Source organism: Corticium candelabrum, chromosome 16, assembly GCF_963422355.1.
Source record: "Corticium candelabrum chromosome 16, ooCorCand1.1, whole genome shotgun sequence".
NCBI classification, from domain to species: domain Eukaryota; kingdom Metazoa; phylum Porifera; class Homoscleromorpha; order Homosclerophorida; family Plakinidae; genus Corticium; species Corticium candelabrum.
The window spans coordinates 6,319,706-6,390,490 of record NC_085100.1 but is presented as its reverse complement, the minus strand read 5'-3'; the positions used below and the strand labels follow the sequence as shown (position 1 = coordinate 6,390,490).

The window sequence follows — 70,785 nt, the reverse complement described above, 5'->3', positions numbered from 1 at the left end:
ACATCGTGATGTCAGTCCTACTTGCAGCATGTGCAGTGTAGGCCTGGAAACAGTCGACCACATTGTGGCAGGCTGTAGTGCTTTGGCACTGATGGACTACACTGATCGACACAATCAGGTGGCCTCCATCATTCACTGGGATGTTCGTCGCCATTATGGGGTTCCAGTGGAGGGCAGATGGTACTGGCATCATCCTGATAGGCTTGCGGAGACGGATGACATTACTATAATGTGGGATACCACCATCCCCACTGCTAAGAAGATCAAAGCCAATCATCCAGCCATGTCTCAGAAATAAGAAGACAAAAACATGTCTTCTTATTGATATCAGCTGTCCTGCTGACGGCAACATGACAAGAAACATGCTGAGAAGTTGGCGAAGTACAGCGACTTGTGAGTGGAGATAAGCCGCATGTGGCATTGTCGAACACTGGTGGTTCCAGTGGTCTCGGGAGCTTTGGGCACATTGCACGCAGGTATTGCACGGTGGCTGGACATTATTCCAGGTCATCACAACCTGCAGCACTTACAGATAACAGTGCTTCTGGGATCTACTCGGATCCCTCGTAAACTCATGTCTTCTTTCTAAACAGCCGTGATGGTCTAAGTACTTCTGAAGCAGGGGTTTGCTTCCGGTACTTATAATAGACTTTACAAACCAGACTGATCTGGTTGAGGGCGACATAATAATCACTGTGGCTTAGTGGTTAGCAAAAATGGCTACTAGTCCATGGTTTGGGGTTCAAATCCCAGTGATGACAGTAAATTATGAAACTTGTCTGTCTTTCTGTCTCATGTTTCTCTAGCTTTGTCCATGAGACCACAACTCGTTTCAGTCGTTGGGAGTTTATGTAGTCTGTCGAACAGTCTGTTGACGAAGATGTTCAGAGCTTTCCTGGTGGTCATTGACATCCACTAGGCAAGCTGTCAGAGTTTGTGGTCACCGTAATGCTTGCAAATCTATCATCAAATTGGCTAGTCATTGATCACTATGTGGACTACACAAAACGTGTACCCTGCTGGGCTCATATGCCGGGTTGATGGGTGCCCAATGGGGGTAAAAACACCATTTGCCCATCATGGAGGGGCATAACGACACATAAACATGCACAGCTGCAGGGGAGTCTCTCTATACACAACAAGTTACAGAGCCTGCATGGAAGTGAGATCACCTGTATGATGGTGCCTTTGAACCAAGCACTTCAGACAGATGCGAAACATTTCCGTACATGCACCAGTTCTTTTCGTGTACAGGCCTGGGGCAGAAAACCTATGCACGGTCAGTATCCCAGTCTCACTGAAAAATAACCCGTCGACATGAAAGAGACCTATAGACGGCTGAAGTCATTGAATCTTCCTACTACAACTGAAGGACTAGTTGTTGCTGATTAAGATCAAACTCTTCGAACTCAGAGCGTGTTTACACGGGCCTAATCATGATTAGTTCAGCATCCTAACACCACTTGTTCACACTGGTCCTAATCAAAATTAGTGTAACGCCATTCTAACGCCGTAAAGAGTAGTATTACAACTGCATTAGTGGCATTAGTGGTTGCACGTGACTTTGGCACGTGAGATAATATACATAAAGAGCATGCCACCAATGTTTCTGATGTGTTGTATGTTTAAACGTACAAATGCAGGAACAACATGGTGACGCATACGGAAGCGCAGACAGATATCTACTACGTGCGTGCTTGTACATGTGACAACTTCCTGCCGTCCCTGAAGAGCTGCCAGAAGAAGCAAATTAAACTTTCCCTCTTCAAAATCTAAAGCAATGGATTTGGCAAGACAATTCACACGAATTCTTGTTGAATATGACAGATGAAAACTGTCGAGGCTAATTACACTCACGTGCCCCCGTGACTTACTAATCATAGTTAGCGGTGTGAACTCGCTTGCACTCATGCTGGCCTAGTCATAGTTAGCCTAATCATAGTTAGTCCAGATGTCGGTGTGAACACGCTCTCAGTATTATGAGCTTAACATTTTGCATCGAGATGTCAGTCCCACTTGCCGCTTGTGCAGTGTAGGCCTGGAAACAGCCAACCACATTGTTGCAGGCTGTAGTGCTCTGGCACTGATAGACTATACTGATCGACACAATCAGGTGGCCTCCATTATCCACTGGGACATTTGTTGACATTTTGGGGTTCCAGTGGAGAGCAGATGGTACCGACATCATCCTGATAGGCTTATGGAGGCGGACGACATCACTATGTGGGATACAACCATCCCTACTTCTAGGAAGATCGGTGCCAATCGTCCTGACATCTGTTTCACAAATAAGAAGACAAGTGTAAATAAGAAGGCAAACATTGGCCTTCTTATTGATATCAGCTCCTGCTGATGGCAACATCGTCAGGAAACATGCTGAGCAGTTGACAAAATACAGGGACTTGCCAGTAGAGGTAAGCCGCATGTGGCAGTGTTAGACACTGGTTGTTCCAGTAGTGTTGGAAGCGTTGGGCACAGTGCACGCAGGTATTGCACTGTGGCTGACATTATTCCAGGTCATCACAACCTGCAGCACTTACAGAGAAGAGTGCTTCTTGGATCCAGTCAAATCCTGCGTAAAGTCATGTCTTCTGTTTAGATAGCCATGATGGTCTAAGCACCACTGGGGCAGGGTTTACCTCCGGTGCTTACAAGAGACCTTATGAACCAAATTGATCTGGTTGAGAATGACATAAATAATAATAATACTAATAATAAAATAATAATGTGACATAAACAACTACTTTGTATAGTGACTTTGGGTTAGACCCGTGCAAAAATCAAGATTCCATGAGCAAAAACAGTTGCCAGGGGTGTGATCAACATACGGGATGTAATGCAGACAATTACACTATCCAATGATATCTCAAGCTTTGAGTGAGGGTGCACGCCCAAGATCATATCACAAGGATTAGAAAAATAGTAACTACTGAATCACGTGATTCAAATGTCAAGGCATGCAATTGGAATGTTTAAAATGAACCATCGGAATACCAATACTTTCTAACAGTGTACTAGTAACAAGTGGTCAAAAACCTTCCTTTTATACTATTGCGATATACGATTTCGCATTATAAACCAAACCAGTCCAAATGTACAACTATGTCTCTCAAAAATTTACAGAAACAGGTACTGTAATTGAGCATACCTCCACATTTTCTCCTTTGTACACAACAACATTTTGACATTGGGATTCCTGAAGCTGACGTTTAAGTTGTACTGCCAACTTCTGCACATTTGCAAGCTCTTGGCTAGTTGCCTGATGTTTGCGTTGTTCACTTAATCTGCTGTTTTCACTTTCTTCAAGTATATCCTTCACTGTACTCAACTCATCCTAAGTACATGATGAAACAAAACAATTACTTAGCAACATTAACTACTACGTCATTCTTGATAAGTTTGAAAGATCAAAAACAAAACACATAATCATATACCCAATGTGCTACATTACCAAAGCAAGGTACGCTCTGTTTATACTAATGCATTAATAGATGCTAAAAAAGTTATCATTTACAAAATATTACAAATATCAATTGAAGTACAATGCAAACCATTCAGGTAATGGCATTTATAGCAATTTAATCATCAACTACACAGAGGTAAGTAAACTGCAACTTCCACAAAGTGCTGTAAATACCACTAATTACACACACAACACACACACACACACACACACACACACACACACACACACACACACACACACACACACACACACAACGGTTTTATAATGACTACATATAACATTATTATATATAAGCAAATACAACAATACAATGCAAATTACTCTTTAAGTGCCGAACAGAACAAAAACCTGTCCAGGATAACCCTGGCGTTATATTGCCATACTGACATTTGTTCGTGTTAGTTATTAACAGCTATGCTAAGAGTTGTATTATGAACAGTAGCTGAAGAGACGCTATTATTTTCAGTGTTTCTAAACTAGACTTAGCCCAACAACCAAGACTTTCTACAACTAGCGGTATAAATGAGCAACCAGATTTCAGAACTTTGTCACCATGTTTCATATCTTTCTCTTCAACTCCAGCCTTTGCAGCTGATTCACGATTTGAAATGACATCATGTGACTAGGCTGTAATGAGTTTCTCACAGAAACATCGAAAAAGGCAGGATGTCCTTCTAAGAAATCAGGATGATACAAGTCACAAAGACGTTTGAAGTTTTCTGCACTACAACGTTGTTCAATTTTCGAGCCCTTGCTGTCAGAAAGGAGATAATGAAGCATCATGGTGTTTGATCCTAAGACTTCAGTTTCCATAACCTAGTAGATGATCTCCAAAAATATCGAGAATGTGCCCACAAGAACACTAGGATTGGTGGAGGACGGAAGAGTGGTATACTAAGAAAGACCAGAATAGCAATCACAAATTCCTCTCTAGACATGGATAGGCCAGGTTAGGGTTTGGGGTTGCCCGAGGCCACGCTCCAGTGTGAGGAGTCGCAAGAGTACTATGTCTTGCTTGATCGCAAAGACTACTTACAGATTTCAACTTAATTAATAAGCGCTGATGTGTCAAGATAATTTTGAAACTGCAGTGTTTGAAACCAGACAGTTGCAAATCCGGAGTGACACCATCTAAGAGATTGTTGAAAAGACAAAGACAATTCTGTTCTCTTGAAAATGAAGTAATAGAAGGAAAAGCTGAGTTAGTTGCTCAGCCAGCTGTCGACAAGAATTGCAACTACCAAGAAAAGCAGCGATAGCAGAACAACTGGCAGAACGTAAACCTAATCCTCCAAGGCAAAAAGGGAAGGTAGCTTGGATCCAACAGCAATCGGAAATGGACGAACGAGTCATAAGTTGTGATAAATGTCGCAGACCTGAGTCAAAACAAAGTAGCTGTCCTTGAACTCTGCCAGAAGGGGTAATGTCGTCTAAGATGATTCAAATGGGATAAGCCCAAGCAACTTCGGAGAAGCTGAAACTCAACTGAGGATTATCCAAATCAGACAGGTAAGATTGAGCAAACAACATCTTGTCTACTCTCCTTCTGAAACAGCTATTGAAATATTTATCTGACCCCAAATTGGAGCTCTGAGTAATTCCAAACCAACTGACAGTCCATTGACCCTTGTCACTAAAATATCTATTTCAGAAAAGGATTGGTCACCTGATACTTCACACTTGGAGGTGTTTACAAACAGGCCATATTTAGGTTCCTTCTTCAGCATAGCCAGTGTTCAAAATTCCCACTCGCCTACTCACCAATGGCAAGTCCAAATCGAAGTTGGCTAGTGGAAGGTAGCTGTCCACTCGCCAGAGATTAGCAGAGAATCGGGCAGGTCTGTTGAGAATTGTAGTCAGGAGGTGTTGAGTTTACGTATTCTTTAGGGCTATTGTGTACATAAGCATTGAAAAGCGGATGTTGGCTGTCAGAATCCAATCATATCTATCTAAATTGTCCATTTATATTGTATTGTGGGAAAGGATAGTTACTTAAAACAGCTGCTGAAACCGCAATTGCATTTACACTTCTCTTGTGTACACAGAGAATATGGCTGCAAACCTGCAAACCTTCTTGTGAAACCAGACATGCCTAGTGATGTTTTCTGAGTCCTTGCAGTACCACACTCTTGTCATCTAGGCCTAAATGCTATTACCTATCTGTCTGTTTAAATTCACTTGTAGGTTTCTTCCAATGCAATATCATGATCATAGTCTAGAGCCGCCTTTCAGAAACCATCTAAAAATGTTTTAGTCGCCTACAATATATGCAGTAAGTTGTAAAGGAGTAGATAGTTTCATAGCCAAATGCTGGTAGCAAATTCAATCTAGTCTAAATCAACTCCTAGGGTCAAGAGCACACAAGGGCTTGCTCACAGCTACATGTATATTGCAGTCCACATGCACGAATTTTACAGTATAGCTCAAGAATCTAAGATGCACTTGTACATGGTAGGTGTACATGAATCTATATAAAACAGTGGTATAGAGCTTTTGTACATGGTTTGTTTAGGTTAGTCTAATAGATAATGATGGAAATGCAAACACCATGGTCAGTTCTAAATGTCCAGACCTTTGATCCTACATAGGCTATTAATTTCTATATGGTCAAAATTGGGAAAGAATCAAGACTGATAACAAGCAGGAGGATAAAATGTAATGCACTTGTATTTTTGTTGTAAACAAGTCAATCAGTAATACACATAAGTACAGTCTAGTAATTACTGCAAACTCTGTTACACAACCAGTACTAACTTTTAGACATAGCTAGCTTATCAATTAATAAATAATTAGTTAAAATGGGAAGTGTGTATCTATCATAGTTTTAATGATATTATTTCATATCATATAACTTCTCAAAACAAACAATATAATTTTACAAGTTTCAACACAAATTTACTTATTTTTATTGTAACTGCACCAGGTACTAAATATTTTAATATAATATTAATTTATGCATAAATTAGGACTCCAAGGCTTTTACATTGGCGAGTAAAAATTTTTGCGCATTCTGAACACTGATAGCTGAAAGAAAGGATCCAACAGCACTTCTTGTCCCAATAAAGTGCCATCATGTAAGTACCACAGTTCAACCTATAGACTTGAAAAGACACCAATATCATCTGAGAGCTCTACCAAAGATAAAGAAAACAGCAAAAGACCCAAATGTTCGCCCTGCTGCACACCAGCAGATAAAAGAATTCTGTGAGCACCTGATCTTAGCTCACCTTTGCAATTGTAACATCACTGAGTCCACTGCAGCAACTCTGGGAAGTTGTTGGCAAAGCGATGTAAAGTACTTCCGCTGGCATTCATTATATGCATTCCTGAAATCTATTTTCAAGCAACAAAAAGTTTTCCCTACACCCAAACTCATTGATATACTGACGTAACCCATGAACTGCTGCTTCCACACCATTTGGTACATCAACTCCTACCTGGCCATATGGAAGAAAACATCTGGTAAAGAGTCTTCCAGCAGCACAACAATTCTGAATGGCAAGACAACGTAAGACCTCACCCACTGCAATTGGTCTGAAGCCACCAGAATATTTTCTTAAGCAGTCAGAGGAGCGTCAGAAAGCCATGGAGCAATTCTAACACCCAGACTTCTTGATAACATCAGTCAAGTAAGACTACCTGTCGTGTATTCACTCAATGTACTATTCAACACACGTTAACGGCCGCTACTCTAACACTGACTCAAACACCGGTTCAGTCATCCTTTATCTACCGCAAACCCCAGTTCCCGTATGCTAGCAAGCATCTACAAACACAACATTTTCTCCCCCTTCTAATCGAGTTGCATATTCCACCTCAAAATCTTCGAAGCGTTTGGGCCTTGTCCTCACTCGTTTTGGCCTTGTTGTTTCTGTCTCATTTTCATGATCATGGGCAGTGCCTGCATCACTTGCTGCCTCTCCTTCGACTTCGACATTTCCCCCATCGTGTTGATTTCCTGTCATGTCTTCTGAGATCTCCTCTTCCCCATCAGTCCAGCTGAGTACTGCAGCTGTATTTGCAACACCAGCTGGCTTCGCCACAGCAATTAATTGGTCAGCATGCCACAGACGTCCATCTTGTAGCAGGTAAGTGTCCTTCCCTACCCTTGACCAGACTTCTACTGGATCGGACAATTGCGACTTCAACTTATGGCCTCTTAGCGGACGCTTTACTCTTACCCAACTTCCGGGAGAAAAGGACGAAGCTCTAGCTCTCCTTTTATGATCTACATATGCCTTCATCGCTGCCTGTTTCCTTGCCACGACCTCGTCCGCATTCTTCAGCTGAAGTGATCCCTTCTTATCTTGCCTAGGAATCATCTGGGATAAGGGCTGCCGAAGCTTTCGGCCCAACATAACTTCTGCTGGTGATTTCCTCGTAAGTGAATGCGCCGTAGACCGGTAATTAAACAATGTGCTTTGCACTGAACTCTCCACTGAACGTCCTTCCAACAACCCTGTCTTCAGGCCTTGTTTAAGCACTTGATTGAATCTTTCGACTCCTCCATTTGCTTTTGGATGATACAGTGGTGTGAGAATATGGCGAATACCCCGTTCTCGTGACCACTGCTGAAACTCATACGACCGGAACTGAGGTCCATTGTCCGTTGTTATCGACTCAGGAAACCCCCACCTAACAATAAGGTCTTCCAAAAACTGCACAACCTCTTGCGTCCGCACTTGTGAGCACAGTCTTACTTCTGGCCACTTTGATCCCAGATCATGAACTACAATAGCGTATCGCTGGTGAGCCATTGCTATTTGAATTTCTCCAAAGATATCTACCTGAAGTCGTTGCCACGGTACCGCTGTCCAAGGAGTAGGTTGTAATGGAGCATGTACAGTTGGCGAGACTTCCCGCTGACAAGGCAGGGCTCACAATCTCTCACCATTTGCTCAATTTGGCGGTCAATCCCAGGCCACCAGGCAAACTCTCGGCATCTCTGTTTCATACGAACAACCCCCAAGTGACCCTCATGAGCTCGCTGTAGCACCCGTTTCTGCAGCAACCTTGGTACGACTATTCGATTCCCTCTCATCAGACAACTCGACTTTCCACCCACAGGTGCCAACTCGTGTCGAACATTCCAAAAAGGACGGGACTCTCCTTTGACATCGTGCCATCCTTCCCGGATGCACCTTAAAACCGTTTGGATTTCTGCATCTGCACCTGACTCCCTTTCCATTTCATCCAAGGGTACCCCCGGGCTCCATGTGCTCAACAATAATATACATTCTTCCACATCATCAGAGTCCCATGCTGAATTCTCAGCTGGAGCTGGTGACCTCGACAGTAGATCAGCAACTTGATTGGAATGACCAGGTCGATATTCCACGCGGAATGTATACTTGTACAGCCGTTCTGTCCACCGGTGTAATCGCAATGGCCTTTGACCTGTTCCTGACGCAGATAGCAGTGATACCAAGGCTTGGTGATCGGTACGAAGTACAAACGGTCGTCCAAACAAAAATACATGCCACTTCTCACACGCCCACACACAGGCCAATGCCTCCCGTTCTCCCACAGCATATTTCTGCTCTGCTGGTGACAACGCACGGGACGCATATGCCACAGGACGTTCCTGTCCATCTTGTATTTGAGACAATACTGCCCCAATAGCTACTCCAGAAGCGTCACACGACACAAAGGTGTCCGCTGTGGATGAAAAGTGGGCAAGAACTGGTGCTGATGTGACAAGCTGTTTCAATTTGTCAAATGCCGTTTGACATTCAGTGGACCATTCCCAATGGGCATCCTTCCGTAATAAGCACCGCAAAGGAGAAGAGATATCAGCATAGCCCTGCACGAACCGGAGGTAGTAATTTGTCATACCGAGGAATGAATTTAGTTCTGTCACTGATGTCGGTTCTTTCAGTCTTTCAACTGCTTCTATGTTAGATGTTAGAGGACGAATACCACTCGCCGAAATACTGTGTCCCACAAATGATATTTCCTTAACTGCAAAAGTGCACTTGTCCACATTTAGTGTCAAATTGTGATGTTGTAGTCGTTGAAACACATCATTCAGTCTCTTATTGTGACTTGGTCGATCTGGCCCATGAACGACAATATCGTCCATGTAGACAGCAACTCCTGGTATTCCGGCTACGACCGTAACCATGACTTTCTGGAAGGCACTTGGGGCCGATGCCAAACCGAATGGCATTCTCTTGAACTGGTAAGTCCCCTTATGTGTTACAAATGCTGTAATAAAGCGACTTTCCTCTGCCAAAGGTATTTGCAAGTACCCCTGGTTTAAGTCCAGCTTCGAAAATACTGTAGATCCATAAAACTCTGCCGCTATGTCTTCCATTGTTGGAAGTGGATGCTTGCCAGGTATGATTGCCTGATTGGCTCTTCGAAGGTCTACGCAGAGTCTAATTGCCCCTGATTTCTTCCATACAACTACTAAATTTGAGATCCATGGGGATGAATCCACTTTTTCAATGATATCCAAACTCTCCCAACGATCCAACTCCTCTGCCACCCTCTCTCGTAGAGCCAGTGGCAATCTCCTAAGTGGCTGCATAATCGGTGGTACGGTGGTGTTCACTAACGGGCAATGAACAAAGTGATTGGCTTTCCCCAATCCACTGAACACCCTAGGCCATCTCCGACTCCAACCTCCCTTAGTAACTCCATCGTTGAGCAAGTCAACCGCTTGTACACTATGACTGCCTAGTTCTTCTGGATCCCAACAAATTTGAAATCCCAGGGCATCAAACAAGTCGAGACCTAGTATGTCTGTCCCCTTGTCTGTAATATAGAATGGAAACTCTGCTAATTGACATCTCCGGTATCGGACTGGTAGCTTTGCCTTTCCCAACACCTTTATTGGCGATCCTGCATAACCAACTAGCTTTCGATTTGCTGGTTCCAGCTTACTCCAAGAAAACCATCGATCATATGACCTTTTTGACAGCACTGAAACCTTCGCCCCCAAGTCAATAACAAGTGACAAACTGACACCAGCTAACTCGCAAACGCATTGGCGATACTCGAGTGTACTGGACTGACCACCAACAACATTGATTCGAACGGTCTCCAACTCTACCCCTTGCTCATTGCCACAATCAACTTCCTGGATCTGTGACTGTTTCTTTGACCTACAGCAACGTGCGTAGTGTCCTATTCTCCCACATTTTCTACAGGTCTGTGTTGATGCTGGGCATGTTGAACCCTTGTGAACCGAGAACCCACAGTTACCACATTTGCCGTCTCCTCTGCTACTCCAGCCGCTTTTACCTGGCCGTGTCTGTACTTGACGAATCCCACGTGACTCCTGTGCCAATTGACCCAAAGCTGTATTAGTTAAACCTCCTGGCACTGCATCCATTACGCTACCTGACACTGTCACAATAGCTGCTGAATCCCTAGCCGCCTCTTCCATCCGTGATGCCAGTACAATTGCTTTGTCTAGAGTAAGATCTTCATCTTCTTCCAACAAGCGGTCTCTCACTTTACCACAAACCGTCTTTTCTATAAGTTGATCCCTAATCATTTCGTCATGCAACGGTCCAAACTTGCAAGTGGCTGCTAGCTGTCTCAGAGCAAACACATATTGCTTCACGGACTCTCCTTGATGTTGCTTTCTTTGTCGGAATTTGAATCTCTCGACCATAGAATTGAGTCTCGGTCCGAACAACGTCGCACACACATCACGTAACTGAACGTATGATTCCGTCTCTGTCTCCGTCGAAAGTATCCGCTGCCCTTCCAGTCCTAAGCAATGAGTCAAAAGGGCGCGTAGTCGAGGCTTGTTGTCTGCTTCGTCTTTGATTGCCGCGGCTGCCACGTAGGTGTCAAAAGCGGACAACCAATGCTTCCATGGCACCGCCGGTTCCCCCGGGTGTGGAAGGAAAGGAGGAGGCGGGTGAATGCCTGAAGTCGCCATCCTCGTCGCCAATATTGTCGTGTATTCACTCAATGTACTCTTCAACACACGTTAACGGCCGCTACTCTAACACTGACTCAAACACCGGTTCAGTCATCCTTTATCTACCGCAAACCCCAGTTCCCGTATGCTAGCAAGCATCTACAAACACAACACTACCCAAACAGGTTGAAGCAGCAGGAACCACTGTGCCAGAAATTGCGTCAAGAATGTGTTGAGCACAAGTTTTGAGCTTCCGGCCTACTTCCCTTGGGAAGATCTTTTAAGCGCATCTACGTCCGTCAGAACTATTGACAAATTTACGCTTGGAGGCGTGGCCATGGGTAGCGTGAGCAAAAACGCATCCGTTTTTAGGTCACCTACCTTTTTTTAGATGGAAGAGAACTATTGTGTATGCTCGTAGGTTTGCTAGACTTTGGAAACTCACAAGTGAGCATCAGTAACTTGTGTCCTCCTTTCATTTTTTGATAGCATTTCCCTTGCTAGCATAGCTCTAGGCAAAGGCGCATTCGGCTAGTCGTGCGTTCAATTTACGGCAACAGATCACAAGGCGTGAGCAAGTGCCACTCCGCCTGGATTGCATCTTCCAGTTCATGAACGTTTTGAGGCCTATGAAGCTCAACATGCCGCTTGATGAACGCCCAGAAGTTTTCTATTTCATGCAAGACATCTGGTGAGCTATAGCGCGTCAGTCCAGAAACCGTGACGCCCGGAGTCTCGTTTTTCTAGCTTCACTAGCAGCAGAATTTTAATTCTTAGGCACCGTGTAGCGACACTTGAGTCATGAAGTTCTCTTCGGAAGAACTGCATGACGACAACTTTCTGTGCTGCAAGCTGATGTGCAAGATTGGTTGCTGATTTGTTGTTCCTTGTTGCATCATGTTCACTAATTAATTGAAGCTGTTCGATGGTTTTCAGCTAGTTTTTTGGTCTTCCACGAAAAGCTCTGCGTTGAATTCCTTCTCCAGTGTCCAGTATTTGGAGAATTCAGTAAACAGTAGAGCGAGAAACACGTAAAAGTTGGCAGGTCTTAGATGGCTCCCTAGTACTGGAGCAGTATAGTAACTGAATATCGTGGCATTGTCTTTCACAACTCATTTCATGATGGAATTCTGTACACGGATGCGCATACTATGGAATAGCTTTTGTGACTGCTTTTCAGCTGTTTTTGAGAAAACATTGGTGCAGTTTCTTAATAAAAAGCAAAACTAGAAAACTTTCCAAAATAGTACAAGTAAACCGGACATGTGTCAATAGTTTGACGCGAGCTGTATAATAGCAGCTGAATCAACAATGAGTGGTGCACAATGTTTGTCAATCAATGTAGGCAAATCATGTTGAGGATGGCAACACACAAGATCATCCAAGGCCTTGATATCATCAGACGAAGTACACCTTTCAGAGCCCAAAAGTTTCATGGCTACACTATAGCGACCTTTTCTAGCTAAGGCTAAAGCTCTCCTTGCACTTCCAGCAGTATGAGGAACTTCGTCTTTCATCTAGCCTGGCTTCCTTGTAATGAAACTAGACCACCATCTTCCATTGCTCTAACCGAGAACACAGCAATGAACTTGTATGAATACTTTTCTGTCTCCCTCCACGTCTAGGAAGTCAAAGAACAGCTTCGTAAAATGCAAAGAGGCAAACAAATCCCCAAATACCACTAGAACATGCATGTTGAAACTCGGTTGACAAAACCTCAGCCAGTAGAGGTCTCACAAAAACTGGGACATGAGCTATAGTTAACAGGGAAACTGACAATTTCAGACATAAAAGCATGGAATGTGATTGTTGTAGTATATTACATTGTGTTTGACTGTAAGGCGTAGTGTGCACACATGCGTATACTTGTGCATGTGATGTACACGTGCATGCTGTGTGCACGTGTATGGCTACGAGTATATAAATAGTGGTACATCTGAGATAGCTCAGTCATTAATTGAGTATTAGTATAATCCAGTTGTGTTCTTACGAAAGTGTAACAATGGCGACAAGGATGGGATTTCAGGCAGTACCCGGGCTGTTGAAGAGTTTGACCAGGAGAATGAACGTTTTTCTGCATACTATGGAAGTGTTCTTCTTTTCTTTGGAGCATCTGGGATAGATGCCGAAAAACATGTGCCAGTGTTCCTGAGCTTGCTGGGAGCAAAGGTATATTCGTTGGTTAGAGATCTAGTCGTGCCAACCTTACCGCAAGAGACGTCTTTGGAGGAACTTGGAAGGGTGCTTAAAACACATTTTGAGCCTACACCGTCTATCATTGCACAGCGTTTTCACTTCTATCGTCGGAATCAGAGAAATGAGAAAGCGATTTGTGTTTATGTGGCTGAATTGAAACGTTTGGCAAATCATTGGTCTTTAAATGAGTTTCTTAATGATGCTCTACGTGACAGATTGGTCTGTGGGCTACAGGAGGAATCTATCCAGAGACGATTGCTTACAGATAACTTGACATTTGTTCAAGCCGTGCAAATAGCACAAGGAATGGAGGCAGCTCGGCAAAGTGTAAAAGATTTACAGAAGAGTACCGGCGTTTGCGTCCCCACAACTGTTTGTCAAATGACTTAATCTGTCACACCGCCTATGTCAAAGTGTCAACACTGTGGTCGGCAAAATCATAGAAGTTCTGACTGTCGGTTCAAGGAAGCCAATTGTTTCTGGTGCAGAAAAGGGGCATATTACAACTGTGTGTCAGCATATGTCGAAGACAATGCCAGTTGTTAAGCCTGAAACCTGGAATACGAAGAAATCGTGGAATGACAAGAGATCAAGTAAGCAAATGAGCGTGCTAGTTGGTGTGGCCACAAAGAACAGCAATTATCATGTGAAAGGATGGAAGTGGTGAGTCATCAGGTGCTGGTACTTGGTCAAACCACAGAGAAACCGCTAACAGTCACCGTACAAATTGAAGGAAACCCTTTTAGGATGGAGATAGATACGGGCACGTCGATGTCACTCATGTCTCAAAACACTTGGAAGTCCAAATTTCCTTGGCTCAAGTTGAAAGACATAAAAGTAACAGTTCGTACATATTCAAGTGAGAAATTATCAGTTCTTGGTCAAGTTCAAGTGTCAGTCGTCCACGAAAGTAGGCAAATGGTGTTGCCTATGTTGACAATTGAAGGTTTTGGTCCTAGTCTATTGGGCAGAAATCGGTTGTCTAAACTGAATTTATGGAAGTCAATTAGCCTGTTGAGAGTTTCGTCCAAGGAGCAGAGTACTGACATTTTGGTTGATAAATTTCCTGATGATTTTAGAGAAGGTTTAGGAACGATCAAAACCTCAAAGGCTTCCTTGAAAGTAAAGACGGGATCACGTCCTCGATTCTACAAGACTCGCTCCGTGCCGTTTGCTTTAAAGGGTGCAATTGAAGAGAAGTTAGCAAGGATGCAGACACTGGGAGCCTTGGAAGCTGTCGATCACTCTGAATGGACTGCACCTATTGTTCCTGTTCCCAAACAAGATGGCTCCATCCGCATTTGCGGGGACTACAAGTTAACTGTCAATCAGGTAGATGTTGATAAATATCCACTACCGAAACCAAATGAGTTATTTGCTTGTTTGGTCAGAGGTAAGAAGTTTACTAAGTTGAACATGTCTCATGCGTATAACCAACTAATGTTGGATAAAATTCAAGGAACTTCGTTATGATCAACACGCATACGGGTTTATTCCGTTTCACACATCTCTTTTTTGGGGTAGCATCAGCCCCAGCAATTTTTCAGAAAACAATGGACCAGCTGTTGCAAGGGTTGCCACGGGTTATTTGTTATATTGACAACATCTTAAAAACAGGTGAGACTGATGAAGAACATTGGCGGAATGTTAGAGCGATGCTTCAAAAATTACAAAATAATGGAATTCGTATTAGGAAAGAAAATGTTCTTTCATGCAAGAGTCAGTGACCTATTTGGGATTTTGTGTTTCAGCTAACGGATTGTCACCAACTAGACAAGCTGAAAGCCATAGCAGAAGCGCCGAGTCTGAATAACGTACAACAGCTAAGTTCCTTTTTAGGGCTGCTGAATTATTATGGACGTTTTATTCCAAATTTATCAACCATGTTACAACCTCTAAATGTCTTGCTAAAGGAGAAAGTCAAGTGGGAGTGGTCAAATAAATGTGATGAGGCATTTCAATTGGCAAAAGAGTGTCTTATGTCGTCAAAAGTTCTACGATGTGTTTATACCTAATTGTCTCGCTTGTGAAGCCTCCCCATACGGTATAGGCGCAGTGATGTCTCATCTATTTCCGGATGGGAGTGAAAGGCCGATTTCGTTTGTATCTAGAACTTTAAGTAGTAGCGAGAGAAACTCACAGATTGAGAGAGAAGCGCTTGCACTTGTGTACGGTGTAAAAAGTTTCATCAATACCTCTACGCCAGAAAATTCACAATGGTAACTGACCACAAACCGTTGATGTCAATTTGGAGTATTGTGGGGTTTGCGTGCAGTAATTCCTCTATCATTGCTGTCAAGGGTCTTGCAAGAACTTCACGAGTCACACTCTGGAATATCTCGAATGATTTCATTGGCTAGAATGAATGTATGGTGGCCCAATTGCGATAGAGATATTGAGAAGTTACGTCGTGGATGTCATTCGTGTCAATCTGTCAAACATTCACCGCCAGTGGCACCATTACAGCCGTGGATTTGGTCGTCGAGACCCTGGGCTAGAGTTCATGTAGACTTTGCGGGTCCTTTCTTGGAAAAAATTTTCTTGTAATGATGGATGCTTACTCTAAATGGCCAGAAGTTTTTCAAATGGAAAGCACAGACACACGTAAAACTATAGAAGTATTGAGGAAGTCGTTTGCTGCTTATGGGTTGCCGGAACAAATAGTAACAGACAATGGCCCACAGTTTATTAGTAAAGAATTCTGTGATTTTGTTCGGTACTACGGCATTCGGCATATTAAATCGGCACCGTACCATCCAGCAACAAATGGAGCAGTAGAGAGATTCATACAGACCTTCAAACATGCTATGAAGAGTAACACTGATCGCACTCTATCCTATAGGCTAGCAAGTTTTTTGTTAGCATACAGAACAACCCCTCATGCTACCACAAATGAGGTACCGTCAGTGTTATTTCTAAATCGAACATTGAAGACTCGTTTGACATTACTGAAACCAGATATTCAAGCTAGAGTTCTAGCAAGACAGGCATCAAAGAAATTGGACATGATAAATCACGTTTGTGTGAATACTTTGTTGGAGAGCAGGTTTGGGTGAAAAATGTGAGGGAAAGCCAAGATGGGTTAAAGGAGTAGTGGTAGAAAGATCAGGACCATTGTCATATTTGGTGGAAGTGTTGTGGAATGGTAATCAAGTTTTGTGGAGAAGACATATTGATCAAGTTAAAGGTTGGGGGACATGGATCAAGCTAGTGCTGGAGAGTTAGTAGATGAAGAAACAAATATAGAGACAGAGATTCCTACACCGAGGCCATCATCATCAGCAGCAGCAGCATGGCATCCAAGGGTCTCTAATGAGTTGGAGGAGTTGGTCCCTGATCCCCAGAATCTAACCAGATATTCCTCTACTAGAGAACGAGTCTCAACAAGCATCGTCAGCCAACAAGCCTGTAATGACTCGAACCTCAACAGACGTACAGCCTAGACCTTTGGAAATGACTGAGGTTCCCATGCGGCGCTATCCAGTTCGAGAGAGGTATAAGCCAGATAGACTGGAGTTTTGACAAGTTAAATGAAAATTTTAGAGAGAAGGGATGTAGTATATTACATTGTATTTGACTGTAAGGCATAGTGTGCACACATGTGTATACTTATGCATGTGATATGACTGAGATAGTTCAGTCATTAATTGAGTATTAGTATAATCAAGTTGTGTTCTTACAAAAGTGTAACAATTGTCTCATCTCCGAGTTGAGAGAAATCAAGAATTTCAGCAGCCTTGAAGCCATCCAATACAACACCAAGGCTTGCATACTGAAAACTAGATGTAACAAAAGTGTCTTCAGATGGTGTTTCTTCGGAAAGAGACAATTACTGATTAGAAGATTCATCTAGTAACAAAGAGCTGGAAAACCATGTAGATGAGCAAGGATCTACCATAGTTCCAATTCCACGACAACGAGAACGACCACTTCCAGTAGAACGACGACAAAGCTTCCATTCGCGGTGGCAGACATATCCTAAGAGCAGAGAGAGCAAACTTGGCGATTAAACGTTCCAAAAAAACTAATACTGGGAAACTCACGCCTAGTAACGTCCTCATTGTTGATGTGCTGCCATACAGCTGTCTCATCTCTCATGTGAATACAAATAGGACAAATTTGCAAATCGGAAACAGGTTTAGATGTACAATTTTCCTGTCATCTTTTGAACAGTCATCCACTGGCAAGACATCGACATTCACAATTTTGGACTGGGCACGCACGGCCACATTTGTATTAGGATCCAGATAAGGATGGACGTATCCACAACGTAAATCAAGATCAACAAACAAGAGACAAATGCAGCAAAAAGACTGCTCAAAGATTAAGAAACAGCAAGAATAGTATTACCTTTCTATCTGTTGTTTGCCTTGTCGCAATCCAAATGTATAGGCTTTGCAGTACTCAAACAACGTGCAGTAGAAGCGAAACATCCAATTCGAGAATAAAATACCCATATGGTCAAAATTCGTTGATAACCTCAGTGCAAGTCATGTCACAAAACAGAACACAAGCAATAACGTTTAAACTCTGTGCCCTGACCAACAGCTCGCCCTCAAAGGGGCCTTCGGCAAGTAAACAACTTCAATGAAACCAGAAAGCAGAGAACAGTCAAACCAAAAGTAAAAAATTCTGCAAATGAATAGATGAACTGATATAAGATCAAACAGCAGACAGATTCAAACTACGTGCATCTTGATCAGTATCCAGGATATAATGTATATAATATATATACAATCAATACTAAAACTAAACGCCAAAAAGTACAAGGTCATTCCTGTAAAGCTAATCTACAAAGCAACATCTTGGCATTGTAGGACCATAATTTAACATATAATTGTTCATGAAGATTTCCAACAGCTTTACTGACTGTCATAGTCCCTTAAAAGACAACCATCGTGGAATAGCCTTAATGACATGATGACTGTGAGGTAACCAGAGGCACAAGGATTCGCAGACCAAGGGATGAAAGACACCACCAGCTGCTGTTACATGACTTTCATGATGGTCGTCTTTGTCCTGCTCTCTTGCCTCTGCAGCAGCAACAGCATGGTTTGCCGCTTGAACAAGATATAGCAGATGCAGAGAATTTCTCACTGTAATGTCAAAGTATGTCGATCGTCCTTGATCAAATCAGGGTGAAATATATCACCTGACCTTGTGAAGCTGTCACTTTCGCAATGTTGTTCTTTCCTGCAGTTAAGAGTTATCAGCCTGAAGAGCATGAAACAACACATCAGTAAGAGCATCATGTCGTCTAATTCTCAAATTGCTGTGGCCACATCTTAGCAAATGATCACCAAACCGAGCAAAAGTTTGACCACAAGCACATCTCTTAAAACCAGCATTGGATGAGAAAGGGGATACCCAACAATAACGCAAAGATAGTATAAACTCATTGGGAGGCATTGTGAAGCCCAAATTGCAATTAGGAGTTGCTCGCAACCATGATCCCATATGTTGAGCAAATATGGAGTTGACTCGAGCACAGTCACATAGACTAACCGTGCCTTTCACGTCATGCTACAAAGTTGTGTCAGAAGTGATTGAAGCTAGTGTTGAGTAGCCAAGCAAAGATTAGGCACAAAACCAGGAAGAAGGTGATGTAGGTAGGTTTCCGATTCACCTTCCCTTCCAAACACAGATTATTAGAAACCTGTAAGGGTGACGTGACTATGGGCTTATGTATCAAGGCCAACAGATGTATAGACAACAATCGAGTTGCGTTACAGCTTGCAAGAAAAGCAGCTGAAGCTGTTCCTGTGGATTCACGAAGACTCAAGCCACCTAAACGAACAGACACTGTAAACTGTTTCCAAGCAGTATCAGATATCGAAGAGTGAGTGATAGACTTGAGAGTGTCCCACATTTCAGCATCAAACAGCATAACCGCTTCTTGATGACGGCAGATGGAACTGTTCTAATTATGTTATGGATTTTACAAATATATATACTGTAAAAGAGAAAATTACAACAAAAAAATTAACAATTTTCCAACAATGACATGTTTGCGTAGATTTGGAGCTGAAAAGTTAATGATGTGAGTACAACCAGTACCAGCACGCAGGCTTTTTACTGTAGACAACATATTTGCCGCTTGACTGTCAATCATACTATGTTTGTCGCTTATTGCCGCCATCCACTTTATTGTGCTGCCTCAATTCTCTGGAAAATAATTTTACTACATCAACGCACCTCAGATACACTTCCATCAGTCCGGGATACTACTAGTAGGGACTGCTAAACTGCAACGCCCAAAGGGAATTTTGACAGCGATTTAAAAAGTTAACATACGACTTGTTTTCATTAAAACATTAGATTAAATTCCTCGTTACACTTTCCTTTTACAGTATATTTTATTACAAATTATAACTATATATTTAATATATATATATATATATATATATATATATATATATATATTTATAATTACAATTACATGTAATTACAAGAAATGAATTGGACAACAGAGTCACAGTGATGCTAAAGTTTATTATTAATATTTAGCTCACTGAACACAAGTTTCCAACAAACATAAACTGATAGTTTACAGTTACCTTTAATGCAAATAATGTTGCTTGTGTAGACTTTTGGTGATCTTTAAGACTGCTCTCAGCAGTTAGTTTTAATTGATTGCTTTCTTTCTTCAAAGCATCAACTGACTTATTTAGGGCAGTAACCTTCAGACATCTCTATGATACAAACATACTCTAACCAGCATAGCAGTATACAGCACCTCTGCCTTTAGGCTGTCTCTTTCTCTCACAACTTCCCTAAAAACTTGTTCAGCTTCTCTCTCATGCTTTTCTTGTTCAAATCTCAGTTTCCTCTGCATCTGGCTAACTTCCAGCAAATGCTGATGCTTTTCGTAATCCAGTTTGGCATGAGACTGGTTCAATTGTTCTTTCAACTGCTGAACAACACCTACACACACACACCTATGAAAATATGTTTTTTTCAAAAGTAAGTGGAGTGCTGACAGTGACATCTATTGAAGACATACTGCATATGTACTTATTTGCTGACAAATTCAATGCAAGCAATAGCATGACCACCGACCAGAGGCAAGTTCAAGCTCTGCCAGCCTCTTCCGGAAGAGTCTAAAAAAGCCTTGACTTGGAGTTGCAAAGCACAACTTAGGGGCACCTAACATGTTTTCCTTTTTGTAGTAGTGTAGTACTATCTTACATTCTACAATGAGCCCTATGACTCTAATTACCTAGTCACCCCTCTACGTGAGGCGCCTTGTAGGGCCATAACTATAACGGAGTGGTCGTTCCCAGATGTATTTTGAAGTTCATGTTTTCAATCCTTACACAGACTCACTCCTTAGCATGAGTATTGCCTAATGTTACAGAAAGCAGCAGCAAGAGAAAACAAAAATATGAAAATAGAATATGTCTTGTAGAGCAGGCATCATTCACACGCCTTGTAGAGCAGGCATCATTCACACGTCTTGTAGAGCAGGCATCATTCACACGTCTTGTTTTCTCTTGTACTGGTGAAGGAAGCAAGTTGACAACAACTTGCATGAAAAAGCTTCCCTCCCTTTTGCCAGAGAACGATGTGTCTTACAGGACCACAATCTGCTGGATTCAATGTAGACTAGCATTTGCTCTTCTTAGATCTTCCATGACGTGCTTGCAAAGCTCCAGGTCTTGTAAATGTCATTATATTACTACTGATAACATGCTCTCCATCTGTGCAGAGAGCTGCCTTAATTATCCTTAGATAAGAAATTATTACATTTCACTTTTTTATACAAACTGTCTACAAATAACGTTCATGTTGGCGCTTTGGCTTTTAATTTCGCTGCTGTATGTACGTAATTGGATTTATTGTCAAATATACAATGTTTCTCAATAGTAGCTTTGCAAATACACAAACTGTCTAGAAACAACGTTCAAGATGCTACTCCGGCTTTCAATTTTGTCCCGGATGTATGATGGCTGTCAACTGAGTACGATCAAGTTTAGCATGCCGAGGTAACTTTCCAGCTGTAGTGACGTATTGAGTGCGTGTTCAAAAAAGAAATTTAGCAACAGCTATAGCTTATGGAACGTTTTCATCTGTCAAAAGACTTTATCCATGGTCATTATTGTTCCAGCAATCACATATTTCGAATTTCTTTCTTCATTTCCACGTTGTTAGCTCACAATTGGCCTTTTAACTATGACTAAATGCTGCTTCTAGTTGCAAAGGTTGCCGTTACACTAAACTTGAGAAAAGACGTATCAACTCCAACTACCACAACATCTACTCAGTTGACCCCTCAAAAGAAATCAGCCATCTCTTCACTATCCGAACACAATTCATTGTTCAATGCTACGCCTACCTCTATTTCAGCTGGCTTTTGTTCAAGCACAAGATATGCCACCATCTAAGCAGACATTCTGTTAAACAGGAAGAAAAGAAAGTAACATCTAAACAAACACCACTTTCTGTCAAGCAGCAAATAATTACTGCAACACAATTCACTACAGAGATAAAACAATACAGTCAAATGATACGTCTGCTTCTGTTTCTGGAGGTTCAAGCTTGTCTAATCACAACTATCAACACTCCAAATTCAACAAATGTTATTGCCAAACTCTCAATGGCGTTCTCTACCTGGACCACAGTTAAAGGAGAAAATAATGAATGCATACTAAGGTTGTCCACTGGAGCTGAAGAAGCAATCTATTTGATGTTCCTTTTGGTGACATTGGAAAGAAATTTGTTTCTGAGCTTGAACAACTATTTCAAGCTTACACTGATGCCTCTGCTCTTGAGAGTGTAGCTTTAACAGTGGCAATGACAATGCCACAATTACTTCTTCAAAGACCAGGGAAAACAGTTTGCCAAGCTTGTGAAATGAGGCAATATATATTACTGAGCCTGACCGTCTGTTTTTTATTTCAACCAATTCTGGCTTATTGCCTCTCAATCAACATCTAGTGAATTCTAGAGATAGAACAGCATGAGAAGCAAATATTGAGAAACATTCCGAACCCTCATCGATTCATTCGGATTCCATTCTACACCCTGTTCACCAGGCAGAGCCCATTTATCTTTTTTAGGGCACAGATGGCATTCTGATTCACAACATGGCTCTTAGGTCTAAAGGATCAGCTGGTCTGTCTGGTCTAGATGATTTACATCGGAAATGCCTCTGCACTGCATTCCATTCATCATCAAAGGCTTTATGCATGGCTCTTGCTTCATGAGCTCGTTGTCTGAGTACTGAATTTATGGATCTGAATAGACTCACTGCTTTTTTTCTTGTCCTCTCATCTCTTGAACAAATAATCTGATATCAGACCGATCGGTTTTGTAAAACAGTACGCAGAATTTTGGGAAAACCTATAGTTGCCATAGTGAAATCAGATATCCAATCAGTCACAGAAACCCTCCAATTATGTGCTGGTCAGAGTTCTGGCTGTGAGCAACCATTCATGCTATGCATTTGACCTTCCAGGAAAGCGAAACAGAAGTGATTCTTCTTGTCAATGCCACTACTGTGTTAACAACTTGTTTAGACATGTGGCTCTAATGAACACATCTAGATTATGCCCGACCATTCATCCTGCTTTGGTCAATGCTTATTGCAAACCTTCAAGTCTGTTTGTTGGAGGTGAATGCATAGTGTTCAAAGGAACAACTCAGGGAGACCCCTTAGCTATGGCCATATATGTTTTGGCTACAGTGCCTCTTATTAAAACTATCTACACAGAGGCAAGTCATCAAATATGGTATGAAGATGATGCTGTCAATAGTGGAAACCTAGCCTCCATAAATATGTGGTGGAATAAACTAACATAAATTGGCCCAAAATATGGCTACTTTCCAAATGTTAATCCTAGTAACTAGTTAGGCCTCAGTGTTTGAGGAAAGCACAAAGTCATGTTTGATAAACTGACATCAATAGTACAACTGAAGGGTGCTGTTGCCTTGGAGCTGCTTTGGGTCAACAGTCATGGTATGACAATTTTCTGAAAATATGATGGTTAGAAACAACAAATTGAGAACCTTTCTCTCACTGCTACGATGCATATTCAGTCTTCATTCATGGAGTCATTAGTAAATGGGGTTATGCTACTAGATGCAGCAACCATCTAATTCAACTAGTTAAACCTCTAGAAGAAACAATTCAATCCAAACTCATCCTTGCTTTGACAAGTCGACCAACACCTAGTGATACAATGAGAAGTAAACCTTAACTTCCTGATTACATTTGAAGGTTTACGGATCATCGACCCAATGCAGGGCTGTAGGAGCTGGTCCGGCAGGCAGGACCTTTTGTCTAGAATGAACTTTCAACAAAGGCTCAATCATCTAATTCCATTTCAGATGAGTAATCTATTTAGTAAAAAACAGTTTACGTTATTAATCCTATATATGCAAACTCCACATTTTGCAATTTTCGACTAGATCCAGGTTAGACTCAAACTTCCAGACCACTTTTTGCAGCTCCACGGGGCAGCTGAACATATGCTTGTTAGCGCAGTTAGACCGGACCACTTTCGATTCGCTTGCTACGGGTCTGCAATGTCCATAGAAACAGAATACAACAACTCACTGCAGATGGTGCAACCGCTTGGCAATCTGATAATGAAACAAAACTCTAAATTAGAAGATGCTCATGACCAACAGAATGCATTCAAGTTATCTTTGAGACATGCAAAAAATAACACCAGGCCACACCAAAAAATTCTGTTTCAGGTAACCTGACCGACTATCTTTTGAAGGTTGCCCTGAATTTTTTCGAATTCTGTTTTTGTGGCACGTGTTTTCGAACATGTTGCATGCAAGTGCGTGTATAATTCCGTTGCGCACAGTGCACGTCAGTATGTACAAGGCGAATTGCACATGTAGTACAGCTAGTCTATATAATATGTGCCATGCCTGCAATTTGGTCACGGTTCTGGATGGCGGTCATTCCATCGTTAATTCTAGAATTCTGCGGGTCCAAGAGTCATCTCTACTGAAAGACATACTTTGCATGACAGCGTCAGATGACAATGCACGGTGACTGATGTCTGTGCAGACAGTATCAGATTCAGAAACTCGCTGTGATGAAATGCCAGATGACGATGTTGAATTGCATTTAGAGTTTGGTAGATGTCATGTATTTTTTTACCTTAGAAGCTGCCACGACATTGACTTGTCAACAACTTCTGGCTGAAAGTGCAAACGAAATGTTGATGCGGAAGGCGTCGGAGCAGTGTCTTCCCCTGTCACCTACATCTGGATTTGGCGGTACAGCCACTGGCATGGATCGTCTGGTTGCTGACGTTATCGATCTCCCCAGGACTGCTGGCATCGGATTCCCGGTTAGTTTCTGTGACAGTGAGGGTATGTACATCGTGCGTCCATTGCTAGCGCATTGTGGATGATCGACGGCCACCATGAGACTTTAGCAAATGCTGCAGCTTGAAATTCAGATATACCCGCACTTCCATCAACCTGGATGGCTTTCAATGACTACAATGACGACAGAGCGAAGAAGGTTAAGAAACCTCTGTTGTCTGCTAGGGATATGCACACCGTTGCTCAGTTGCTATTTGGAATGCTGGGAAAACCAGTGCTGCAAAGGCCTGAGTGGAATAGTTTCACAAAAGACATTGAAAGTTCAGCTATCGTTATGGAGAAGTACAGTGCACACTTGAAACAGCAGGCTGCAGAAACCAAGTCTAGGCAAAGTCTCGATTATGTTGTGTGGCCACTGAGTCAGTTCTCCAATTTTGAAGTTCGTTCTGGTGACGCATCATGTGTAGAGGTAGAGATGAGGTTAGAGAATTGTTTGAATGAAGGAAGCAATAGAGTTTGAAGATGACAAGATTCTGGGTGAAAATTGCACATCTATGCAGCGTCATCATTTTCTCCAGTTGCTTAACCTTCATTTTCCCGTTGTTTTGTACCGGTATGCAGTGGGTGGGAATGTTGGGACAATTGTCTTTGTCTGGAAGACAGCAGAGGGTCTTTCTCCGTCTGAGGATAGAAGACCTAAAGCCCCAGATTCCTCAATACCACACTAGGCAGATGAGGAGAAGCTTTAAATTGCAATGTAACAATCTCACTGGAATGTCTCCTCCTGTACAGCATTACTTGTACAACTGTCTCACTGATGATAGCACTGCATCAAATGCTAACCAGCAGGATATTGACTATCGCATGCGTCTTGTCGTACTAGGTGAGCTACCGGAACTATGTGCCGACCTCCGTACTTTGAACACTGGCCATCCCAATGAATATGACACATTCCTTGGCATCCTACAGAGTCTTAACAGAGAAGTCACGACAAAAGACAAACGGCGCCATGGCATTGCCCATTTTTAAAAGCCATTTTATCTCACGTGATTTTCTCCAGCAAGCAGCTGACAAATGCCCTCCTGGTACACCGATACCAAGCATTGATTGGCTAGCATTGCAATTCAGCCAAAATCACGACACAGTCATGCAACACTGAAACAGTGGTAAGCTGGATGTCAGGTATTGTGTACAGGCCAGACAGCTGCGTTCTGTCCATGAAGATGACTACTACTGTTCAGCATTATTCAAGATGCGCGGCCTATGGCCTTTAGTATTCGACATCATAGTACCTTTGTCTGCCTTGACGACTAGGCAAAGATACCCGTTGGTGAACCAGCACTACCAATGTCTACGGGAGTAAGAGCCAGACCAAACATCATGGTGGGGAAAATAATGCAATGGCCTTGGATCACGATCAGAATTCTAAAGGATCACTGACACCATCGGTGATATTCAAGTGCAACATTCCTAGTGAAACCTCTGGGTCGTTTTACCAAGGTCAGTTGAATGTAATTATCAAGGATACTGTGCTTCGACCATCTACACGCGTGCAACATGCTGTTAAGCTCCATGCAGTTTTGAGAGGTCACAGCTTGCCGTCACATGATGTACCTCCAGTTCTTTTTGCGTACACTGATGGGGGTGGTGACCATCATTGCACGTTTCTGTCCGTGCAGTTGTCCTGAATCTTGCTATTCTATGCATTGGATCTGGACATGCTTGTCACCTGTGGTACTGCTCCAGGCCACTCATATGTACACCCCACTGAACGCTGTATGACTGTTTGAACCTAGGTCTACAAAACTGTGCCCTCTCTCGAGAAGCCAGCTGAGATGCCATGGAGAAATACTTTCGTGCCTGTGGTAGTATGGAGGCAATTCGCAAGCTACCACCAGTTCTCAAAGAGGCATGGGCAAAGTCTATGGGTTCAGTAGTGAAGTCTGTCGTGAAACACTTCAATCACCTTATATGCTCTGGCCAGCAAGTGCACATATGTGAGTCGGCTACTAACGAGGGTATCAAATCCTTCATGGAGTCTGCAGCTGTTATTGACCCTGCTATTGATACCAGTATTCTGGCACCAAAGCAAGACGACCTAAAAAACATGCCATGCCTTAGAGATTTCCTCACTATCCACTGTCGCATATGTCATTATTCATTTCATTCCAGATAAAGAAATGTGGTACTGATAAATGTGCGTTTGGTTTGTGCCAGCAAACCTGCCTTCCTGTTGACGTTAAAAACGAGCTCTCCTGGTTGCCAGATCCTGTCGTAGATGATGATTCACCTAACCACTACAAGGCATACGATACTGTGAAGGGAACAGAGATAACGGATGACAATCGCTCTTCCACGCTGAATAAAACGGTTGCTTCCAGACAAGATGAGCAAGGCTGCCATAATTCGATGTTTACTGCACAATGTGTTCACATGACCGTAGAATGTACCCAATGTTCTAAGTCTTGGTGTCTATACTCTCACGTGAGTTTGCCCTCAGCTGAACTGACTCTCCTACGCGAAGCACTTCAGGGTGTTGACTACTACCGTGGAAGTCCACTATTTTCTAGTGATCATGAGATGCACGGGAAGGTATTTGTAAAGCTGTTTCTACGTTGTGCTGATCCAGTGGAGCTCTCCTACTATTCTTCCAAGCTGAATTTCCATGGAGTATGCAGTTACTGTGCTACTGTGGATGCATGCAGACCACAGGAGTCCTTGGAAAAGTACTTTACAGTACTTCCAATAGGTGGAAACTGCAAAACTGACAAACCTGTAATTTGCAGGATGCCTACAGTAGGTTTAAAACGCACTCGAGTTGAAAAATATTGATATTTAATACAGTTTAAACAAGTCCTTCTGACAGCTGTCGTTTGATGGATGACTCAGAGACTTTAAGTTAATTTGGATGTACCAAAACTCAAAATCTGACATAGAATTAAACTTGCTGTGTTGAATTAGGTAAGCTAATACGTTGTGTTTGTTTCTGAAGGACTGCAAGTCGGTCCATATGCTTCTGAAAGACTGCTAGTCGTCACTGCTATATTATACCTGCTGTTTAAAATATACATGAAATATGTTTACATATGCAGGTTTTAATGACTGCATAGTCTAATATTAATTGTATGTTTTTCCTTTCTCATCTTTGTTCTGTGATATTACTTACGTCTGGAGAATTGTCTTTGCAAACACGAATACAAGAGGAACACTCTGACAGAATTTAATGTAGGCATTTGTAAATAAAAAATTGCAAAAAATAAAAAATTCCGACCAACCGACCGTGATTTTTTGCGTTATGTTACTCGAAACAAAGAACTTTTTCGGTGCGGCTCCATTAAGTTAGCTGCTAAATCATTGTCATCCAAACTTTCCAGAGAATTGCAACATGTGATGGATTTGGTAATGGAAAAGGGAGCATCTACATGGCTTACAGTTCTTCCCTTGGAAATTCATGACTTCTTTCTTAGCAAGTCCGAATTTTGGATGCCTTATGTCTCCAATACGGTTGACGTCCACAGTATCTGCCTGATTTGTATCCTGCGGTCAGAAATTTACAGTCAGTCATCTCTATCTTGTCCAACTGGCAGCTTCTCTACAATCAGACACATTGAATTCAATGAGAGACATATTTGCTAGTCTTTACAAGATGTTGCCATGATGATGAAATTGAACCTACCATTCAACCACTCAGTGGTGAGACATTGCCTATGAAAACCAATACACCGGATGACAATGCAAGACAACATTTCAGCTTGCGGCTTCTGGGATGTTAGTGTTTTCCTTAGCACGAGCATCGCCTCATGTTACAGAAAGCAGAAGCAAGAGAAAAACAAAATATGAAAGTAGAATACGTCTTGTGAAACAGGCATCATTCACACCTCTTGTTTTCTCTTGTACGGGTGGAGCAAGCAAGTTGACAACAACTTGCATGAAGAAGCCGGCTTCCCTTTGTCGGAGAACAACAATATGTCCTACAGCACTACCATCTGTGGATTTGATGTAGACAAGCATTTGCTCTTCTTACATCTTTCATCATGTACTTGCGTGGCTCGATGTCTCGCAAACGTCATTATATTATTACTGGACAATGCGCTCTCCATCTGTGCAGAGCCGCCTTTATCTTTAGATTACTATACAAACTGTCTAGAAGTATTGGTTACATTGATGCTCTGATTTATACTTTTGCTGTTATATGTATGTAATTGGTTTATTGTCAAATATACCATGTTATAAATATTCAACTCAAACGTCCTTAAAATGGCAAAGCAGAAAGGTGCATCAAATTAGCTGACAGCCCTTCCTCTTGAACAACATGAATTTTTGTTGGCCAGATCAGAGTTCAGTGATGATTGAGCTTTACGGTATGAATGGATGGCATCCTTTGAATTTGTTGATCAATGTGCCTGCGGAGCTGACTATTTTGATGATCATGCTCACGATCAAAGCCTAATTTAGAGCTTATGTTACTCTTCCGCAAAAAGTGACTTCAAAGATTATAAATCAATATGTATATAAATATATCATTCCATAACAAAGATCATGACAAAGTTACCTGGCATTTTGCTAAACTTGCTTTTAATGATGTTATTTTCAGCTTGCAGAGAGGCTATAGCATCTCTTGAAAGCTTAAGCTGGCTTTGAAGTTTTTCCTATGATGTTAAAGAACAACAACATATTTTATATATGCCTGTACAGACTACCAACAGCATGTACATTACCACAGTAGCTATATCTACACTATATTATTGTCACAGTGTAGCTACGTAGATATCCAAAAATCAAGTTCTCACTCAATACCTAAGATTTACAGATCACTTAATTTATGACCTTAGATACAACTCTAAACAAAAACAAGCTGCTTTATATAATGTACAATTAACCCCTAGCTATTATGTAATGTATTATGCATATCAAACCACTAAAAATGCAAAACAAGAAAGGCCAAGAAATTTTCTGTGTCATTTCAAAGTACCTTTAGAAATACATTAAATTTACATGTGAATCAAAATTCAAACAATTTGCACACAGCACTCGAGAAGGAATTCTTCTCCATTTCTGTGCCACATGTAAACATTCCCATCGCTGCTGAAACTAACTTTAACTTTATCAAAAAAATGACACACTTCCAATCCTTGAGTGTCCAGTGCTTGTGTGCTGCCACCCACTCACGACGACGATGCTGGTGTTCTGGTGCCAACAGCGACTTCTTGCGAGGTCGATGCGTGTACAAGCCTTTTTCTCTGCGACGGCAAACAATGAATCTTAGATAGAGACTTGCCTATTGCAGTGGCAAAGCGTCTGCTCAGCTGCATCGACGTAGCTTTTCAGTCAGCAATGGTAATTTCTCCAACAAATGATCCTCTCAAGCAGTTGTCGGTTTTTATGTCTGACCATTCCTGTAATCATTACTGCCCGCAAACAACCTCTTTGGACACTTCTGAGCTGTTCCTTGTGATTTTCCGACAGATATTGCAATAGTGAGTTGGGAAAAGCCATGCTGGTGTAGGGCTTAAATTGTGCTGTGAGTTTTTGGACTAAGTTGCAGACCATGCAGCATAAGACAAGAAGAGAACACAGAACAAAATCGTTGCAACTTAACAAGAAAAAACCTGAATGAATACGCAGCATGCAAAGTTTGTGCCTAAAACGTATGGTGCCCACCATGAAACAGCTGATTTTTTTCAGCTGGATTCAAATCTTCAACAGTCTTGTAACAAACCAGAAGTCAATGTTTCCTTTGTCTAGAAAAATACCGATAAAGAACATCTGAAATTTGCATAAGAATTGGACTATGGGCAAACAAGACAGTTATTACTAAAGCCCTGAGCCAACTGTTTGCATTTGCATGACTTCTGTGACGTCAAGGCAAGGAACTTTTGTTGTTTTGCAAAGAAATAAGTTGCTGGTCTCTTTAATTAAAGGGGAACTCAAACAGAAATACAACCTGATCTCAAAATGTACGCTCTATCGTGAAACTTTGTGCAGCGCTACTCTCAGGTGCACAGTCGCTTTGGTAGCAGAAAAACGTGGGTTTGGTAAGTAGCATGCGCCAGGCTCATACATCATTGGTGCTAAGCTCCACCTATACCAATTGCATTGCCTGTGTAGCTCAGTATCATGCCAGTAAACTAAACGGGAATGGTAACTACAGAGGGATCTTGTGTTTTAAGGCTTTAGAAGAGCTCTCTGCAATGAAAGTAAGATGCTAGACGCCATTTTCTCCCAGCAGACTTTACCATCTCCTCTCACAGAAGATGAGGCTAGTGCAATAAACTCAATGGCAATTAGTGTTAGACTTCGTTCTATTAATCTATGAAGAGAAATATTCAGAGAGTTCAAATATGAGATTCTCTTGGAGATCTGGTTAAGAGAACACGCCCCTTTCAAACAGCAGCTAGGCAAAGTGTTACAGGTGCAGAATGGCTTTGACTGAGCCTTAGACTTTATCTGAGCACAATGATGTAGATGATGTAGCTAGTACTGTAGTACGTAAGTTGTTTACACCCTACACAGTGTGTAAAGTCATGACCATGGCAACATACCACCCCTTCGTCATTCCCAGATACTCAATACTCTATCGCAGCTCATGAGGCATCTAGAAGTCATGCTGATTGCCAAAGCTGAGCACACCGGACTGCTACCTAAATTTGACGTGGACGTAGAGCTACAGAACAACGAGGGGCGTGTCTGCCAACGCAGGTTTCTCAAAGAGAATGTCTACACTTCCTTGACATACTTGACCCTTGTACGTGTTTCTCCTTGTAGATCAATAGAGCGAAGGCTAACGCTAATTACCGTTGAGTTTTACTGCGCTATCCTCATCTTCTGTGAGAGGAGAGGGTTAAGTCTGTTGGGAGAAAACAGCCTCTAGCATCCTACTTTTGTTACAAAGAGCTCTTCTAAGGCCTTAAAATACAAGATCCCTCTATAGTTGCCATTCCTGTTTAGTTTTCGTGTAGATTGCTGGCAAAGATAACTGAGCTACGCAGACAATTCATTCGGTAGGGCCGAGCTTAGTGGCAATGAGGTATGAGCTTGGAGCATGCTCCATACCTAACCCACATTTTCTCCACACCAAAGCGACTGTTTGCCTGAAAGAAGTGCAGCACGAAGTTTCACGATGCCTACATTTTGAGATCAGGCTGTATTTCCGTTGGAGTTCCCCTTTAAGGCTGTCAAAGAAGCAAGACATTGGCAGCAACCCATTGACGTCAGTTGTAGACCTCATGAAGTGATTTCTCTGATAATACAAGAAATCAACCTCATATTAGACCACCCTGATATAACTTAACTACTTGCCAAAGTACCTCAAATCTTTACTCTAAAATCACAAGAAACGCTACAAAGGCTAGCTGTGTCGAAAACTGCATGACCAACTGGCATATTTTGGCATATTCTTTAACCATTGTTATCATGTTATTTAACTAGTTGTACGGTATCCGTAGGCGCCTTGCATTGGTAACACATCTTGCAAGGGAGTTTCCTGATCCTCTACTGAAATGCCGCGCCCGAGCTAGACAATACGTATTTGTTGAAACCCTGTCATGGAATTATGAAAACTTCCTAGTAATTTAGACTAGTCGTATGGTATCAGTAGGCGCCTCGTGTTGGTGAGTTTACACGTTGCAACCAAGTTTTCTGACCGTCTACGTAGCCCACTGAAACACGTCGCCATAGCTAGACAGTACCGTACACGTATTTCTTCAAACCCTGTCATAGAAAGTACCGTAAACATGCAAACTTCCTAGTAAAGTATGGGACGTGTGAATATTTGAAGGTGTTCCTCGGTTGTCAAGTACACACAATCCCTAGCGACAATACAAACAATGGGGTGACGGAACTTCATGAGGCTTTTTTGTCGCCAGTTGGTCACTTGCACAAATTGTTCACAGTGATCTGTAGTCAGACATGTAAACAATTTTGTGAAGTATGCCTTATCATGAAACATGGTCGTGGGGACGAAAAATTTGAGGTTCATGTGTACACACACACACACACACACACACACACACACACACACACACACACACACACACACACACACACACACACACACACACACACACACACACACACACACACAATGTATTTTTTGACACACCACAATTTGGTACAGTTCCCACAAGGGCAACGACTACACATACATCCATATACACACAATACACAAGTAGTACAAATATAACCAACGTAACACTAAACTAAAAATTTAAAAGAATTCATGGAATTACCTCAAGTCTCTATAGGAAAAAACAAACAAAATTTTAGTCTCTATTCTGCTAAACAAATATCCAGAACTACGTCTGCAAAGCAACCATGACAGTCCTTGTACAAGGTAATTTATGGAGTGACTTGCTCGTTTCATGAATAATTGAATCATTGAATGAATAATATATATATATATATATATATATATATATATATATATATATATTCCCAAAATTCTTGGAATCAAGATACTCTCCCTATACATTTAGGAGGATTAGGGTTGAGAGAGGCATGCAGGACGTGTTCGGGGGCTTTCTAGGAAGTTGCAATGCTACCCGTCAATTGTCCAATCAACTCATCGTCCCCCCCTTCGTAATATGATTCTTTGCAGAATTTAGCATCACCGATTCTTGTTGTTCCAGGAGAATGCTCTGCAAAAGATCATTTCAGAAAATTGCTACTTGAATACTCAGTGAACTCAAGCAAAGACAGCCAACATCACTTGCAAGTTTTGTTAGACAATAATCTGTGGTCCAGACTAAAAGAAAAAGCCAATTTATGTGATTGAGCACGCATGAATCCAATTTTGGCTCAATATGCTGGTGCATGGTTGTGGGCATTGCCTAACCCTAATCTCAGCCTTGCCATGCGCAGCAGAGAGTTTGTTGTTGCAGTGCGGATCCATCTCGGCCTTCCCATCCTTTTTCTCCTCCACCACAGTCTAGTCTTTGTACTTGTGGTACGGGTGCTGGATGAGTACGGAGACCACCTACTTGGTTGTAGTCAGAAGACCAACCTGATCCTAAAACACCATGATGCCCTCTGTGACGTGATCTTTAACACGTTATTGGTGGATGATTGCCGCTGTCGAAGTGAGCAGAATTGTTCACGTGATTCGAGAAAAAGACCAGGCAACATATTTCATCCTAACTTTCAACATGGTTTACCAGCGTATTTCGATGTAACTGTGAGGAACTCGCTGCAGCCGTCATATTTAGTGCAAGCAGCATGTTATGCAGGAGCAGCAGCACAAGCTGGGGAAGATGAAAGTCTTACGGCATCAAACGATGGTATCCGCAACAGGAAAGCATACTTGAACCACTTGTTGTTGAGTCTCTTGGTCTGTGGACGGCCGAACAGTTTACGCACATTGAAAAATACAGCACGCAAGGCATCAATTCACAATGGACAAACTCTTAGTCAAACAATTACTAGTTTGCATGAACAACTTGCAGTAGCTTTGTGGTGGTTTAATTCTAGACTAATTCTAGAGAGACTGGCGTTGTCCTGTAAGGACACGCTGTGAAAGAATAAATATTGAATAAATACATAAATAAACTTCTGCAATTAGCTAAGACTACAATCAAACTCTGTTATGCAAGCACAAAGTAGTAAATAAATGACAAATTATGGCATGCAAGAGTTGAATAATTATGGCATGCAAGAGTTGAATAATTGGGGCACGTTTCCACTAGCGCCTAAACCTGTTTAGCAAGTGGTTTAAGCTGCACTAAACCAGAAGCGTGTTCGTATACTCTATTCCAACCATTCCGGAATGAAAATACAAGGGAATAATCGTTCGAAACTATTCTAGAATGGTCGATTAACTATTCCAATGAAACCACTCCGTCGACCGGTTTACTCAGTTTAGTTTGTGGTTTGGTTTACTAGAGATGTGAGAATGAAAGAAACACCCTGTTTGGTTTTGACCAAACTGCAAACCGTACATGCGCAATGCTACACTGTCAAATGGCACGACTCTTTGAATGGTAAGAAAGTCAGCCTAACTTGTATTCTATCACTGATTATCCACCTGGCTATTATTTCCACCTCCTAACTCAAGGTCATGGAGAAAGTTGACGCAATGTACGCCAGTTAGAAGTCTATTGTTTCCTTCCCGCTGCTTTCTTCACTACTTTCGCTGTCACTTAATGCCTCTAGCAAGTTTAGAATCACAGCAACGACGCTAGCAGTAGCGTAGAAAAAAGTAGTTCGTTCAGTGTCCAACTTGCACAAATATACCTTATCCCAGATGCTCCGGGAGATAACCCGCTACAATCCGGAATACAACTTTGTTGTGTTCAAATTAGAATGGGTTGGAATGACTTCAACCTCATATTCCAAAATAGTGGCAATAGAATAAACGAATGCACCCCAGTTATATTCTAAACCTAAACCAATTTCTTAAACCCATTTTGTAATAGGGTTATCAAAGTGGTTTAGGTTTAACTATCACGTGACAGTAGTGAGCTTGTTTAAATGGCTTCCGACAATGCCGTTTTGATGGTATTGCCTATTTTGCTGGGATAGGATTGCCTTAATTAAAAAGATGTGAGGGTTGTTACACTAAAGAAAAGAAATCAGCAGCTACAAAGAGAGAAGACGGTGTCCTTGGTCATCATCATGCAAATTCCTAGTAGTAGATGCTGAATCAGTGACAACCAATAGTTGCTCTGACTCAACAACAGAGCAGCCCAATACTTCAAAATACGACGTTCCTAGACAGTTTGTTTTGCATATCCCGGATGTGAAAGTTCGTAGTGGAAACAGCCGCTTTCTTGAACTGGTTTAGTTTTTAAACACGTTTAAGCTAAACTAGTTTAAGGTGCAGCTAGTGGAAACACAGTGGTTTCCTAATTTAGATAATTGGTTGCCTGACTAGACAATCAAGAGAGAAGTACTGTAGCAACCCTACAAAACTATTTAAACTAAAAAACCTCCAACAACTCTACATTTTGTCAGTTAATTAAGTAAGCAACGTGTATCAATAGAACATCTAAAATTTCATTCGAATTTAGTCTCAAATTGCATGCTATGCTGACATAAATAGATGATATTTGGTGGCGGAGCTTCTAGAGCATGCATAATCTCGAGGGTAACACACACCTTTCGCCGATCTCGTTGTACACAAAGTCCATGTTTCCGGGTCTGCTTCTGAACCGTAGATCATCTTGCCGTTGACTAGGCTTTGTAAGTAAGTTCACTACTTACCATTTCGTGCATCTTGTGAGAGAGACTTTGCCTGCGTAAAGACGCGTAGGAAGCCGTTATTTGAGTACGGCTTCTCGAAGGTAAGAAACTGCTGTTCAAGCTGAAGTCATCTGATTCACACCCTGGACAGATACACGTGGAGTGGAAAAACAGACTACTCATTGCCTAGCAATGAAAGTTTTATCAGGTGAAGATTTTCCGGTAGGGGAACCCATTCGGGGTAACCGAACGTGACACACTGTGTGGCTGAATCGGACTATTTGTTTCCCCCATCTAGTGTTCTTGAACTGTGGAACTGTGAAACTGTGTATCTTGTCAAACTAAAGTCAGTAAAATTCATCTAGCCTATTCAACCCTTCATGGAAGACGGTGAGCTCATGAGCTTCCATCACTTGATGTACCTTGGCCTGATTCTTTGTTTGCTATACAGAGTAATAGTCTTGGCTGCTGGTTCAATCCAACTCCGCACTGTATCAAGCACATTTCTCGACACAAAACCTGTGTAAAACTTGATTTTATAATGTAACAGCGTGTTGAGCGATTCCTTGCAACTCAGACTTTGCAGATGCAAGGTCTTACTCGATAACTCTAATCTTGTTTCCAGTTCCACTAGCTATTTCACTGCTTGCTGTTCAATTATACATGTCGTGATCAACTGCACCTGTGGATGAGGTAGAACAGCCTCTGCTTTCTGATTTAGACATTACAGCTATGGAATAGCTAGTGCATGTGTGTTGTGTTACTTTAGACATAACTGTTGCTGGGACTTGTAGGCTGGCAGTGCTAACAAACAGACTGTAGTGTACGTGTACTGTACTCTGATCCACGTCAGTACCTATTGAGTGCAAGTTATCACAGTAACATCTTTGACTTGGCCAATCACATATAAACAGAAGCAAGCTAGACTGCCCTGAAACAACGCAGAATGTCCTACATGTCTGGTTACCCCAAATGGGTTCCCAGGTGGCATGATTTCACTCGCTAAAACTAATCCATCGCTAGGCAATGAGTAATCTCTGCTTCCACTCCACATATATCTGTTCAGAGTGTGAATCAGCCGACTTCAGCTTGAACAGCAGTCTCTTACCCTCGAGAAGCCGTACTCAAGAAATGGCTTCCTACGCGTCTCTATGCAGGCAAAGTCTCTCACAGGATGCACAAAATGGTAAGTTGTGAGCTTACTTACAAGCCTAGCCAACGGCAAGATGATCCATGGTCCAGAAGCAGACCCGGAAACGTGGACTTCGCGTACAGGAAGATTGGCAAAAGGTGAGTGTTACCTTCGAGATTGCACATTCTGTAGAAGCTCCTCCCCCCAAATATCGTCTATTAGGATTAGGATTCTTGATTGGTCAGCATCTTACATGATCAATTCATATATACCTTCTCTTGATCCCATAATGTTGATTCACTTCCGTTTCTGTGGTACAAAGGAACACTTTGATATCCTTGGACAGGAGACATTTCTTCCCTAAGACCCATAGCTGCCAAGCCAGCTTCTACACTAACAGGTCTTGATAAGGGAACAGCTGATGACTTTCCACAAAATCCAGTCATTCCATAATGCCCACCAGACAACTGTTAAAATACGGAACAAGAATCAGATGTTACACTAGGCACTTGCAACCTTTACAAATTAAGAGAGAGAAGTCATCACCTTTCCTGTTGGACTGACAGACGATCTTAGTTCTGCAGATCTTCTACGGAAAATAGGATAATGTGTTTCACAAGGTTGAAGTCCCTCTGCTGGCATTGAAGGAGTTGATGCACTTCTGGGCATCATGTCAGTTAGATTTTCATCCTCATTTTCTTCATTTCCATCAACAAAGCTGCTGCTTGACGGCTGTTTTCCGTCAAGCATGCCCAAATGTGATGCTTCTTGTTTTTGATCTCGTTGCCTATGATTACCTTTTTTGCTTGAAGGATGTTTCTTTATATCAAGATCTATAGAGCTTGAGGCAGCCTCAGCAAATTCTCTAACCTTGTGTTCGTTTGTCCTGCTGTCGTCCATCTCGTCGGTACTGTCTAGATAAGACGACTTTCCCAAGATTTGCCTCAGTTGATCGCTAGTGTTGTCACAAAATTGAAATTCGTCTTGAAAGCCACGCCTACAGTCAGTGTCAGTGTATTCCTTCGTTCTAAGTCGAAATTCTGGAAACAAAAACAGAAAAGACTGTTTCACTAGTAAACTCAGCTGTTGAGATGCAGCTGTCAACGCTGATGACTGTTAGTTGCTAACAACAAACCACCAAAATGACGACGCTTAGATGTTAACTAAAGATCGCAATTGCAGTCAACTCACCAGCGCCTGCAGCTAGATTCACTGGAAGTGATACTTGACTGACGTTGTCGTCCTGTAGCTATAGGGGTCAGCAGTGAATACACGTAATTGGCTAAAACAAATCGCGCTATCTACAAAAACACGTTACCGCCTCACTATCCTCAAGAAGCGCGTCCGCGTGATCGTCTCCGTGAGATATACTAGAAGTAGGCGTTGCGGCGTGCAGATCAGCTAGATACGAAACGACTTCTGTAACACCTTCAGCTTCGTCTGTCATCATTCACTTCTCAATATGTTTAGATATCAACTTACTTGTTAGCAGCACAGGCATTGTTTGTTTCGTTTGATACCCAGAATGAATTCCTGTTGCCGCGGACTTCTTATCTTATTCTCTGTGGTAAGCCTCATTGTTCATTGTTCATCACACTAAGTAACGTTCAACGCAAGATTCTGCCGTACATACTGTACGTGTCGTTCCTTGCTTTTAAAATTGCGCGTCGTTGTTCGCACATTCTGTCCATGCATGTTGGAGGACTATCACTGAATGGATTGTTGTGATGCTTATAGATCATTCTTTTGATGTGTTTTGTGCTCAACCTGATAACGTATGATTGCAGTGTCATTAAGTACGCACAGTCCAGCATTCCTAATCATTGTGTAGGCAAATTCAATGAGCATTACTATACACATGGTTGAACTCAATGTGGAAATCTGGTTGTTCTAGCAATCTCTGGATAGCAGCAATGTCGCATACATTGACACTTGGGGTCGAGCTTTGAATGGCAGCATCTTAGTGCTTTGTGCGTTTGCAGTGATTGGTGTAGGAAGGTACAAGAAAGTGGTCAGTATGTACAGGGAATGCATGGAGTTAACGTTGGTGTTGCATCAGGTGATCCACACATGTAATTGTATTGTCTATAGGCTATGGCTGTTCTTGGAGTGGGAGGAATTCAGTTGATTATTGCTTCTGGATTTTGCTTCAAAGCCTACTACCTGTCTATCAACTATCCAGGTAATGTTACTGATATGTGATGAAGCGTGTGAGTAGGTAGATAAACGCGTATTGAAGCCTATACTTACATTGCTTGCTGGTATGTTGATGACTATAGTCAGTGTGTGAGAGTGAAACAGAAGTGTGATAATGTGTGAAGGAAGTGTACTGGAATTGCAGGGCAATATAAGTTTACTATAATGGTAGAGAGACGAATCTACATCAGTGTGACAACCATAGTTGAACACATTATCTAAAACACATGAATTTTCAAGATACTATTGACTTCTGTGGGAGGGCATTTTGTACTAAATAATACAAATTATTTAGATTAATGCATTATTCTAGATTAAGTCATAGTAAACTGAGAGCTTTATCAACAAACAGCATAACCTAGCATGACTCCATCTCTATAGACAACATGCATGGACATAGAAACCACCCGAGCCTTGATGGACAGGACACACTTCTGATCGAAACTCAAGAGATTCTTCTCCAAGCTATTGACCCGTTTAGACTACTAAGCAATAACATTACCAGTTCCATGTGTTACCACCTCTAATCATGTTCTGACTGTTCATTGGTCATCTCCTTGATACAATTAATAAACTGAACCATATCTAACTGGGCACCCACCAGAGCTTCAAAATGACATGGGTACCATAGCACAATGCTGCAACTTTCCTAATGCCAGTTATCGCAATTTTTCTAGGGTTGAAGTTGACTTTACATGTGATTGTCTTATTCTGTGTGCAGATGCCAAAGTTCTGTTTCCTGCAAGGTGTGATGTTATTGTGCTATTAGCTATGAATGTAGCAATTACACAAATGAAGTAACAGTAGTAATGATATAGTAATTATTGATAGCCCACTTGTCTCTGTCCACATGTCTGTATGTAAATGAACCCGACCAACACCAATCTCAGATCATCATGGTTGAGATGGACCGTCCGAGACAAATGGTCAAGTCGGATTTTGCATAGATTGCTTCCACGACCTGAAATGGGGAAGGAGATGCACAGGAGACGGTTTATTCAAATAACCAAGTATGCTGATGTGACATGCACTTGCTAGTCACTAATTCCCAAGTCTGGTACTGTATAGTGCAAGTTTGTTTGGTAGTAAAAGCTAGTATGATTCATCTAGAGAACTGTTCTGTTATTCCATTGAATGCAATACATTGTGCTGTTTGCAAACAAACAAACCGCCCATAGGGCGGGTCCTGCCAGTAGTTATTTAACCTAGTTAGACTCGACCCATTCTCAGGTCCAGTCGAAAAACTAGTGGAGGAGTTTAAATAGCTTTGAGATATGGGTCTATTCTTTAATTGCACCATAACGGCAAATCAAAAATATGTCTACTAGTTTTGTTGTGCAGGTATGTAAGTTATCAATGGGGATTTAATATGATGTACCTAATCATTAAATTTTACCAAGTGAGCTATTGAACACCCCAGACTGTGGCAGATCATAGTTTCTGGTACAGCTAAGACACGAAGCTACCTTACAAATTTAGTGGTAGAGTGAAAGCTACGATGGCTTGGCTTAGATCTCAACGTTGCAAAGCATAACCGTTTCTTGTAAATTTTAGTGTAGCTTTACTCATGCGTGCATTGTTGTTTACTTGCACCAGTTGCCAAGATGCAATGTCATTCAGCTTCAACATCTAGGTAAAGTCCTGAGTTTACTTGCCATGTATGCATGTCTACAAGATTGCAGTGCATAGATCTAATCATACCTCAGGTTGTGTCTCCTAATGGACTTCCTCACAAGTTGTCTATTTTACAGGGGGTGCTTGTTGCTACAGTTTGAGTATTGACACTTGTGTTGTATCAGACGTTGCACGTCAGTGTCCCAAAGATTGGTTTAGTCAGAGTGCTAGTTCATTTGTCTCAGGAAAAGAATGCAGTGTACCAACATGTTGGGATCATGCTCCAAGTAAGAAATGGCATGATGACACACCTGAAATCTGGAAATTGACTACACCCTTATCTGCAAAATTTAGATGCAACTCATTTTCAAGATTGCACCAATATCACCGATTGTAAAAGAGATGAGACTTGCTCACAATCACCACCTCTTGTGGGCAAATGTATATGTAAGCCAGGATATGGTCGATCTACCAAGCATGCTTGCCTTCTCTTGGGTGAGAGTATGGTTATCTGAATTATCTCCAAGAAGTTGATATCACTAAATTGTTGTTTTAGGAAAACATTCGCAGATAAACATAAACAAACTCAGTGGGGCAAGTGTTTTCCAATCTCTTCTTACTGTGTTATCAGCTGTCATATCTGTAAGAAATGCTGCAACTTAGTTTTGCTTAGTTATAATGTCATGTATTTATAATGTCATGTATTTGCAGGTCGTTTTATTGGTTGCTCTGCATCGTAACATTCAATACAACAAATCCAGTTCAGGCTTCACTTATACACATACTGAACATGGAATTGCCATGACAGATGTGGCAACAAGCAAACAGGAGCAATCTCCCATATTAATTAACTAATAAACTCAACCTGACAAACAACTCTTAAAATACACATCCCTTGCCATTACACATATTACAAGATACTATGTGTGACCAACCATGGGAAGTAACAAAATGTTAACACCTACTCATGTTTACGTATAAAGGTTAGAGCTATACGTACACAGCATTGCTGTCTATGCTCTTCTTGGATGCGGAATGGGATGCTTCCATTGTCGGCACAACACCGCCATCTTTTAGTGCTAAACTGCTGGTGCGTTCAACCATGCTGAAAACTTCTTCAGCAAAATTGCCCATAGAAAAACTGCGAATGCTCATATCATCAAGAAATGAATTGTAAGATCCTCTAGCAACATTGGTCTTTGAACGAGACTCGGGTCTGAGGGTAGGCATAGTCATGGCACGGGATCTGACAGATGATGGCTGATCATGGTATGGTTCGTGTAGAGGAGCAGGAGACTCGGACTTTGCATTATGAACTATCTGGGCCAAAGCAATGTCTCCACAAGGTCTTCGCAGCAGCCAATCAATTTCCTCCACCACCAGCTGCTGTATAGAAACAGCTGACAATTGTTCACCATTCTCACTGTGCGCAATAGGGATCCACCTCAAATAGCAACTTGACCAGAAACGAAGAGCTGCTATAGATACATTCGGTTGCAGGTAGTCATGGTCACTAATCTCTGGCTTTATGCCCAACATTGAAGAAAACTGACTCTCCTTGCCCACTACTCCATAAAGTGGATTTTTACTGTTTTCTGACATACTGACATCTTCCCACGCAGATTTCATTCTGCCACTTGTGGACATTAGACTTGACAATGAGATCACATCCAAATGTTCCTTTTCACAATCAAATAGGAAAGACCCATATAGACATGAGTAGGACGTAGACCAGAGATGCTGAAGCAAGAACTCCGAGAATTCAAATGCTGTTGGATATTGACAGGTCAGCTGGTAAACACAATCGAGAAACAGCAAGAAAATGGGACAATGCCTCTAAAAGTAATAAATGCAAAATCACACCAAAGCATCACACAACTGTGGGTGATAACGATTGTGTGGTGTGTGTGTGAGTGTGTGTGTGTGTGTGTGTGTGTGTGTGTGTGTGTGTGTGTGTGTGTGTGTGTGTGTGTGTGTGTGTGTGCCTACGTGTATGCATACATCTGTCAGACTGTTATATGTCTCACTACAATGACTCTGAGTGAACCCCACATTAACACATACAATAAGGAAACTGTAAAACTAAGGGTGTACTCAATTGGAGCTTTCTGGAAAAAGAAGAAAAGACGAAAAACAACGGAAAGCCAATGCAAATAGAACAGCACAACATTGAAACAAGAAAAAGTGACATCTATTGCGCATGTGCATAACAAAAATGCAAGCGGCTGATGCTTCAGTTGCAATAGCCCTACCATTTGATGACGATACGTATGTTGACATACTGGAGTATGCCATGAAGATGAATGAGTGAAAGTGTTGCAGAATCACCCCTAAAATAGCCTTTCTTCCAGACTTTGTTTTGGGATTCGGCCACTTGTACTTCATTCACCACCTGCTAGAAGTTCTATTTGTTTCTCTAGACTGCAGTTTGCACACTGACTTTGCATTCCACACATTGGCAGTTATCTTCTGGGACTTAAACCATGTGATGCTATTTTCCAACTTCCATCCTTTCCAGGCTAGAGGGTGGGAAGGATGGAAAGTCATTCCAAGCTTTCCAGAAAGAGAAAGTACCCAAATTGAAGTTTTAACACCATACAACACCCTAACCCGCCTTTCTAACCTTTCCTTTTTTTGGAAAAGTCTCAATCAGACACGGCCTAATACGAAACACTCTCAATCATCTGCTTACAATACAGCCTAAGTTAATTCCAATGCCGCAACATTTTACAGACTCAATTTCACATGCTCCACTACTGTCTATTCCTTGTAAGTGTGAACTCGGAAGTGAGTAATGAAGTAGAGATCACACCAGGTGTGCTCATTAGAGCACTAGGAGCTGCTCCAGTTGGACCACTTTACACCAATTATCTTAAAGGAGAACTCCCACGATTTTGTATGTAAGGTTCCGATGAAAGGTATCAGTGTGAGTGATCCATCTATCAATGATTTATAGCGCTCACCTTTCTCTGATTGCCAGTAGAAGACTGTAAAGTAGGGGGCATAACTGTGTAGTGCGCCGCCATTTTAAATGATGACGTCATGAGTTCATTGCTTCACGTGCAGTATAGGGGGAGTTACCTCAGTACATGTGCAAATGGTACACTGTATAGCCTTCGGTTGCTGTAACAAAGACATCGACATCAAGCGAGGGGTGAGTTTCTTTACTCTACTGCTCAAGAAGCCAGATCTCTTGAAGCAATGGCTTGTCAAGTTGCGTTTGAAAGACCCACCCGTATCCAAGCACAGCCGTGTTTGTTCTGAGCACTTTACTCCAGAATGTTTCGAACGTGACCTAAAAGCTGAGCTACTCGGAACAAAGACCGTGAGACGTCTCAAGCCAGACACATTGCCTACAATCTTTCTTTCACGGAGCAAAACCACCACGTACCACCGGCAGGAAGAGAGCGCAAAGAACTGTAAGGCCACGCCTCGCCTTACTAAACATGTAATGCACCAACACGGAACGTATTGTAGCATTAAGCCTATATGTCCACAAGATGTAGACAGAAAGTATATATATATATATATATATATATATATATATATATATATATATATATATATATATATATACCTACACAAAGAATCTAGATTTGAACACAACACTGTTATTGTAAAAAGCCAGGGCCACAACATTACACACTACAGTAGTAACGTTAAATTTTAATTGAACATGCAAACATTCCTGTATACTGTTACACCTTGTTCTTACGTAGCATGCAAACCAAGTACTATTCTATTTTGGTGGAGCATAATCCACTCCAACACTTTAAATTTAGTAAATAGACTAAAGCAGTAAATGACCATGTGCTAGGCGATTGAAGAGATTCTCTTGGGTGCATCTAGCAAAAAGTCCAAGGAAGATAATGAAGAAGCACCTCAAGAAAATATTCTTTGTGCTGATGTTCCTAAGTCTACTCGGGAGGTAGGAACGCAGTATGACCTGGATGACATACTGGGAAACTTCGATGACCATTCTTACTCCATACACACGTCATCACCAGTCAGGGCAGTAACAGCAGATATAACGGAAGTCAAATTTGATGTCAGTCGAAGTCAGTTTGCAATCACGGATGATAGCCAAGAAGTTCTTCCAGCTAGTCAAAAAAGTGAAGCATCAGAAGTAGAGACTGCCCTAGACAGGGACTTTGATCCATCGTTCAGTGTTCATACCAGTGATTCTAATCAAAGCCTGTCTGATGTCATTGATTCTGAGCCTGACAACTCAACTCTTTCAACTGAAAGGACCAATTCTACTGATGTTTCAAAAAATTATTGTTTTTAATGACTGCCTTCAAGAACTGTTTCAGTTTTGTCCAGTCGGTGGCTCACCTGTCGTTAGCCACACTCAATTCTGCACAGGTACACTCTTAACAGTGAACATCATCTGTTCCAAAGGACATGAAAGGCAATGGAGATCACAACCATCCATTACAGGAATGCCTGCTGGCAACCTGATGGTCTCTGCAGCAATTTTGTTTTCTGGAGAAACTTACAGTAAAATTTCTCACTTTGCAGAAATTCTAAAACTACAGTTTTTGTCAGAATCAACATACTACAGAATACAGGATGAGTATGTTTTGCCAGTTACAAATGATGCCTGGAAGAAACATCAACAAGAAATTTTGAAGTTTGTAAGTGGACCACTTTCAATTATTGCAGATGGAAGATGCGATAGTCCAGGGTATTCAGCTAAATATGGAACATACACCATTATAGACCAAAACACAGACAAGATACTTGACTTTCAGTTGGTTCAGGTGGGTGAAGTTGCCAACTCTATTGCTACGGAAAAGACAGGACTTGAAAGGTCACTTCAATATTTGTTGAATGAAGGTCTTTCCATACATCAATTAGCTACAGACAGACATCCACAAATCACTAGCTTTATGCAGAAACACTATCCATCAGTTGAACATCAGTACAACATATGGCATGTCTCTAAAGGGGTTTCTAAGAAGCTCGCCAAACAGGGAAAGCAAAAAGCTTGTCAGAGCCTCCTTCCATGGATACCATCAAATTTGCAATCATTTGTGGTGGTGTGCTTCATCTTGCCATGGTAACAGAGAAATCCTGAAAGAGAAATGGATGTCTATTCTTCATCACATTTCTGATGTACACACTTGGGCTAGTGCAAACCACTTTCTAGAATGTGCCCACCAGCAACTTTCTGAGGAAGAGAGACAAGGCAAGGAGTGGTTAAAAAAAGGTTCTCCTCCTCATGAAACATTGAAGTCAGTTGTCCTTGACAAAAATTATTAAAAGATATTGGCAAACTTAATCAATTTTGTCATAATGGAATACTTGAAGTGTACCACTCCCTTAGGTACAGTACTGTTCCAAAAGGCTGCACTTTGGCTACAAAGGAATGATTGCTCGAACCCAACTGGCAGCTCTGGATCACAACAATAATGTCGACAGAAGCCAAGCAACAACAGCCCATGAACAAAAGAGGTACAAAGTTGTCTTTCCTAAAGCCAAAAAGCAATGGATTGCAAAACCCATAATGGAGACAAAGTCCTATGGATACCTTAATGATATGCTAGCTGCAGTTCTTGAAAGAAGGAGCACTACCCACAAGTCACTGAAGACTACGAAAGCTTATCCACCACAAGCCTCTATACCCCCTAATATTGCAACATGCCCTAGACCACCAAAGGAAACGGTTATAGAAAACTACAAAAGCAGATTCTGATACTAGCTAGCTAAAAACTTTACACTGGCCACTGTGGCCCATCACAACTTTCTTGAAATCCAATATATTCCCCCGTTTCTTCAGGAAAGTGCCCTCTGATAGAAGTCACAACACATGATGGTATCACTCTTCTCACTCCCCTGCCCATATTCCTGTGTACCCAGTATGTAAACTGGCGGTAAGATGTCAACCTCAGCAACCTGGAATGTCAAGTATTTACATTACACAAACGACTTCGATCAGTACGCTCTACCACAGTACTAACCTGCACGTTAGTAGCTCCATGATAGAATCCTGTCTCATGTCAACCATTGCCACCACCGCTGTGCGCAGCACCCCTCCATTTAGGGGCACAGAAGCAAAATCTTCGTGCTGAGTGATGCAACGTAAACCATGCAACATCCAGTCTAGTTCATCCATTTCTTGGCAACAAAGGCATTCTTTACTGGTAGGCATGATACCACACGTTCCACAGCTACGTCACTCCGTGTTGCCCACTCTCTCTCCATCTTCAGTTGATCCTCTTCCGTCATCGCCGTCTAGATTTTCCGTACTATCTGCATCTTCCGTACTCGAAGAATCATCAACTACTCTATGCTCAGGCTCAAAACGGTAAGGTTCAATGTCAGTCATGTCCAAGTCTACATCTGGCAGCTCCCACGTATATTAGCGTTAGACGAGTACACATCATGAACTCATGACATCATAATTTAAAATGGCGGCGCACTACACAGTTACGCCCTCTACTTTAAAGGCTTCTACTGGCAATCAGAGAAGGGTGAGCGCTGTAAATCATTGATAGATGGATCGCTCACACTACCTTTCATCTGAACCGTACATACAAAATTGTGTGAATTCTCTTTAAATGGTTCCAGTTGCTGATCAGTTGGTCTTACAAGATAATTGGATAATAACCATTGCTCCACCCATTTGTCTTTGATACGCAAAAGTATTATCCTTCCGTTTTGTTTATAGGAAAGGCTCAGATAATTTGATAAACAGAAATGCCAGACCTAGCGGTTTCTAACGATACAGAGATCATCACGCAAGTCCAAAAAACAGCGGAGATATTGATGATTTTCAAAGTTCACACTCATGGGGAACAGACAGTAGACTTGATTCAGCTACACAACAATGTTACATCAATGGTGGCAGGTTCTGGATTCTATGATGAAGAAACAGATACACACCAAGGCCAGCATATGCAACAAGGAAAGACTCAATTCTATTGCTTCACCTCATGCAGAGGCATGGCTTACGGCATTACCCAATGCTAACCCAGGCCTAGCCATATCCCCCACAGAATTTACAACTGCCCTGGGTGTGTAACTTGGTACTGCTAGTGATACGTTCCCATTCCATGGTAACTCCACAAAGGACTAAAAGTCATGATGCGCTATATGACATGCTGTATAGACTTTAATGGCAGACAACCAGGGCCAGGGTTTAAAATTCCCGGTCACCTCCTTGCCATTGGCGAGTGAACGTGGTTGCCTAGAGATTCAATGCAGCATTGAACATGGTCGTCCTACTCTGTTTGCTGTGTAAACCGCAGAACCTCCCATTTCTTTACTAATACCATATTACCCCGCATTTTGCTGCATGCCGGTATATGCCGAAGTTGACCAGGGTGCCGGTATACTCCGGGGTTTACCGGCATGCAGCAAAATGCGAGGTCAAACAACTGCTTCTCCAGGTGTGCATGGGTCATTCACAAAGAGACTAACTAGAAGATAAAGAACAAAACTACAAAATAAAACGTAAATTTCAGTCTTCAAGTTCTTCCTACATGTCCTCTGCTTCTTTATCTAATGGTACAACTTACAACACTAAATAGTAATGTTCAGTTATCAACTTCTTCCATATCCTCTGCTTCTTCATCCCGTTCTTCATTTTCTTCTGTGTCTGTAAGACCACTAGCTTCTTCATCTTTGTCATTAACTGCCTCATCTTGCAATATCAGTTGCAGTCTTTGGTGAAATCTAACAGATGCTTCTCCAGTGATTCCACAGCTCAAGAATGACTGGTGGATTAAGTCATTAGACAAGGCTTTCCAGCATTCAGACACCCAATGCACCACCATTTCGTAGGATGCTGATTTTCGTTTGCCAGAACGAGTGTACTCCACTTCTCCATCACTGAGCCACTGGATCCACTTCTCTCTCATTGTTGTCTTAAATGGCTTGTTCCAGTGGACATCTGCGGGCTGCAATACTGGAGTCATTCCTCCTGGTATTATTGCTACTTCAGTGTTGTAGTGTTGTTTGAAAGATGAAATGACAGTTTTCTTAAGGTGACTCGTTGCGCTGTCCATGACAATCAGGGATGGTGGGCGCCAAAATCCTCCTGGTCTTTTTTCCACACACTCTGTTTCCAGACATTCATAAGTTCTGAAGTCATGTATCCCTTTTCATTGACTTGTATAATCACGTTGTTTGGATACTTCCCCTTGGGAACATGCTTCAGGCCCTTGAAAATTACCATTGGAGCAAGCTTTGAGCCATCAGCCATAGCTGACAACACAACTGTGTACCTCAGTTTCTCCTTCCCTGTGGTCTTTGCTGGTACAGATTTGACCCCTCGAAAGTCATATGATCGTGAACTTGGCATATCACCATAGAAGTGTCTCATGCATGTTGCCAACATACTTCATTTCAAACTCTCTTATCAAAACCTTCTCGTGTACATATTGAAGAAAGTTCTCAGCGAGATCTTTGGCATTGCCGGGTATTTTCTGTCCCTGGCTTGTAACGTTTCTACAACAAAGGCTGTGACGGGATAGAAACCTGTTCAGCCAACCGTTAGAAGCTTAAATTCAACCGTTGCATCTTCTGGAAAGAATTCACCATACACCTGTTTGGCATATCTTTTGATACTGCTTTCACTAATCGTGACACCCTTCTGTCTAAGATCTTTCGTCCAACTAACCACTCTTTCTTCCAAACATGGAAACTTCCTCGTTCTTTTCGCAAATCATCCGTACTTGGCATGTGTCTCCTCTTCCGGACTGCTATTTGCCGCTCCCGTTTGGTCTCTTGCAGTGATTGTCAGTCCCTTACCTAATCCTGGACACATTGCCTTGAGACTCTGCATTCTTTGGCTGTCTTTGACTTGTTTCCGCCTAGTTCGTTGTACTTTGAAAGTACGCAAAGTTTCGTGGCAATGCTATAAGATTTTCTTCCACGAGCTAGACTACTGTCGTCTTCAATGCTTGTTTGATGCTCTTCCATGACAGTCGCGTCTTTCTCCTGCCTCTCAAGAGAGCCATCATCCGGCTCTGCCATCATGTAACACGTGCGCGATGTTAACATCTATCGCATCGCCTTCACCAGCAGTACCCCTCGCCACCCACATCCAACCCTATACCGGCAAACCCCACCCTATACCGGCAAACCCCACCCTATACCGGCAAACCCCACCCTATACCGGCAAACCCCACCCTATACCGGCAAACCCCACCCTATACCGGCATGCCGGTTTAGTTACCAGAACTACCTCACGTAAATTTTGGTAAAACTCGCATATACTGGCCTGCAGCAAAATGCAGGGTAATATGGTAACAACAGAGAAGATATCTATCTACCAGAGCAGCTAGAGTTCTGATGTTTGCACATACGTGTCAGGATTTTAGCGTAACACGGTGTCTCTAGGAAACAGACTGATCGCAAATGGGAATTTGCATGATGGCGCGTCGGTTTGTTGGACCAAGCGACTGACCTGTTTTACTGTAGGCTCTTAAGTTACAGCTCAGCGCTATTCTAACAGAACATCTGGAAGCAATTGGAAACCTTAGCCGAGACAGTGAATTGGGTAATACCATGGTATGCCAATTACTTGACGAGATATGATTACATGTAAAAGCCTGGTCTTTTCTCATAGACTTCAAACGGCTAAGTCGGCATGAACAGGGATTAGGAGGGTTTATATGTAGCTGCTTTGTTTCCCCAGATGTCTACTTTCAGTTTCAGTTAGAAATGTAATGTGCGCACACTGAACTAGGAAAAGTAGGCGTGGTTGTAAATAAAGTAGGCGTGGTTGTAAATAAAGTGGGCATGCCTTTCTGTTTAACTGCCCTGACGACCACCATATTGGGAGAATATTAAACCCTGCAGGGCACACGACGAGCGCAAAAAAAGTAACCCTGCTTCAGATGAGAGAAATGGGATTTATTTCACCTTACTGTATCTACCCAAATAGAAGACCTAACAACAAATCCCTGATCTTCTATAAGGACGCCAAAAGGCTTTTCACGATTTACCATTTGAAGCCCTTGCCAGGGGCTTATTCAGGAAACGTCTACCAGCAGGGGTGGCGGAACCCGGGGGGAATTTGCCCTTCCATATTTCAAGTGGAGGATCAAAGAGGGGCAAAGCCTCTCCAATAATGTACTGATTATCACCAGCAAAAAGGACCCTGTCTTGCACTCTATTTGCTGATGTTAACAACATGCTTCTTCCACGTTCTAACAGTCAACAACTGAACAGAAGTCAGCTATAATTACACAGCTAAGAATCTTACAATGGTATGATCTAACTGAGATGCAAACAGTGAGGTATGTCTTGCGCAATTGTCACGTGGTCGAAGTCTTCCTTTTTTCTCATGTCTGAATGCATGTCTGCAGAAAGTGAGCAGAAATCCTTATATTAATAATTTGTTTCAAGACAAACCTTGAGAACGGTGCACAAGCACCTAAATGGACGATACTGCAACTGTCAACTAGAAGCTGGAGGTACACTAGCTGCGCTTCAGAAACAAATTTGGAGCCTTTTTACAGCGTGGTGTAAACTTGTAGTTCGCTGAAGTTACTGTTCACAAGTGTTCTGTCTTAATTAATATCCGTGCTTGCTACGAGAATCATGTGGCTTGGGTGTTGATGTGATACATAACTGCCGGAGTAAGTACTACACTAGCTAAGTCTTGTTCTATGTGCATAATACTTTGCGGCAGTGTTACGTAATTAGGCTCCAATGCACGACTTCGCCCGGGTAATAGTTTAATCACACAAATTATTGACTTGCAGACACTGTTTGCTATTAATGTCAGACAGACAGGACAGACAGACAGACAGACAGAAGGACAGATCGCCTTTATAGGTAGAGGATTATAGCAGAAAGTATCTAAAAATACGTTTGATGGTTGGAGAGGCAGAGGGGGTGTAGCTAGGTCACGTACAGTTTGTATAGAGAACCGTTTACTGTCACTAATTAGCCGTGGTGTGTAAGTGCTTTTACCATTTAGTAGCAGCCAGACAGAATTCTCATTTATAGTTATATCCCGTTCAATTGCTGTTTCCAAAAATCCCGTTGATAGGATTAGCGATTGGTTGAACCCATTTCAACTTGGACGTTGCTGCCGTTGCGAGGAACAGGTGTACCGAACTTGGCATCTATTCGACACGTGTCCAGTTTCAAAAAATCCCGTTGGTTGGATTATTGATCCCATTGAAGCCATTTCAACAGTCCTGTTGCGAAGAACAGGTGTATTGAACCTGGCATCTATAATTTTGACGTGAATCCCGTAGCGTGCAAGCCACGTGCAATACTTACCCGGATAATCCGTTCCCCATATATAACGAATGCCGACTCTCGCCACTTCGACAGTCCTGTTGAACGTCGTCTCTTCGAAGACGTTGCTGGCGTTTCGGGGAACAGGTGCATTAAACACGGCAGCTCTTCGACGGTCGTAGACTGGCAAACAACTGTGGGCGTATTTTTTCAAGACCCGGATATCAGCAAAATATCTTCCACTTCCCAGCGTCCCCCGCAATAAACGACACACTCAATGCGTACCGTCCAACGTCAGGAATGGGCAGTCTAAATTCGGTGGAGATACGATGCGCCGTTCCAGAGATATTCGCGTGCGAGCGGAAGCAAGTGCGATCGCGTCGTCGTGGGAGAAATCAGGAAGACGACCACAGTCTCACTTTCGACCTAAATGAACTCGGCATGCGCGAGCCAAATTCGGCTGAGATCAGACTCACCGTTTTTGAGAAATGCTCTTACAGACAAACACACAGACAGACACCTCTGCTTTATATATATAGATACGATTCGTAAGAAATAAATCAGCGTTGAAACTATAAAAACTTGCCAATTGAGTGAGCACATCTTTGCAATTTTGACACTTTAATTATCATTTCAATATTTAACCACACCCACATATGAGAAATGGGTCATGCTCGTTTAGACTTTGCCTTTAGAGGCACGGGAAGGGACTCGTAAGGGGCACCTGACTGCTCCTGATAATTTGTCTATTAGTCGCAAGACAAAAGGTTTTCAAGAGTAAGAGAGAAAGGCGTTATTTTGCTTGAAGAAAGAGATTTGTTGACGTTTAGGACTTTAAATGTTTAAAGTTTATGTGGTCTTGGTTACTACACTCTTGTAGCAAAACAACTAATGCAAGGACATGTAGCAATCTGTGGAATTACTGAAAGGCATTTGACAAAAAATGGCAAGTTGTTACTTGATGAGTTGTCTAATTATTGCATGGTTTTGTCTGGTACAGTAGAACCTCACTAATCCAAACAGCCCTGTGCCAAGCCCTGTTCGGGTTAGTGAAGTTGTTTGGATTACACAGATGCATTGCCTCCAAACTTTTTCAGACTTCATCTCGGACACCCTGACCACTGGTGCATTTACACATGTCTCCATATGTCATGTTTGTGGTAAATGACAGCTGCAATGACTACATACATACTTCTAAATATTGTGACAATCTGGATTTAAAATAGTCAGATATACGAAAGACTAGATGACTATTTAATGCAGAAGCAACCTGAATCAGGAAGCCTCGTAATTCTTGTAATGATCTGGGTATGTGAGGTGGAGTGGTAAGGTAATTCGGATTAGTGAGGATTTGAATTAGCAAGGTTCTAATGTTCGTGAAGAAAGACTCAATAGTTCTCTGTGATGCCGACATGACACGTGCACTTCGCTGACATGTACGTGTATACCTACTTGCACGTGAACACCAGCTGCGAAAACGTGGTAAGTGCTCGTGTTCCGCACAATTAGATGCTACCCGCTATCTTAGTTAATTAATTAATAAGCTTATTTCAAGATCCTCGAAGTCTTGGCATCTGGATGATCTACTTTAAGGAACACTCCGAAGAACTGCGCAGCTTTAGTGCACAGCCAAAATAGCAAGGCCCAGTGATCGAGGGAGTTTGCGGAAAGTGTTCCTGCCTAGGGATGAGTGCTTCGTAAACTGCTAGAACATGATCGATGACAGCGTCTACTCCCTTTAACACCAAAGAATCTCACAAAACGCCAATTCTCTTGAATGTTTCCGGACAGAAATAAATCACACAAAAGGTCATTCTGAAAGAAGCACGACGGCTTCCACCGTTCCTGGAGCGACGGAAACAACAGAGACCATATCTGGGAACATGATTGCATCAGTAAGGCTCACGTGATCAGATGGCGCACAAAAAACGGTTTACTTGGAAGACGAAATTCTTGAAACGGCCCTGTCAGTTTTTAAGTTTTTAAACGTTCTTAACGCACATCTGTCGGGTTTGCTCTGAGATAGCGCCCAGATGCCCAACTTGGTTAGTATGAATCTCATTAGTGAGAAGGTGGAGTCAGCAGCCTAGAGCATATCTCTGGAATGCCCTTTTAACCTAAAAGCTTAATTGCTTAGAGTAAGGCAGAGCGACCCGCTCTGTTAAAGAACATGGGGAGAACACTGAATGCAAGAGTGAAAGAACAAGTACCTGGACTGATGGGCAAATTTGGCCTTAAAGGAAAGACTGGTGATAACGATGAAAGGGTGTTGAGAGTTTGCCAGAGTTCATTCAATGCTAGCTACCAATACTGTGTTCTAGCATAAATGGATTCATACAGCAAAGTGGCATCCAGCAAATGAGTGTGCACAGGCCAGTCTTACAGAATTTACCACGGTAAGGATGCCACAAACTGATGATAAGTAAGTTGGCTCCTAGTAATGCAGAATAAGGTTTGAAAACAGGAGAAAACATGGGTTGATCAAAATTTGTTGAAAACAACTTAGTGGCTAACTATTTTCTGACGAGTATTCACGAATGGTTTCATCAGCAGAATGGATAGTCTGTGGAAGAATGTTAAGCAGAAATTAGGGATACTATTCACGTAGCTGCCACCATCTTGGAAGAATGACTGGACTTCAGAAACAACGATAAGAAGAGTCAAGCTCATATTATGCGGATGAGATCTGGGAGAGATGGTATCAAAAGGAAAGAATAATAAACAGAAACGGAAAGATTGGCAAAAAAACTGCAGTGCAAAAAGGACAAGCAAGATCGGGTGCTTTCACAGATTGTGAACATGGAGGAAAACATCAGAAGCAATCGCAAAGGACGTTTTATCAAAAGTTGAAGAAATTTGAAATAAAATTCAACCAGCAAATCTGATACTAGATAAAAATGGTATGAAGTTGCAGGATGGGGAAGCCATGTCGGAAAGATGAAAGAGGCACTTTCTGTCCATTTTGAAAAGTTCATAGGTGTGTGGATGATGAAGAAATTAAGAAAAGAGATTGAAAGGCAATTAAACGATTGCATGGTGGTAGAGCAGCTGGGGCTGATAAAATAAAAGCTGAATTCTTGAAAGTGAATTCAGGCAATTCTTGAAAGTGGATTCAGGCAACAGGGTTGACAGAAATTATTTAGAAGATTTGGGAGACAAGTGAAGTATGTACCTCAATAGTGGAAAGACAGCACTTTGATATCATGTTTCAAAAGAAATGATAAGTGCATTAGTAACAATTACAGAGGAATATCACTTCTTAGTGTACCAGGGAAAGTGTAGCTACCGTATTTCTTCAATTAAATGCCACAGCATCTATTTGTAGCTAGGGCTTCGACTGCAGCGTATATTCGAGACCAGCATATATTTGTTAAAGGCTCTCTCTGTCTGTGCTTTAGGAGTGTCATGCTGTAGGTTTGACACCTTTTCAAAAGAACAACACTTACAATATTGATAAAGACTTCACACTTGAGACGCCATGTGGTGAAACAGTATCCCAGCAGTCTAACGAAACGTTTGCCTCAGTATGCCTCCAAAGAAGTCATATGAAATTTCGTTCAAAATCCGAGCAGTAGATATGCGGCATTTATTCGAGAGCAATGTTTATACTTTATCTGTACTCTCAGCTGCAGCATCTAAACGAGGGAGGTGTTTTTAATGGCAGCGTTTAATTGAAGAAATAGAGTAATCTTTTTTGGGAACGAGTTTGTGTAAAGCTGGATTCGCAATTGTTAGAGCCACAATAAATGGATGGCACGGAATGGAGACAGTTGACCAAACATGGGTTGAAAGACAACTGATTGAGAAGGAACGGGAACACGCCCCTGAGATGCGTTTTCGCTTTGTCAATCTTTGCTGACAATTGTGCAGTCTGCACTCACATCTTTGACAATATTTACTTGATTACTATGACAGTGTTTCTGCTGAAAATTTATAACTACAGTCTATTCCCCATAAGTGGGAACTTGAAAGTGAGTAATGAAGTAGAGATCACACCAGGTGTGCTCATTAGAATACTAAGAGCTGCTCCAGTTGGACCATGTTACACCAATTATCTTAAATGATTCCAGTCGCTGATCCATTGGTCTTACAAGATAATCGAATAATAATTTGCTCCACCCATTTGTCTTTGATATGCAACAGTGTTATCCTTCCGTTTCGTTTGTAAGAAGAGCTTAGATAATTTGATAAACAGAAATGAAAGACCTAGCAGTTTCTAACGATACCGAGATCATCGCAAAGGTCCAAAAAACAGTGGAGATATTGATGATTTTCAAAATTCACACTTATGGGGAACACAGTAGTAGCCACTTCGCTAAAGGAGTTTGTTCATTAGCAGCCAAGCACTATATTTCAGAGCCAAGAAAACATTGCACAAACACCAAACAGCTAACAATCTGAAGACAACTACTGATTCCAGTTCAAGCTGGTCTGACAGACAGACAGACAGCATTTGTCAATTGTCATAACAAAGGTATGTAGTACTAATCTGACACGTGTCAGGAAAGTGACTTTGGTAAGAGTAAGTCCACAAACAATCAGACATCAAGCGTTCAGTACAATCCTTCTTGGCTTTGTACCAAATTTAAAAGCTCTGTCAAAATCAAAATCTTGAACTTTTAAGCCCTTCTATGTTCAGCATCATCAAAGTTCAGTGTCAATGAGGTCATGATTGTCATCATCTTCTTCATGGTTTCTAATAGTGGTCTGCTTCTGTTTTACTTCTGCACAGTCACCTACAGGACTATGACTGTATCTTCACTGTGCTCATTTCTAGTTCGACACTTATGGAAGCCATACTATGTGCAGAACAAAACTACAGCATGCATGATAGCTTGGCCTTCGAATACTTGGAGCTCCAATGTGTTGTGCTAATTGCGCATGTAGCGACTGTCTTTGCAATATCCAGAGGAAGGCGTACACAGTATAATGTAACAGCTAGCCAAATTGGCAAGGAGGAATTACTTTTTTATCGCCAGCAACATCTATTTGTAGCATTTGGCTATTTGGTGAGCATCCAGCGGAAACACTGTATGAATCGATTCACAGCTCTGTAACACATTTCGGTTTGACAGTTAGCTTAAAGAAGACTCAAGCTCTCTTACAGCGTAGGCCAGGTAGTAGCTCAATTCCATCACCTGTCAAAGTTGGAGACTATTATTATTCTCTTGCCTATGTTCTAAGTTTCAACTTTCTTGGTGCTCTTTATCAGATAATACCACCATCTCTTCTGAGTCTCTTGTAGACTGTCAAAAGCCAGTTCTTTCTTTGGCAAACGATGTTACCCAAAAATCTAAGATCAATGTGTAACAAGGTGGTAGTTTTACCACCTTTGCTGTACGGTTGTTAGGCATTATCTCCACTTCACCATCATACCAAAAAGCATCTTTCACATGCATGAGATGTCCCTGGCAGTTACGTTCTGTCAAATGGGAGAAGGTGGTTCCTGACAGAGGTTATTTCTTTTGCTCGTGTTTGTGGTATTGAATTCTACCTTCTTAAACACCAGCTTAGATGGGCTGGCTGAAGTGGTTAGAATACCAGAATTAAGAATACCAAAACAACTTTGTATGTATATAGGAGAGCTGTCTGTGTGTTTCTATGTACAGGTGTATCTCCATAATGGTTAGTCGCAGCGCCACCGAATTTTGCTCGTACACGCCGAATCAATCAAGCTCAACAGTGAAGGCGTTGCTGTCTACCAGAGTACTCTTGGGTGACACAATTTCTTGACAATCAAACCTGCCTCCACTTGTTCACAAATTTCTCTAGCATGACGCATCAGATCTCCCCTAATTTTAAAGTGCCCATATTTGACCTCGAATGGTACACACAGAGTATGTCATTTATTACCGGCGATGTCAATAACAGCAAGATATTTTCAACTATATCCAGGTTTTAAAAAATACGCTTACCTAATAGTTGCCACGTTCGCTACACCTGTTTCCTACAAAGGCAGCAACGTCTTCAAACTGTCCAACGGGACTGTCAAAATAGCTGTACGATACGTGACTGGTCATATATATGAGAAACCAACTGTCCGGGTGAGTAAATAACTGCATATGACTTCCAAGTTTCTGCTCCCCAGATATCTAACTCTGACCCGGAAACTCGCTAGTAATTTCTAGGAACGGTACACTCGGTTACATTTCATTTGACTTCAACGGCATATTTAACCAATTAGAACTTTCCAATTCATTCAAATGCACGCCTACACCAGTTCTGTGTAGACTGTACGCGTCGTTGTCCTTTGCAATGCTTCCAGTGATTGAAGATTTCTCGTCAACTGAAAGCCGCTCTTCTAGTGCTTGCGTTTCTCTCCAAATTCTGATTACATTTGCACCGAATCCAACATGCACGTTTCCAGATCAGGACACTCAGTTACATTTTCATTTGTCTTCAACGGGATACTAACAATCAATAATCTAATCAGCCCGGACAAAGTATGGGCTACTCAGCTAGTCTCATATATGCCATTGAAAACACTGCCAGAGTCATCACATATCTTCATGTATGTACATATGTATGATTACTCTCCTAGATTGAGCACCACAGCAGCTGTGCGTGAGAGTTGTCTGTTGTTCATGGGACTTTAGACATCAAAGTCTCAAAACCAGTTTTGAGCAACTCTCAATCGCCAACCTGGAATACACCCCATTTGGGGTTGGTGACTGTGCCCTGTCAACTGTGAATGTGCCATTATTCGACAGAAAAAGCAACTGTGATTTCAGGTCTGGCACTGGTGAAGTGCAATGTTGAGAGGCAAAGTGATCACTGTAATTTCATGCCTTGAGCACCTCAATCATGAGTCCCATTTACTGAACTTACTGTCTAGGAATGTTCACTTCCTGTACCTGAAACAAGGTACTTACTAACAAAGCTAATAATATAAGCCAGAAAACCTGATATTCAATAACAATGACAATGTAGTACGCTTTGTACAAGATACTTGCTAGAACACAAGTAATAATCTAATTGCTTGGATGAAGACCTGAAGGGCTGCTCAGCTACCTCTTACCAAACTGCCTATATTTTAGCCACACCTCTGTACAACAAACTACAATATAATGACAGTAGCACACCGTCACAACACCATAATGACCAAAACAGTGTATAACAACATACACTGTATGTACCCATCTACTTTAACTGTTCCCATAAAAGCCAATGACAACTCATTCGGTGCCATTTCTAGATCACCAGACTGTGGAAACATTCTAGCTAGAGGAAGCAACCCCAAAGCAATGGAAAACAGCACAAGTGGCTTTTAGAATACAAAACTTGTTCATAACAAAAGCCTGGTTCACAGTCGTCTAGGTTAGGAGAGTCAATTAAGTTCAGCCTCAGGTTACTGACAGCATTGATTGATTCACAGTAGGTGCTAAGCAGCCCTTGTAGGGACTTGCTGCAAGGAGAAACCTGTACTGTGATGCTACCCTAGTGTACTATAGAATAATCAACTACCATCTAACTAGTTGAATGCCTAATCAATGCTTCGCCATAGTCATACCGGTGGAATAGAGCTCTTTTCCAGTGTCAACCCAGCGTCAAGCCAATGTTGTGACACTGGCCTTGCTGTTCCATCACAGTGAAGGTACAAACATGATTACAGTACCATGTTGTTATGCTGAGCTAGGATAGGTACTGCAAACCAGGCTTACAAAGTTATGACATTGCAAAACACTACTGCCACCCGTACACAACAACAGCTTCCTTATATAATACTGAAACTCACTCTTGCCATCAATTTCCCTTCAGCTTCATTCTCAGTTCTACTAGTAGTTGTGTAGCTCCTTGATCGTTTAACTGGTATGTTTTGAGAGACCTTACCTGATGGCTCACTGAGCATTGAAACCTGCATGTTTCGATCAGCCGGACTTGGCATTGGTTCACTCAAGACAGATGCCGAGTTATCATACCATGTCGAATCACCTACACTATTGCCAACTGCTGCAGTTCGAGGAAGTGATACAGATTGTGACTGTGGAATATGAGGACCCAACATTTTGCTTGCTGTATCAAGATGACCACACCTACAAAGACAACACAGCACTAATGTAGCATTTCTTTAAATACACAATGAATCTCACCGTGTCTTGAACTGATGACCAGCAACAATCCACTCTTTTTGTATAAGACTTTGGAATCCATTCAGAGTCCGATAGTTTGGGTCAGCAATCAACTGTACCAGCGATGCAATAACACATGACATATCTCTTCCATCCGACTCTAAAATTTATGACAAAATTCATGAAATACACTGCCATGACCAATCAAACCACTTCATATACACTCACCTTCTATCGCAACTGAATCACCTTTGTCAATTAGAGTCTTTACTACATCCAGCGAAACTTCCAAACAACATCTGCACAAACAACTTATAACTGTAGTGCTTGAAATAGTTTTCAAGGTTGCTCAGACATATGTGCGGCACTCATTGCAAAATTTGTTTTGTAAATCCAGATATTCTTGTACTCATTAAATTTTAGTTATTTTTGTACAGATACCTGGATGTATTAAAATAACATGAATACTAAAATTTATAAATAGATGCTCTTGAATTCGGCTATAGTGCAGTACCGATGTCCTGTACTAAAATAACATGTGTACGAGCTACTTCATAGGCAGAAGTACTAACATTTACGAATACAAAAATTTCTGGATTTACAGTACTGTTGTAACCTATTTTAATAATGAAATACCATTTACATAATACAAGTCAACCTTTAGAATGTGTTCTGAATGGTTCATACTCTAATTGTTTGATCATTATCCAATGCAGCATCAAAGAATAATAATGTAGAATAGTAAAATACCACTGCTTTAGCAATTTTGGCAACCATTTCCAAATTTGTATTACGCTTTGTTGTCTGCGCATCATAGGAACCTATCTGCTGCTGTCTCCTCCTTGTGAGGCTTCTACTTTGCTTGTGAGCAAAAGCAGAAAATTTCTTTACAAAGTGTAGGTTAACCACAAGATTTGTAATTCACCGGCACTTTTGCAAGTCTAGAACTTTGTGTGTAACTGTCGCAAGTAACTGCTTCCTTAGCAAGCATTCAGTGGGTCTTGCTTGTTAACTCAAGTCAATCTATTTCAAGAATGACTGGCTAGTCCTAATTCCTAACCAATGACTGAAACGTAACACAGTACAAGTTCCCGAATGTATATACTACAGCCTTCTCCCCCTGACTAAGTGACCGATATTAACAATTAAGAGGTATGTAGTACACACAATAGTCTAATCTACTAAAAATTCAGTCTGTCTGGTGCCTTTCTTCTTATCCTGGAATGGCGGACTGGAGTCACTCCTTTGCTAGTACCTAGATTTGATTCTCTAGTTGGTTCCACGTGTGTCTCTAAGTCTTCTGGTCCTGTGCTAATCTCTGGCGATGGTACAACCGCATCCTGTTCTATTTGTTTGTCAACTCCGTCTTGTTGTTGTTCTGGTAAGTCTAGTGCGACATCCCACTCTTCAGGTTCTCCCGGAGATACCAGTACCATTGCTCTTGAACATGGTTTATCTGACGGATGTATTGGTTCCACTAGTAGGTCTACTGGTTCCTCTCTTTCATGTCTTTCTGATTGTAAAGTTTTCCAAATCTGATCCAAATGTCATTTGACTACCCTCCCATCTTCCAGTTTCATAGTGTATGATAGGGGGCCTGTTTTGGACTGAACTACACCAGCTACCCAAGAACCTCTGTTGTAATTATGCACGTAGACTCCCACCCCGTCGTAAAGGTCTATCACAACACATTAATAATTCCGCAGGCAATATTCCTGTTGTGGAATGCAATGTAATCTGGTAGCTGAACAACACTTGTGTCAAGCAATGTGTCAATGTTCTTGTTTTGCTAGGGACAGTCCTTTCTTCAATACCTGTACTGCTCTTTCCGCCAGCCCATTACTTGATGGATGATACGGTGCTGTTTTAATGTGGTCTATTCCATTCGATTTTATAAAATCAGTAAACTCTTGACTGGTGAATACTGACCCAATGCCTGATACAAGTTTTTCAGGAATTCTGTAGAAATTTGCCACAATAAGATAGCAATCCTAGGTCGGCTGTTAATTCTGTCACATTATTGTCTGGGCGCTTCCGTTATTGCCTGAATTTGTCCCTTGTCCGGATGTATCCCTGTCTTGTCAATGACATGTCCCAAATACACTAATTCAGATTGCATGAACCGGCATTTGCCCTTATTCAGTCTTAGTCCAGCCTCTTCCAATTTCGTCAACACCTTACCTAAGTTAGAAAAATGCTCTTGTTCATTTCTTCCTGTTATTAATATGTCATCTAAGTAGACCACTACTCCTGGAATTGCTTACAACAGAGATTGCATCGTCGTCCTTTGAAAGATACCAGGAGCTGATAAAACACCAAACGGTAGTCTATTATACTGATATAATCCCAGGTGAGTATTGATGACGACATACTTACGTGATTCCTCATCAAGTACAAGCTGTTGATATGCTCTATCCAAATCCAGGGTTGCAAACTGCTGTCCTCCTGCTATTCGAGTGAACAAGTCTTCAATGCGTGGAATCGGATAAATATCGCATTTCAACACTCGATTCACTGTCAACCGATAGTCTCCACAGATTCTGACCTTTCCATTGTTTTTCAATACTGGAACTATGGAAGCCGCCCACTACGAATAGTGCATTGGCTCAATAATTCCAACTTTTGCAAGGTCGAACAATTCTTCTTCTATCTTCTCTCTCAAAGCATACGATACTTGTCTAGGTCGGTAAAACTTGGGACTCGTCATTTCTGTCACTGGTAATTTCACTTCCACACCTTGCAATCTGCCTAACTTCCCACTGAGCACTTCACTGTGTAACAACAATAACCCTTCCACTTTTCCTTAGTGAGGGTCTGCCTCCTAAAGATGAACTCTTCCCCAATCAATTGGTACTTGTCAAATCCAGTCTCTTCCAAATAAACTTGGGACAGAGCCTGCCACTACCACAAGTGGAAGAGACAGCCGGCGTCCATCTGGAGTGTCTACCCACACTTTCAACTTTCCACATACAGGTACCGGTTCCATAGTATATGTCTTCAGCGTCTTCTTTGTATCTTTCACTGGTGCTTCACCTTTCTTCCAGACTGACTTCCATGTTGTTTTGCTCACAATACTGACACTCACGCCCATGTCTATTTCCATCTCAAGTTGGCTGTCCTTGTACAGTTAATGTTGTCTTCATAGGCTTGCTTCTCTTTTCCTTTATGTAACGTGTGACTATCGCCACTAATCCACTCAACCGCATCCTCATTTGTATCTGACTGTGCCTCCTCACAGCAGATTTTGTATGTACCTCTACCACTGTCCTCTTTCTCAGCCGTTTTTCTCACTGTGCGAGAAACAGCCTTCGCATGCCCAATTTTGCCGCAACCAAAATATTTGACATCCTTGAACCAGCACTCAAACTGTTTGTGTCCCTGTTTACCACAGCGATAACAACAACCGGATATCTTCTCAGTCAGTCTGTTACCTGCTTTGGGTACTCATTGCTTCTGTAACTGGTGTACGGACTCTCCTTCTGGGTTGCCAGGCGTACTCATCGCTTCCTTCTGCTTTACCTCTGCGGTATTCTTTTTAGCTGTTTCTTGTGCAATCACTAAATGATACGCCCTCTTGAATGTCAACTCTTTTTCTGCCAACAGCCGTCGCTGCATACGGTCATTCATTATTCCTACGACTAGTCTGTCTCGTACAATATTACTAAGCACCGCCCCGAATTCACAATGTTCACTGAATCGCTGCAGTTCTGCCGTGAATTTTTTGACCAACTCGCCATCCTGACGTGATCGACTGTTAAATCTAAATCGTTGTACTATTACTGATGTCTTCGGGTCAAAACGTTCTGTCTACGTCTGTAGTATTTCGTCGACTGACTTCCCTTCAGGCTTCCACGAAGCCACTAAACTTTGTAGAGTTTGATAGGTGCAAGCTCCAATCACGCTTAATAGAATAGCTGTTTGTCTATCAGTGTCGTCTACATCATTTGCTGCGAAGTATTGTTCTCACCTTTCCGCATAAAGTGGCCATTCCTCCTTTGATTCGTCTAACTCCGCTATTTATCCGAATACTGCCGTCATCCTCGTCACCAGATTTCACAAGTAACTGCATCCTTAGCACGTACTCAGCTGGTCCTACTGTTAACTCAAGTCAATCTATTTCAAGAACGACTGGCTAGTCCTAAATGCTGCTCAATGACTGAAATGTAACACAATACAAGTTCCTGGATGTAAATACTAAAGGAACACATTGCACTTTATGCATACTATAGACTAACAAGCTGCTGTGAACATGAAAGCCCTAGCTGAGTGGCAGATGCTTGTGATAGTGGATTTACACTATATTTCTAACATAAAATTATGCCAGGATCAAGTTCAATTAGACAAAATATCACTGAAACAATATTGAAATTATTAATAAACTATCTACTCTATTTCTATTGATCCTATCCAAACTTCACAAATTCCTCCATTAGTGATGGCACACAGTTGTCTTTATGACTTGTGACATGGCACTAGACAGAGGTTGAGGTCGCTTTAACTTTGCTATCGATTCTTTAGTGTGGCGCTTTTGTCTGTCCACCAAAGACTGATAGCTCTGTCTGGATTCCAGTTAGCAAGAGGAAGACCATCTATACTAATCCACAGCAATTGATCTACTGTCTGTTCCCCATAAGTGTGAACTTTGAAAATCATCAATATCTCTGCTGTTTTTTGGACTTCCGCAATGATCTCGGTATCGTTAGAAACCGCTAGGTCTGGCATTTCTGTTTATCAAATTATCTAAGCCTTTCCTACAAACGAAACGGAAGGATAGTACTTGTGCATATCAAACACAAATGGGTGGAGCAATGGCTATTATCCAATTATCTTGTAAGACCAACGGATCAGCAACTGGAACCATTTAAGATAATTGGTATAACATGGTCCAACTGGAGCAGCTCTTAGTGCTCTAATGAGTACACCTGGTGTGACCTCTACTTCATTACTCAATTCCGGGTTCACGCTTAGGGGGGGGAGGGGAAACAGACAGTAGTGTATCCTCAGAGAGGCAGGTCCTTCTGTTAGTTTTGATCAACTTTAGCTGTAAAAAATACATGCTCAAGATAACCATTTGCAAGCAGAAGAGCAATTCAACGACTTCTAATATGTTTGATCACTTGGAAGCATCTGGGCAGTTGAACAGTATCCACCAAACAACTTTATAGTCGGACCGAATGATATCCAAGTATGTTTGGCATATGCAAATTACATCATCCCACTCGTCCTGAACATATGCGATGCAGGGATCAGCCAACGCGGGTCGGTACCCTCACTCGGAGTCCCCGACCCACACTCACCGTTCTCCGACCCTGAGTACGCCATTCCAATTCACAATGTACTTGTACTCTCGTTGCTTCTGCAAGTAGTAGACAAGCAGCTGACCATGTACGTGTAACCTAAGCATTTTATTAATTGATATCAGCATGGTTATGTATGCATAGTTCAGGATCCAGGATCCAGCATCCAGCAGCATGAGGTCTGGGGAGTCGAGGTTAGGTATATATCCGGGCGTGTGTGTACACATCAGGGATTGACGTTTTCCTTTGTGTAAATATTCTATGTGTAGAGCTGTCGCCTGTGCTAAACTTACAGTAGGTATGTCGCTTTTCAAGTACTTTCAACTGACCGAAAAGATTGTGCTCCATCAGAGAAGCAGCCTCGAGTAGATCGTGAATATGAAGACAGAAAGTACTAATCTGAAAGAACCCGATCAGAAAGACCCTTCCTTGATAGAAGTTGTCGCTCTCAGGGGTGTTCCTAGGATTTTTGGAAGGCACGCGGAAATAACCATGCCCACCTTAAATTTTGGCCCGACCATTCCAATTTATATGGTCTGCCTACAAAAGCTTTGATGCAGGTTTGCTTACGCTGAGATGCCACAAATTGTTGTCACAGAATGCTCAGGCACAAAAGGAACAAAGTGGTTTATCTTTTTAAAAAAGTTTCTCTCTGTCTTAGTTCACTGTGTTTGACCACATGATAGCTATATTAATACGAGAGGGAAAATTTCCAGACCTCAAGAAGTTGAGAACCTCCCTTTATATAGGATAGGAAGGCCAGATATCTACAGACTTCGTTTGTTACCATCAGATACTGACCTAAATAGTGGGCAGAGTGCAAGACAACCACTGTTGAGCTTTGAGTACTTATATTACAATCAAGTTCATACCATATGGCAGTCTTTGTCCTAATTGGTCTTATCTTCAAACCAAGCATCCCAGGAACTACCTGTTAGCCTGAAACAACTTCTCACTTTTCAAAATACAAATACAAGTCCATTGTCTTCATAGCTAATCACGCCAGCAAAGCATGGTGGGCCTGTACCAAGTGGAAGCCAAGGCATGGCGGAGCACAGTGCCTTTTGTATGCTGGGAACAACCCTGGCTCTTTGGGGAAAGAAGAAGAGGAGAATTTCTCACACGTAGTCATACTAGTAAAACAGTTAATTTATGTCACTATGTGTTAGAGCAGTTGACGTGTGAGAATCAATTAATTAAATCAGTCTGTAGTGCCATGCCTAATTTGAACAAAACCCGACCCCACTTCTGAAATCCTGGGCCAAACACTGGCGATGTCAACACCAGCTCTTTCTAAAGGTGTGGAGAACCTTGTACATACATGTTCAAGTGCATAGGACCAAAACTACCAACGGTGACTCTGTTCCATCCATTTGCTGCAAGTATAGTGATCGCTTGCTGGGCAAGAAGAGATAATCCTCTTGAGTAATAAGATGGTTACGAAAACGCTTTGGTACACCACCAGTCCACTTTGCATAGTTAATCGCAAAAATTGACAGACTGGTCATGTTCTTTTAGATCTGTAGATTGGTAAGTGTGGTTTTCATTGACTTCAGTTTTGACTCGACTCGGGCACTTTCTTTACTGTTGTCTTACTCAACTTCAAACATATCCATGCAAACGCTGTAGCTCAACTCCTCTGCTTTCCTGCTGACTCAAGTATGTGAAATAATTCATGTACACTCCATAACAATCCATAAATCTAGCCAATGCAGCTGTTTTGTGCGAAACAAAACGTGTGCCGCAAGCACGCAGAGGACGAAGACTTCCTGGCTTGGCAACTTCTGTGTGTTCTAAGAAAGATCTAAGTTGCTCTGCTACTTCCTTCAATTCATGACATTTCTAAGGTGATTTTTCATACAAGAAATACACTTGCAGCAACAGCTCATCAATTTGAGCAAAGAATGTGGACTTAAGTGCATTGATAACTCTAATCTATGTGCCAAACGCCAAGACACCACAATCCAAGGAACGGTCTGCTTCAAATGATACATGCCACAAGCACCAGACATATTCACAGCTGCACCGTCACAACAAAGCCCACTCAGTTTTGACATCCAGTCTTCTACACCTACGAAACTGAAAGCCTTTCTAAAACATTCATATAGCCCTTTGCCAGTAGCACTATGTGGCTGCTTGATTGCCAAGAATTAATTGCAGACATGTACTTTACTATCCGCACTACTAGGTTGGAAGTACACCACAAGAAATAGCTCCTCTTCCACTTTTCCAGCATCTGTTGTACCATCAGGTTGAATGCTGAGAAAGGAGGTCTTTGAGAAAACAGTCGATAGCTGTTCCAAAAATCTTCTGCAATAAAATGGACAAATGTAGCACACCCATGACCATTAAGATACTTCACACCCATTTCAACACCGTGTCGTATTTCCAGATCACAAAGGTTTAAATTTCAAAAAATCTAGCTACTCCTTGACAAGAAAGTAAGCATATTGTCATATTTCAGTTTCATCATAACCATTGTGCTAGAATCCATTCCAGGAACCGACAACAGTGTGGCTTGCTTTGGAGCATACTAGCTTAGTGATTTACCTTGTTTCTTCTTGTACAACATCATTGCACGCTCACGAATCAGTGATCTAAAGTGGTCTTTGTAAGCTGATGCTCTGATGTTTCGTGACCCATCAATAATACTCGACTAAAGTTTTAGCAGCTACATTGATTTTGTCCTCAAATTCTGTGCATACTGAATAAGATAATGCAATGACTTGGTTTGCTTGAGATTCATACTTCAACCAAGTGGCTGTCTCACACTGCTTATCACTTTCCCTTTGCCACGTTTGCACAGTTGCAATACATGCACTACGCACTGCTGTTTCTCCACTTGTATTACACACAATTTCTGCAACTGGTGGTGCCGATTCTGACGTCAAACTACTTGTCACCTCAGAAATGTCACTACTGATCTTTACTGAGTCTTTCTTTGCAAAAAATAAGAACAAATTTTGCTGTGCAGGCTTCTGGTGTGGGGCTGTTCCAGTAACAGTGAACGTCTACAGTGCTTCACTTTCTCTGCTATATCACTAACTGTAATCACTGTTGTCTCGTAGAACATTGCATTGAGCAATCAAAGATGTAGAGGTCATTCAAACCAGTGGAACAAAGTGATTCGGGCACTGTATGGTGCAAGGATGTGCTATGTTCATAGAGGACCACATGATTGCCAGCTCAAACTGATCATCAACAAGTGCTGCTAACTCTTGCCCTTTTGGCTTGAATGTCACGTTCAAGAATTCATGATTAGCACAAGGCAAAGATTTTGGGTACAAGGAACGCAATGGGCAGCCAAGAACAGAAGACAACTCTGCAAACTCCAGCATGCTGCACCAGGTGTTGAGTTGAGGACCCAAACAAGCTTGTTCCCTAATATAAGCATCTCGGACAGACTGGGTCTTCAAGCTAGCAGAGAAAATATTGCTTGGCCCATTGCACAACGTCTGATGTAGTAATTTTTGGTAGTCAGCTTGACAGTAAATACTTTTCGCTTGTTCTATAAAGAAATCTGCGTAAACTGCAGCATTGTCTGCTATTTCCTGAACAACAACAGATCAAAGCTGAATGTGACTGTCTCCTTTTCCATATGTCAAAACATTTTGCTGCCCAATAGAAAGTTTCCATCTCCCATCACCTTCATGGGCACTGCATCATGTGTGAAGTGGTGCATCTTGTGCAAGAAGTTCCAAAGCCACCTCATCAACCGGGAAGCTGCCCTCAGAAAGATTGGAAATAAATAGGTTGCCAACCTGGGTTGCCACTGTATCACACGCAGACTGGGGAAACAATGTAACTGAGTATGCCCCTACTTCGGGTACATATGCACTATCTGGGACTACTGTGCCTTTATATATATATATAAGATTATTTCAATCATTCCAAATCAACGATGGATACAGATGACGGTTCAATTGCCTCCAGTCGAGCTGTTTCAACAAGCTGCCCTTTGTGTTCTTCTTCTTCCAGAAACGTGGGAGCTTTGTGGCAACACATAAATTCTAATCATATCAGTCGTCATTAGTTTCCAAGCATTACATTTCTTAAGTCTTATAATAAACGCCCTTGTCATGATTGTGGGTTTGCCTATTCAAAGAGATTTGACTATTGTAGACTGTTCTTGGGCTCAGGAAATTCTCAATGTCGTGGTTTAATGGAGGAACCTCAATCGTCATCACGGCTTTGTGGAAGTTCAACAATAAATTGTTCTCCCACTTCTGACAAGAATTTTGACAGTGATGTGCTTACTTACATATTTCTTCTTCTAATGGGTCCGATGATTCTTGCTTTTCTTCTTGCAATTCTGACTTGGACTTAGCATTAGAAGGTGTTCAAAATGCTTCTACCTTGTCTTGACCGAAATATGATGAGTCCTCAGTGTTTATTGCAGTAATGGATGAAATTGTTTCACTTTCTGTTCAAACAATTCACCATGTGCCACGGTCAGTTAGACCATTGCTTGCTCAAATTAGCTTGCTCAAACTATTTCTGGAGAATTGGTACATGCTTGTCAACATGGAGTTTGGGGTTTAGTCCAACTTTTCATGTTTGCAAAAGCTACCTTGTCTGTCCTTCCTCGAGGACGTAAGAAGAAACGCTTTGTTATCAAGAAGCTGTTGCTCTCTCGTCTTCGTCAATGGCAGCAAGGTGACTTGATCATATTGTGGAAAGAAGCCAGGCAAGAGGGTCTGGGTCAGTCTCAATTGACATGTCAGTCGGTTTCTATCTCAAAAGTTAATGCTCGTCGTTCTCTGAATTTAGCACGTGAGGGCAGGTTCGGCGATGCTATGAAAGCATTAGGCTCTCATGGTTGTGCTTCTCGTGATGATGCAGATACGCTACAGGAGCTTCAGTCACGTCACCCACAGCATGCTCTGCCACAATGATCAGATGACATACCATCTTCACTAGTTGTTGATTCCCAAGCAGTCCTTTCGGCTTTGAAAGGTTTCCGTAGAGGAACTAGCCCAGGCTATTCTCAGCTTCGTGCTCAATATCTTTTAGATGCCATACAAGGAGTTTGCAAACCTGATGCTCAGATGTGTCTTGACAATCTTACTCGTCTGATGTCAAAGTTGTTGGCTGGAAAGACTGATCCCAGGATAGCACCTTGGTCGTCTGGTGCACCACTCACTGCTCTCATAAAAAACAGGAGGTTATCACCCAATTGCTGTAGGAGAAGTTCTTCATCGTCTGGCAAGTAGGATGTGTTGTGCTTCCATCAGAAATTGTCTTCCAGATGTTTTTGTTCCTACGGCCAA

General features: G+C 41.8%; 8 protein-coding genes across 14 annotated transcripts; 2 read left to right on the top strand and 6 right to left on the bottom strand.

Annotated features, from left to right (window-relative positions):
• Positions 1 to 7,111: 7,111 nt before the first annotated feature.
• LOC134192575 (uncharacterized protein K02A2.6-like) lies at positions 7,112 to 8,425 on the bottom strand. The gene has a single exon (XM_062661320.1). The coding sequence runs from the start codon at positions 8,221 to 8,223 to the stop codon at positions 7,222 to 7,224; it is 1,002 nt and encodes a 333-aa protein (XP_062517304.1). The 5' UTR covers positions 8,224 to 8,425; the 3' UTR covers positions 7,112 to 7,221.
• LOC134191815 (uncharacterized protein K02A2.6-like) lies at positions 8,250 to 11,480 on the bottom strand. The gene has a single exon (XM_062660435.1). The coding sequence runs from the start codon at positions 11,361 to 11,363 to the stop codon at positions 8,250 to 8,252; it is 3,114 nt and encodes a 1,037-aa protein (XP_062516419.1). The 5' UTR covers positions 11,364 to 11,480.
• Positions 11,481 to 17,096: 5,616 nt separating this feature from the next.
• LOC134192569 (uncharacterized) lies at positions 17,097 to 38,657 on the bottom strand. Of its 6 annotated transcripts, XR_009971945.1 has the most exons (10): positions 38,620 to 38,657; positions 38,456 to 38,565; positions 38,329 to 38,386; positions 37,684 to 38,177; positions 37,410 to 37,604; positions 29,383 to 29,479; positions 20,278 to 20,465; positions 20,099 to 20,221; positions 17,585 to 18,173; positions 17,097 to 17,519 (listed from the first exon to the last, which is right to left on the bottom strand). XR_009971945.1 is itself a non-coding variant. In XM_062661311.1 (9 exons), exons 1-8 carry the CDS (start codon positions 38,585 to 38,587, stop codon positions 18,741 to 18,743), a joined length of 1,302 nt encoding a protein of 433 aa, XP_062517295.1. In that variant the 3' UTR covers positions 18,247 to 18,637; positions 18,694 to 18,740. The 6 variants fall into 6 exon arrangements, 4 of the variants coding, with proteins under 4 accessions (XP_062517295.1, XP_062517294.1, XP_062517296.1 ...); XR_009971944.1 differs by lacking the exon at positions 38,620 to 38,657 and having other exon boundaries at positions 38,456 to 38,587; XM_062661311.1 differs by lacking the exons at positions 17,097 to 17,519; positions 17,585 to 18,173; positions 38,620 to 38,657 and adding exons at positions 18,247 to 18,637; positions 18,694 to 18,755 and having other exon boundaries at positions 38,456 to 38,587.
• On the top strand, positions 38,568 to 41,806 carry LOC134192573 (uncharacterized). Its single transcript, XM_062661318.1, has 8 exons — positions 38,568 to 38,704; positions 38,875 to 38,964; positions 39,032 to 39,148; positions 39,229 to 39,319; positions 41,085 to 41,234; positions 41,302 to 41,442; positions 41,504 to 41,589; positions 41,659 to 41,806. The coding sequence occupies exons 1-8, from the start codon at positions 38,663 to 38,665 to the stop codon at positions 41,800 to 41,802; spliced, it is 861 nt and encodes a 286-aa protein (XP_062517302.1). The 5' UTR covers positions 38,568 to 38,662; the 3' UTR covers positions 41,803 to 41,806.
• On the bottom strand, positions 41,783 to 52,457 carry LOC134192571 (myotubularin-like). 2 transcript variants are annotated; one of them, XM_062661314.1, is made up of 3 exons: positions 52,192 to 52,457; positions 51,877 to 52,106; positions 41,783 to 42,783 (listed from the first exon to the last, which is right to left on the bottom strand). In XM_062661314.1, exons 2-3 carry the CDS (start codon positions 51,877 to 51,879, stop codon positions 41,938 to 41,940), a joined length of 849 nt encoding a protein of 282 aa, XP_062517298.1. In that variant the 5' UTR covers positions 51,880 to 52,106; positions 52,192 to 52,457; the 3' UTR covers positions 41,783 to 41,937. The 2 variants fall into 2 exon arrangements, with proteins under 2 accessions (XP_062517298.1, XP_062517297.1); XM_062661313.1 differs by lacking the exons at positions 51,877 to 52,106; positions 52,192 to 52,457 and adding an exon at positions 43,911 to 44,387.
• On the top strand, positions 44,530 to 46,900 carry LOC134192572 (uncharacterized). Its single transcript, XM_062661317.1, has one exon. It carries the CDS (start codon positions 45,150 to 45,152, stop codon positions 46,011 to 46,013), a length of 864 nt encoding a protein of 287 aa, XP_062517301.1. The 5' UTR covers positions 44,530 to 45,149; the 3' UTR covers positions 46,014 to 46,900.
• LOC134192574 (uncharacterized) lies at positions 47,359 to 49,252 on the bottom strand. The gene has a single exon (XM_062661319.1). The coding sequence runs from the start codon at positions 48,957 to 48,959 to the stop codon at positions 48,489 to 48,491; it is 471 nt and encodes a 156-aa protein (XP_062517303.1). The 5' UTR covers positions 48,960 to 49,252; the 3' UTR covers positions 47,359 to 48,488.
• Positions 52,458 to 59,431: 6,974 nt separating the features above from the next.
• On the bottom strand, positions 59,432 to 64,241 carry LOC134192383 (myotubularin-related protein 10-like). The gene is made up of 4 exons (XM_062661122.1): positions 64,186 to 64,241; positions 60,447 to 60,517; positions 60,240 to 60,378; positions 59,432 to 60,182 (listed from the first exon to the last, which is right to left on the bottom strand). The coding sequence occupies exons 3-4, from the start codon at positions 60,359 to 60,361 to the stop codon at positions 59,864 to 59,866; spliced, it is 441 nt and encodes a 146-aa protein (XP_062517106.1). The 5' UTR covers positions 60,362 to 60,378; positions 60,447 to 60,517; positions 64,186 to 64,241; the 3' UTR covers positions 59,432 to 59,863.
• Between the last annotated feature and the right edge of the window lie 6,544 nt (positions 64,242 to 70,785).

Excerpts from the sequence above, each read along its gene's own strand:
- LOC134192573 (XM_062661318.1), top strand. The coding sequence starts at position 38,663 with ATGAATTCCTGTTGCCGCGGACTTCTTATCTTATTCTCTGTG. Across the intron at positions 38,705-38,874 it reads TTCTTATCTTATTCTCTGTG|ATCATTCTTTTGATGTGTTT; the intron begins GTAAGCCTCATT and ends TGATGCTTATAG. Across the intron at positions 39,149-39,228 it reads TAGGAAGGTACAAGAAAGTG|GCTATGGCTGTTCTTGGAGT; the intron begins GTCAGTATGTAC and ends TATTGTCTATAG.
- LOC134192572 (XM_062661317.1), top strand. The coding sequence starts at position 45,150 with ATGTCATTGATTCTGAGCCTGACAACTCAACTCTTTCAACTGAAAGGA.
- LOC134192575 (XM_062661320.1), bottom strand. The coding sequence starts at position 8,223 with ATGGCTCACCAGCGATACGCTATTGTAGTTCATGATCTGGGATCAAAG.
- LOC134191815 (XM_062660435.1), bottom strand. The coding sequence starts at position 11,363 with ATGGCGACTTCAGGCATTCACCCGCCTCCTCCTTTCCTTCCACACCCG.
- LOC134192574 (XM_062661319.1), bottom strand. The coding sequence starts at position 48,959 with ATGGACAGCGCAACGAGTCACCTTAAGAAAACTGTCATTTCATCTTTC.
- LOC134192569 (XM_062661309.1), bottom strand. The coding sequence starts at position 38,587 with ATGATGACAGACGAAGCTGAAGGTGTTACAGAAGTCGTTTCGTATCTA. Across the intron at positions 38,178-38,328 it reads GAATCTAGCTGCAGGCGCTG|AATTTCGACTTAGAACGAAG; the intron begins GTGAGTTGACTG and ends TTTTGTTTCCAG. Across the intron at positions 20,222-20,277 it reads GAGACAGCCTAAAGGCAGAG|GTTACTGCCCTAAATAAGTC; the intron begins GTGCTGTATACT and ends AGATGTCTGAAG.
- LOC134192383 (XM_062661122.1), bottom strand. The coding sequence starts at position 60,361 with ATGTCATGTGTTATTGCATCGCTGGTACAGTTGATTGCTGACCCAAAC. Across the intron at positions 60,183-60,239 it reads GGTCATCAGTTCAAGACACG|GTGTGGTCATCTTGATACAG; the intron begins GTGAGATTCATT and ends TTGTCTTTGTAG.
- LOC134192571 (XM_062661313.1), bottom strand. The coding sequence starts at position 43,991 with ATGACGTCATCATTTAAAATGGCGGCGCACTACACAGTTATGCCCCCT. Across the intron at positions 42,784-43,910 it reads CTACTGGCAATCAGAGAAAG|AGGCATTGTCCCATTTTCTT; the intron begins GTGAGCGCTATA and ends TATTACTTTTAG.